The sequence below is a fragment of the Primulina tabacum genome, chromosome 16, assembly GCF_025594145.1.
Source record: "Primulina tabacum isolate GXHZ01 chromosome 16, ASM2559414v2, whole genome shotgun sequence".
Taxonomy (NCBI): domain Eukaryota; kingdom Viridiplantae; phylum Streptophyta; class Magnoliopsida; order Lamiales; family Gesneriaceae; genus Primulina; species Primulina tabacum.
The window spans coordinates 3,156,915-3,226,868 of NC_134565.1; the positions used below are offsets into that span (position 1 = coordinate 3,156,915).

The 69,954-nt window shown below is 36.2% G+C and overlaps 7 protein-coding genes across 8 annotated transcripts; 6 read left to right on the plus strand and 1 right to left on the minus strand.

The window, feature by feature from the left end:
• Nucleotides 1–1,172: 1,172 nt before the first annotated feature.
• LOC142529517 (putative late blight resistance protein homolog R1A-10) lies at nucleotides 1,173–11,494 on the plus strand. 2 transcript variants are annotated; one of them, XM_075635070.1, is made up of 2 exons: nucleotides 1,173–2,966; nucleotides 11,232–11,494. In XM_075635070.1, the coding sequence occupies exons 1-2, from the start codon at nucleotides 1,234–1,236 to the stop codon at nucleotides 11,242–11,244; spliced, it is 1,746 nt and encodes a 581-aa protein (XP_075491185.1). In that variant the 5' UTR covers nucleotides 1,173–1,233; the 3' UTR covers nucleotides 11,245–11,494. The 2 variants fall into 2 exon arrangements, with proteins under 2 accessions (XP_075491185.1, XP_075491184.1); XM_075635069.1 differs by lacking the exon at nucleotides 11,232–11,494 and having other exon boundaries at nucleotides 1,173–3,894.
• A 6,583-nt stretch (nucleotides 11,495–18,077) lies between these two features.
• LOC142528263 (uncharacterized) lies at nucleotides 18,078–19,418 on the plus strand. The gene has a single exon (XM_075633314.1). The coding sequence runs from the start codon at nucleotides 18,078–18,080 to the stop codon at nucleotides 19,416–19,418; it is 1,341 nt and encodes a 446-aa protein (XP_075489429.1).
• Nucleotides 19,419–20,016: 598 nt separating this feature from the next.
• Nucleotides 20,017–20,535, plus strand: LOC142528264 (putative mitochondrial protein AtMg00860). The gene has a single exon (XM_075633315.1). It carries the CDS (start codon nucleotides 20,017–20,019, stop codon nucleotides 20,533–20,535), a length of 519 nt encoding a protein of 172 aa, XP_075489430.1.
• A 1,305-nt stretch (nucleotides 20,536–21,840) lies between these two features.
• Nucleotides 21,841–22,314, plus strand: LOC142528265 (uncharacterized). Its single transcript, XM_075633316.1, has one exon. It carries the CDS (start codon nucleotides 21,841–21,843, stop codon nucleotides 22,312–22,314), a length of 474 nt encoding a protein of 157 aa, XP_075489431.1.
• A 6,955-nt stretch (nucleotides 22,315–29,269) lies between these two features.
• On the plus strand, nucleotides 29,270–31,395 carry LOC142529518 (putative late blight resistance protein homolog R1A-10). The gene is made up of 2 exons (XM_075635071.1): nucleotides 29,270–31,066; nucleotides 31,279–31,395. Exon 1 carries the CDS (start codon nucleotides 29,337–29,339, stop codon nucleotides 30,906–30,908), a length of 1,572 nt encoding a protein of 523 aa, XP_075491186.1. The 5' UTR covers nucleotides 29,270–29,336; the 3' UTR covers nucleotides 30,909–31,066; nucleotides 31,279–31,395.
• A 2,651-nt stretch (nucleotides 31,396–34,046) lies between these two features.
• LOC142529519 (putative late blight resistance protein homolog R1A-10) lies at nucleotides 34,047–36,052 on the plus strand. Its single transcript, XM_075635072.1, has 2 exons — nucleotides 34,047–35,821; nucleotides 35,917–36,052. The coding sequence occupies exons 1-2, from the start codon at nucleotides 34,320–34,322 to the stop codon at nucleotides 35,954–35,956; spliced, it is 1,542 nt and encodes a 513-aa protein (XP_075491187.1). The 5' UTR covers nucleotides 34,047–34,319; the 3' UTR covers nucleotides 35,957–36,052.
• A 2,668-nt stretch (nucleotides 36,053–38,720) lies between these two features.
• On the minus strand, nucleotides 38,721–41,078 carry LOC142528267 (putative late blight resistance protein homolog R1C-3). Its single transcript, XM_075633317.1, has one exon. It carries the CDS (start codon nucleotides 41,076–41,078, stop codon nucleotides 38,721–38,723), a length of 2,358 nt encoding a protein of 785 aa, XP_075489432.1.
• Nucleotides 41,079–69,954: the final 28,876 nt, after the last annotated feature.

The following is a 69,954-nucleotide window of genomic DNA, read 5'->3' on the forward strand; positions in this document are numbered from 1 at the left end:
TCAGAAAGTAAACAAACAGAGCAAACAAAGCTAGAACTTTTGAATTATTTGGGCTGGCTGATATTATTAGTTAGAATTGTGATTATTATTATAATTTATTTTAGACGGAGAAGAATAGGGATTAGAAACAACATCCAAAACAAACGAAACAATCTACAATCTCTTTTACGAATCTACATCCAAAACAAACGAAACAACAAATTGGAAGAAAAAAACTAACCTTAATTTACAGTAATAAAGATGTAAAACAGAGAGAATAGATGGTCGTCTCGATAAGCAATAGAATATTTCTATGATCTCGATTTTTTCTTCGTCTTTACCGCATATGGATTTGGAAGCGAGGGTTGGGAGAGGAGAAGAAAGATACGGTCAATCGATTTGGAGTGAGGGCTGAGATAGGAGAAGAAATAATTAATAGAATAGGTAGTCTATCAATTTAGGGTGAGGATTTTATTTGTAATTTAATAATTAATTAATGATTACATGTAAGCCTCTATGTAACCCATTATGTACACATAGCATTTTCCTATTTTTTAATACTATCAGATTATGATCTGTTCGCTTGAGTTTGTTTCCAAATTCCTTTGACCGGGTCTTAAAAGTTATTTATAGGAACTAATTTTTAATTAAGTGTATCATTTGTTAAGTATATGTTGTGGTAATTTTTGTAGTAATATTTTCGGGTTTTTAATTAAATGTGATAAATATTAAAATTATTTTACAAATTTTAAAAAATGAGGTAATGTTACATATTACTGTTGATCCGAGGTTACGAATCCGGATTTTGTGAGAATCCGAGATAATACTACTAAAAATTATAAAAATACTAATTATTATATAATAATAGTAAGAGTAGTGAAACAAGCTTTTAATATTTTTATTTATACTAATTAAATTTATAAAAAATAATAATCATAATAATTGTGTAGTATATCACAAATATAAACAATAACACTAAATATTAATATTTACTTTAATAGTGGTTTAAATCTTTATATTTTTAAACAATAATAATGACTATATTTATTATAATCATAATAATTAAAATAACAAGCATATTATTATAACATTTCTTATTTTTCTTTCTATCTATATTAATCAAATTTAGAAGGCAATACTAATAAAAACAAGGGATATGATTCTTAATTTTTTTATATTATTTTTATAAAATAGCTGTTTCCCACAGGTCAATTAAATAAAAATCGAGTCTCTCATATCTCTGCCCCTGCATCCATGGCTGCTTATGCTGCTCTTCTTGCTCTTGCTCGATCTTTGCAAGAGATCTTGGATCTTCAACAGTATGTCGATCCTCTTCACCAAGAAAAAATCATTTATCTCCATGGAATAGTTGATTTTATAGTCAGTTTCCTTGATAATTATTCAGATAAGTATCACGAAACACGGGGTGGCGTGGGAAACGAAATTAGAATAGCTGCGTATGAAGCTCAAGATTTCATGGATTCGTATTATTGTTCGGTATTAACTACTGATGATAGGAGTTTTTCAGAGGCAAATCTCGACGAGGTGAAGTTGGGTCGAGACTTAACCATGGCCTTTGAAAGGATTGGTTTTATTTGGGAAGAGATGATTAAGATGAACAACAGTGACACGGCAAGAGATCTCCGATCCGTATCTTATTCTTCTCATGTTGATCATTCATCCACTGCAAAAAAAATGGTATTGGGATTTGAAGATGACTTGATCTCAATCAAAGAACGGTTGTACGAAGATTCAACTAAACTCAAAATTATCCCAATTGTTGGGATGGGAGGAATCGGGAAGACGACTCTAGCTAAAAGAGCTTATGATGATTCAATTCTTGCTCCGCATTTTGATATCTATGCATGGATCACAATTTCTGCAGAGTATCAAAGAGGACAAATTCTTTCAAGACTTCTTCGTAACTTGAAGAAACTCGATAAGGAACAATCTCATAATCAGAGTGATGCTGCATTGGAAACACTGGTGTACCGAAATCTCAGGGGTAGGCGGTATCTCATTGTGATTGATGATATTTGGAGTACGAAGGCTTGGGATGATTTTAAGATGATATTTCCAGATGATGACAATAGAAGTAGGATCTTGTTAACTACTAGAATATTGGATGTGGCTGTTCACTTGGGATCTTCTGATACTCCAATTCACCAAATGAACTGTTTAAATGAAGATCAGAGTTGGGAACTACTTCAAGAAAGGGTTTTTGGACAACAATCTTGTCCTCTCCAACTGGTGGAAGTCGGGACGAAGATTGCAAAAAATTGTGGGGGACTTCCCCTTACCATCGTGGTGGTTGCAGGACTACTTCTTTCTTCAGGCAACGTGATGAGGGAAGAAGTGTGGGAAAATGTTTCTGAAAATATAAGTTCTAGAGAGCCTACAATTGCCATTCAGTGCTCAAAGATACTGTGTTTTAGTTATGATCGGTTACCTCTTCGACTAAAACCATGCTTCCTATACGTAGCAGCTTTTCCTGAAGATTCTGAAATTGATGTTTCTAAGCTAATCAAGTTGTGGGTTGCTGAGGGATTTCTGAAACCAAATGAGCAGTTCAAATGGTTGGAAGATGTGGGGGAACGTTATTTGGAGGATCTGGTGAACAGAAGTTTGCTGTTAGTGAGCAAGAAAGGGCCTGACGGGAAACTCGAAACTGTTGGAATCCATGATATGTTGAGGGAGATTTGCATAACAAAAGCTGAAGAAGAGGAGTTTCTTTATCATGTGTCATCCAAAACCAATTCCGGAACAGAATTTGTAGAGAATCCATATCGCCGCCTAAGAATTCATTGCACGAAGGATTTTCAAGAATGGAAAATCCTAGATTCGAGCGTGCGTTCGGTTCTACTTTTCTCCGCGAAATATCAGATGCCAAGAATAGATCTAAGGTCTAGGCACGTCGGTGTCTTGGATGCACCCCGAGTAACTTGGCCGAAATTGTCACATGTAATCTCTACATTCGTCAATTTAAGGTACCTTGCTTTTGCCTTAGACTATGCATCATGCCCCATTGGATTTCCAGTCTCAATATCCAAACATCCCAATCTCGAAACTATAGATGTTTGCATCATCGACTGGGGACAAGAAAGTAAATTGCAAGTACCATATGAAATTTTGAAGATGCCGAAGTTAAGGCATCTGATCTGGAACGATGATTTTCATTTATCCTATCCCTCTGACATAGGAATTGTTCACAAAAGTGATCTACAAACAATTGAGACAGTTGTCGATTTTATATTTGCTGAGGAGACCGTCAAAATACTTGTGAATCTGAAGAAATTGAAAGTTTGTTATTATATGCGGGATCATAACTGGGATTATTTTAATCTCGACAACCTTTTCCATTTGCAAAACCTCGAGGACTTAGAAATCAGTATGCTCTTAATAGAGGCTGATCCCTGGAACCATGCTTTTCCAATCGGCCTTAAGAAGTTAACTCTAATTGGAGTCCCTTTTACTTGGGAAAATATGACCATAATTGGGTCCCTCCCGAATCTTCAAGTGCTCCAGATGATAGGTATTATAGTTACTAAATTTTCCGAGTGGAAAGCAGTGGAAGGTCAATTTCTTCAACTCAAGTATTTTCGTTCTTCCTTTGATTATTTGGTGAAGTGGGAAATGGAAAAGGAGCATTTCCCATGCCTTGAAAGCTTGATTCTTCAGCGTGCCCCGTGGATCAATGAGATTCCTAGTGGCATAGGAGAAATAGATACTCTTCAATTCATCGAGTTGCAATATTGTCAAAAATCACTGGTAAACTCAGCAATGCAAATTCTGAAGCTGCAACGTGAAAATGGAAACGATGCTTTTCATGTTCGTGCCATTGATTACGATGGATACGGCATTTTTTTGAACGATTATTATGCCAACATTTGAAAGAGAAAATTGTGAGAATTTGTATTTGTTTGATGAAAGTTTTTTTTATTAGAAAATTAATCGAAGAAAATAGTGTGACGAGGATACACACTCGGTTTATACGATGGAAATGAGTGTCTTTTCCCATTTTCATTTTTCGCGACATCCCTTTAGACTGCGTTTACTTGGAGTGATTCATTTTAATGATCTCGAATGTCACCGAATGCTACCACCACACAAAATTCAGACAGCAGAACTTACATTAACAGCCGTAAGGGTGAGGGTTGACCTTCCTGAATTAGCACATATAGTTTCATAGACAGGCCATTTCCAAGTCCCTACAATGTTGTCTTAGACACAATCAAGGAATATATAGAATTAATTAAAGAAAGGAAACGATCTTATCATATCAGGTACTCTATAGAATTTTTAAACTTATTTTAAGATTTCAACTATTTTATAATTGATCAAATTCACGATTTATATATGGACTGGTGTATTAAAATTGTGTACAAAAGATGTATTATTCTATGTTACATCTGGAGTATTTTTATTTTTTTTTTTGATGTGATCAATTATTTGCCTTTAGGTCATCAACATATATATCAACTTCCATAAAAATGTCAGAGAATCACGTGACCTAATGATATTAGAATTTGGTGATAAACACTCCCAATTTAACATATATTAACCCGCATAAGATGAAATGAGTATTATACTATTATCGCACATCTCTGCTTTCTAAAAAGTATTTTAACTCCTCCCATTTAAGTTATTAAAATAGTATTTACAATAACTTGGAGAAGAAAATTTAATTTATAATGAATATTTTTATTGTTGCATCATATCTGTGAAATGCCATTACCTTTAGAGCACATATATTTTTAATCTAATTAATCCTTTTTTAAATATTTAAGTTATTAATTATGATTATTTAGTTATTTTTAGAATTTATTAAAATTAGGTTTTGGCGGTTCTTACGATAATTTGTATTAACTAAAAAAAGGTAATTTTGAAAACAAAATTAGATTCTTAATTATTTTTTTATAGACAATCTTATTAATTATTATTGGTACAATGCTCCCAAGCTGTTTCCCACACGCGAGTTAATTAAAGTCTCGCAGTCAACAATCTCGTGAACTCCCAGCTGTTTCGCACAGGCGAGTTATTTCTCTGTACAACTCTAGACTAAGTTTTATTTCTGATTCAAGGGATAATTCTATTATTTCAATTTTATCACCTATGAGGTTTTTTTGCTTTAATTTTATATTCGTGTTTGTTCAAGTATTTGTTGATTTATGATTTATTTATATGAAAGTTTTATGTTGATTAATCTGACAATTTAATTCGATATATAATTTTCTACTGTTATCCATGAATTCAGTGATCCGTAATTGTCATGAATCATTGGTACACGAGTAGCATAGATTAGATGTGTTGTGCTATCATAATATATTTAATCTAAATAAATCTAAGAAATTGGATTTATCAATTGCTGCTATCTCGATTGTTAGATTTCAAGATTAACTGTTTTCACAGATCTAAAAGCTATCGTTAATTAATATGGAACGCTATCGTGCCCAGTTAATTATTGATAAGTTTTGACTGGATGCTGGGTTTGGTCAATTAAATTAGGAAAATACAAGGATTTTAGCGGCTATCCCTATAATTCTAAGGTTAATTACTTGTAACTCCATGAATAATAATATGTTAGCCGATGAACAGTGACATAATTGAGTACTGAAAATCCCCTTGAATCAGAGTTTGGTAATTTAATTCTTGTTTAGATGTAGTTTTTTTATTACTTTTTTAATTTTAGTTTTAATATTTTATTTTGTTCTTATCCAACAAAACCACATGTTATTTATTTTTCTTCGAAAGAAATCATCTCCTATTCCCTGTGGATTCGACCATGCTCACAATTACACTAATTTTATCTAGAGAGTAGGAATTTAAGTTCGGTGGTCCGACGACAACACACCAAATATTGGCGCCGTCGTCGGGGAATGGTGCAAGGTGATTCATCAAGAAAAGAAGAATTTGAGAACTTTTTGTTGTGAAATACTTCGAGATGTTTCATCGACAAGTATTCACAAGTTTTTCTCAAGAAAACGGAGAGTCATTCTACGCAGCATGGAAGAGATTCAATAATTTAGAAACAATATTCTGGAATCATGATTTTTCTAACTATGTTCTTATTCGACTTTTCCTTAAAGGTTTGGATGGAGTTACACAAAGATGGGTATTTAATGGAACACTAACAACTTGTAGTCCACTACTTAGACGACCTGAAGACAGCGTGATATATTTGCTAAATGATATGGCCGACTTTGATTACCATCAGTATTGGGATCCTACGCTACAGAGTTGGAACCACCAATACACTACAGAAATTAGCCAATCTGATTTTACAAATCAACCTTTCGAGCATCAAGAAGATGAGGAAAAATAGTCTTGAATTAATCATAAGTCGACTGAATGATATGGAAAAAAAGCATGTGGCTTTGAATGAGCCAGCTATTGAGCCTCAGTTTGAAGAAGTTTTGGAAGAAATATCAAATGAAGATGAGCCACCAATGAAATTGATAGATGAACGCTCTCTTGAGACTATCGATATGAGCTCGTCGATAATATTATCATTCATACATCTAGGAGATCCTTGTCGTCCTCCCTTGCCAATTTCAACAGATTTTACTCTTCAAGATCCAACGATGATATTCTCATCACATGCCTATTATTTAAAGTCACGTTTTGTTGAGGAGACGAGCTTACATTGCATACATCAAGCCAAACTTGAGGGCACATGGTACCAAGACCCATATATGGTGTCATATGAGACGTACTTTGTGCATCAGCCGCTCTTTGAATGGGTGCTTTTGAGGGTCAAGCTGACGACTAAAAATCAAGCGCTTTTGGGAGGCAACCTAAATTTTTTGTTCTTATTATTTCTAATTTATTTTATTTATTTTTTATTTTTCTTTTTTTCAAATAGTACAATTTTGGTTAACTTTGTGCAGAAGATGTCTTCAAACAAGGCGTGAGCACGCCTTATAAGAATACCACATCTGGAAAAAAAAAAATTTGCCCTAGACACAGTAGATGTTTTCTAATGAGGCGTGATCACGCCTTGTGAGAAAACATCTTCTGATTTTGAAAATTTTTGGCCCTACACACAGAATATGTCGATCACGCCTTGTAAAAAAACATCTTTTGATGTTGTCTCAAGGCCAAATAAAAAAATAAATAATTTTTTTTAAAAAAACCAGAATTTATGTTTGTTTTATTTAAGCCTATTTATTCTCACCCCTTTCACATCTTCTCTCAGCAGCTTCCATCATCGATCCACAATTTCTCCCACCACAGCAATAGAAAGCTTTGCTTTACGATGCCCAACAATTCTCAGGGGAGTTCTCTAACTTCCCTTTTGTTTCTATTGTCTGAGTTGTGCATCTACTTTTTGTGTCATTGAGAACATTGTCACATATAGGTATGAGAGGGGTATATAGTTTTATTTCTAGTTTCAATTCCTATTTTTTCCAAATTTTTTTTGCATGTTTATTCGAAAAAAAAGAAAAATAGGAAAGAGTACGGCATAGTGAAGCTGTTTGATCCATAAAGAATTTAGTGTTTATTCGTTATCTCTCTCATTTGAATCTTGAATGCCTCTTATGCGAGTTAATGAAGAAAAAAAACTGATGTTTTCTTTGTGTGCAGTTGATTTTGCATTCTTACTGCTACATTTATGGGTAGTTGCTCTGGATGATGTGTTGAAATGACAAGTGTATGGGATCTAGCACACATACTGTTTTCTTTGGTGAGCTTCGAGCCTATGAGCAAACATTATATCATGCTCCATTTTATTTGATTGTGTGTTAGTCATCAAATGTTGATTTTTCTAGAACTTTCATTGTTATACATGTCTTTGTTGACACCTCGTGATGGATTAGATGCATAAACAAAGTAAAGGGCATTAGGTTCAAACCAGTTTTCTTTCGCATCATCTGTCCCGTTCTTTTGAGCCCACCCTGATTTATTTACCCCTAGTGAGTCAAGTTCGAGCCTGAGTCTATTTGTTGGATAATAACCACAAGTACAAGCCATGATAAATTCTTTTTGTTGATTATTCCTCTATTTGAACCTTGAATTGGATAATTATACAAACTTTTCGCATTTAGCATCGCTTTGAGCCAAGAAAGTGCAAATTTTTAAGATCGAGTGATTCATGCTCGAAGTCGTTGTCTAAAAAAAAAAAAGGTTCTTATGCAAAAAAAAAGGAAAAAAAATATATAAAAAAGGGGAGTGAGAAGGAAAATAAGAGCAACGAAGAAGAAAAAAATGCTCTTGGATGTTATAATGAGATTGAAGATGTTATTGTTAGCTGGATGCAATTGTCTCTATGTAAAGTGTGTATATGTTCTTTAGTTCCATAAACCGTTGTACTTCTTTCCTACATGACCTCTAGTACAACCCATTTATAGCCCTTGTTTGTGCATTAATTCATTCATTTGGTGGAGGATGTGATATATTCGCAAGCTTATGCTAATTGATGTGCTGTCGTTGTACCACCAAACTTAAATTCCTACTCTCTAAATAAAATTAGTGTAATTGTGAGCATGATCGAATCCACAGGGAACGAGAGATGATTTTTTTCGAGCAAAATGCAATAAAAAGGGGGATTTTTGTATATGAATTAAACAAAATACTAAACTAAATTTATCCAAGAAAGGAAAATAATAAATTAAATTGATAATTAATCACTAGAATAAAATGAAGAATTTAATATGAGAAAGATCTGATTCAAGGGAGTTCTACTATTTAATTATATCATTGTTTATCGGCTAACAAATAATTTATTCAAATTGTACCAATCAATTAACCTTAGAATTATATGGATAGCCGCTAAAATATTTGTGTTTTTCTAATTTAATTGACCAAACCCAGCATCCAGTCAAAATTTATCAATAATTAACTGGGCACGATAGCTTTCCATATTAATTAAAAATATCATTTTCGTTTTGTGAAAACAGTTAATCCTAAAATATAACAACCAAGATAACTGCGATTGATAGATCAAGTTTCGTTGATTTATTTAGATAAATATATTATGATAGCATAACACATCTAATCTATGCTACTCATGTACCAATCATTCATGACAATTACGGATCACTGAATTCATGGTTAGCAGTAGAAAATCCTATATCGAATTAAATTTTCAAATTAATCGATATACAATATTCATATAATTAAATCATAAATCGACAAATACTTGGAATAAAAAAAATATTGAATTTAAGAACGAATACCTCACAATGATAAATTAAACAGTAAAAACAACCCTTAAATCAGATATAAAACTTAGCCTAGAGTTGTGGAGAAAATCCTTGCGCCTTTCTTTTCTGCTCTTCACGCTAGTTTTCTTTGGAGAAGGTTGGGAGTTTGTGAGAAAATTCTTTTCCTTATCTTGCCGCCCCCGTCTTTATATTTGTGAATAGTAGGCAAATCCAAAGAGAAGAAAAGCTTCTGTACGTGATGTAGGTTTTTTCCTTTTTCTTTTTTTGGTCCATTTTGAGAAAAGCCCATTAATCTAAAAATAAAAACATAATCCCTAAAAATCAAAAAGATACTAGAAAATATTCTCCAAGAATATAGAGTTTTTTTATGAAAAAACTCTATCTAGTAATCTTCCTTAATATAAAAATTCCTCAATTCTCACTAGACGGCCGAGGAGTTGCCACACGGCGTGATCACGCCTTGTCCAAAAACCACTTCTGAATTTTTTTGCTTCAACTCTTCCACTAAGATAATATTGGCAACTTTAATTATGATATAAAATCACCCTTTTTAGCCCAGATTTATCGCAAGCGCAGAAAACCTCCTCCTACAATAAAATCACACAAATGTGTCGTTTAAGCACGTTGGACGTCGTAACAATGAGAGATATGACAACAAAAATACAAACTATTATGAGCCTATCAATAACCAAGACCAGATCTGCTGTCATTTCCCATAGTCAGCATTGTGTCAAGTTTTGATGAGCTTGAGTTGAATTTGGCAAGTGTTTTTGATGCTTTTTTCAAGATCATCCTTGACCTTACATAGTTAAAGGTCCTTCCTACTCAGCAAGACTTCAAGACGGGACAAGTTGCTCTTCAAATCTGTGTTTTCTTTTGAAAGTATGGAGTTTGTCTTATTTATTTTGAGCCAATCATTATAAATTTCTTCGTATATCATCTGGATGGTTTTCACAGTAAATTCTTCTTGGTCAGATCCCTGAATTTTATCGAGATCTGAGTTTTCCAGCGATTTAGCATTAAGGCATCGTGATATTGACTTAGTGTTGCGGCCTGGTGTTGCAACACCAAAGGGATTGACCTGCAGTTTATTCATATCTATCTGGATGGCAGTAAGGGAGGAACAATCGTCTCCTTCCTTAGAGTCACGGTCTTCATCTGTGTCCTCGTCACTCAAGGTGACTGCCAAGTTTTTATTTCTTCGAAGTCGGTTGGCACACTCATTTGCATAATGACCAAATCTGGAGCATTCTCGACATTGGACTGAGTCAAGTTTCTTTATCTCTGGTCGACCCAAAGCTTCATTCCTTGATCTAAAATTCCCTTGAATAGATGCAGACATTTTATTCCTTTCAGAAGGAACAAAAGAAGGTTTTGGTGTTGGCACAGTTTTCTTTTTGTCTCTCATTCATTTCAAGTACTCACCAAACTTCTAAGTAATCAAGGAGATTGACTCCTCACCAAGATCAGATTCATTTGTCTCTTGAATTAGACAGTTCATGGAGTCATCAGTGGTTTGTAAAGCAATGACATTCCCTTTATTTCTTTTCTATAGGTCCAGATTCATTTCAAATGTTCGAAGTGAGCTGATCAAGTCTTCTAGTTTAAGTGTAGAAGTGTCCTTGGACTCATCAGTGGCACAGATTTTGATATTGAAGCGTTCAGGGCGAGATCTCAGGACCTTGCTAACCAGCCTTTTGTTTGACATAGGATCACCGAAACTAAAAGCCTCATTTTCAATGTCACGTAATCTTCGATCATATTCTACAATAGTCTCATTTTTCTCCATTCTCAATCTTTCAAATTTGGAGGTTAACATCCTGAGTTTGGTTCTGCGAACACTTTCAGACCTTTCGCAGTGCTTTTGAAGAATATCCCATGCTTCTTTGGCAGAGATGCAGTTGGTGATGAGGCTGAACATGTTGACATCAACAGAAGTGAATATAGCATTGAGTGCCTTTGAGTTAAAGTTTGAGGTTTGGACTTCATCATTGGACCAAGAATTCTCTGGTGAAATTTTAAAGATGCCGAAGTTAAGGCATCTGATCTGGAACGATCATTTTCATTTTTCCTATCCCCCTGATATAGGAGTTGTTCATGAAAGTGATCTACAAACAATTGAGACAGTGGCCAATTTCATATTTATCGAAGAGATCATCAAAATACTTGTGAATCTGAAGAAATTGAAAGTTGCATATTATATGAATAATCATACTTGGGATTATTATAATCTCGAAAACCTTTGCCATTTGCAAAGCCTCGAGGACTTGCAAATCTCAATGCGCTCCTGGCCTGGTATCTCAATGACATGGAAACATGCTTTTCCAATCGGTCTAAAGAAGTTATCTCTACGAGGAGTCCTTTTTCCTTGGGAAAATATGACCATAATTGGGTTGCTTCTGAATCTTCAAGTACTCGAGATGATATGGATGGCAGTCAATGAGGTTTCAAAGTGGGTGATGATGGAAGGTCAATTTCTTCAACTCAAGTACTTCCACTCTTCCTTGGATTCTCTGTTGAAGTGGAAATGGAAAAAGAGCATTTCCCATGTCTTGAAAGCTTGATTCTTGAGGGTGTCAATTGGATTAATGAGATTCCTAGTGGTATAGGAGAAATAGATACACTTCGATATATTGAGTTGAAGTACTGTAACAAATCATTGGTAATGTCAGCGAAGCAGATGCAAAAGCATTAACATGAAAATGGAGATGATGCTTTCCGTGTTCGTGTCATGGATGACAATGAATACGGTATTTTGTTTTGAAGTCACATTTGAGAGAGCATATTGTAAGATTTTGTATTTCTTTCGATTAAAATTTTTTGTTTGACAATTATGCCAAGCAAATAGTGGAATGAGGAAATAAAAATAATCAGCTTAGGGCCAATGACTTATAGTTTCACTCAGCACTAAAATATCAAGTTTTACTCGCACTAAAATCTCAAATTTGGTACCAAATCTCAAGTTCGAGATTTAATTACAACAAATTTTTTTTTAAAAAATCAATTTTATATGCATATATCCACTTTTATGAATTTGGATACATATCTTATTAGTAAAATAAGAAATTGATGGATATTCATAAACATTTTTTTGGATAACTAAACCAACATATATTTAAATAATTTTTTTTTGAAAAACAAAAATAAGTTCAAATTTTTTTAAAAGATAAATTATTTAATATTGTACAAATAAAGAAATTGTTTTTTTAAAAAAATTTTGAATAACCATCTAAAAAGTGATATATTTTTAAAATTATTGAATTTGAGTTTCAACTCATTTTTTATATGTTGTCTTCCTAATTTAGTGAGAAGATATGTGTCCAAGTTCAATAAAAAAATAATAATAATGAAAAAAATTAAAAATAAAAAGCAGTGTCTGCTGCCAAAGGCAACGGACGGTACCATGTGCAGCTGCACATGGCACATTGCTATTTGAAGTGTCGCCATCGATAGTAGCATTTTGCCTTAATTTTGCCAAACTCGAAAATCGACCTTATTTTTAAGATTATATTTTAAAAAAAAATTAATTTTTTTTTTAAAAAAATCCCAATGTCTTTTTTTTATGGTTCAGATAATTATTCTGAATATAATATCTTACGTATAGTTCAGATAATTATTTTATGAAAGAGGACATATGACTCATTTTAACTTATATCAGATGTACCAAAATTTTATTTAAAATAGTCTAAAAATAGTATGTAAAATTTCTTTATTGAATGATTCTATCTTCATAGGAGAGTTAATTTCAACTCTTTTTTTCGATAAATAAGATTCCAACTAATTTAGAATTGATTAAATGGATCTAGCTTAATAAACAAAACAAATATCAACCAAAAAAAAGCCAAATAAAATGTACCAAAAAAGTGCAAAAATCTGATAGAAACAAATTTGACATTTAAACAATTAAATTGTGAAAAGTTAAAAAGAAAAGGAAAATGTATAAATTTTGATTGAGAACTTGCAAGTTTTGCAAACAATAAAGAGAAGTTGAAGTCCTAAAGATCATAATTTTTTTATCTTTCAATCTTTGATTATTATTATTATTACTAAAAATAATATCAAACATGAATTGTAATTAAAAAAAAAGATTGAGAACAACTTCAGAAAGACAAGTTAATAATATCTACAGTGAAACATGAAGTATTACCACTCTTCATGAAGTATTACCACTCTTCCGAAAGACTAGCAACTTGGCCGAATTTGTCACATGTAATCTCTAGATTAGTCAATTTAAGGTACTTTGCTTTTGCTTTAGACTATGTATCATTGCATGATGGATTTCTAGTCTCAATATCAAAGCATCCCAATCTCGAAACTATAGTTTTTCGTGTAACTGACTTCGGACGAGACAGTCTATTGCAAGTATCATATGAAATTTTAAAGATGCCCAAGTTAAGGCATCTGATTTGGGACACCCGGCTTCTTCGTTTATCCTACTCATCTGACATATGAATTGTTCATGAAAGTGATCTACGAACCATTGACGCTGTGATCGATTTTATATTTGATGAAGAGATCATCAAAATTTTGTATTGGTTTCGATGAAAGTTTTTTGTTCGACAATTATTCCAAGCAAATATTGGGACGCTGAGTTTGTTTGCCCGTTTCACTTGACAATATAATACAAAGTTTGGGACGATGTCGCGTATTTAAATATGATTGTAACAAATCTCTTCCAAATATATCTATGCACTTTTATGATTTAAAATGAATCAAAATTGATAGTATAGATTGAAACGTCAATTACTTTTTAACTTTAAAATCCTACTAATTTATCTATCTATATATACACACACACACACACACATATATATACCATAAAATTCGAAACACTCATTTAAAATAACTCAACCTTTAAAAATCTTAAATACATGAAAATCCATAAATCGTCAACCACCAAAATCATGCGTCAACTTTTAAAATAATCCAAAGCTTGACTTCAAAATAAGGCATAAAATCTTTCAATAAATAATCATCAAAATCTTTACTTCAAAACTTTACATACTAAGCTAATGCGGAAAATAAATGTCTTCGAGAGTGTATTGCCGGACCCGATGCACTCAAGCGTCAGTGCCTCCCTCAAAATCATCATCGTATGCGACTATTCAAACCTAGTGAGTATAAGGATTTAGCACAGTTCTAACCATACGTACAAAATAATACTATACATACACATGCAACTTTAAAATAAATCATTTAATAAAATAAGCTGGCGTAAAAGCTCATAATCATATAACAAATCATAAATCATTAAATGGTAAAGCTTTTCATTATCGTATATCATTTTGAGTGAAGTTTGATCCTTGAAAGTGACTAGTTGTAATCGTATCATGTGATCGACCGATCAGTCGTAGCTCACGAATGTACATGGGGCGGGGCGACAGCAACTTTCGTCACTGGGCCTCGGTCAAAAGTGTAAATACGATCGTCGGGCTCTCTCTGAGAGCATGCGCCCTGGAATTTAGTAGCAACTGGAGCACTCATATACCCTTAATTGAGTTTGCTTACAACAACAGCTATCACAGCAGTATCGGCATGGCTCCATACGAAGCTCTTTATGGAAGGAAATGTCGATCACCACTTTATTGGGACGAAGTGGGAGAGAAAGCCTTAGTGGGACCCGAGCTAGTACAAATGACTGTGGACAAAGTTAAGATTGTCCGAGAAAAGCTCAAGGCAGCTCAAGACCGACAGAAGAGCTGGGCAGATCTTAAAAGAAGGCCTGTAGAGTTCAAGGTGGGCGAGAAGGCTTATGTGAAAGTCTCGCCTATGAGAGGAGTTGTCAGATTCAGTAAAGCCGGGAAGCTGAACCCTCGATATGTTGGACCCTTTGAAATCTTAGAAAAAGTGGGCACGCTAGCATGCAGACTGGCACTGCCACCGAACATGTCAAGGATCCACAACGTGTTCCATGTATCCCAACTGAGGAGGTACATTCCAGACCCAATGTCACGTTTTAGAGGTAGAACCACTCTTAATCGAAAGGAACTTGGGAGAAGAACTGAAATACGAAGAAGTACCCATCAGAATTGTGGACATCAAAGAACAGGTTCTTAGACGACGTATTATCCCCTACGTCAAGGTACAGTGGTCCAACCACACAGAGTGAGAAGCAACTTGGGAAGTCGAGAGAAGATGCGGAAGGAGTATCCCTACCTATTTGGAGACCAAACCAACTCCAGTTTCGAAAACGAAACTTCCCATAAGGAGGGAGGGATGTAAGAACCGATTTTTTTAGCATGCAATTAATGACTATAAGGAAATTTGTCATATTTGATTATTGTAATAAATAAGATATACATATGAGGAGATAATTAATTGTTGGAATCTTTGTCACCAAGTCAAGGATACCTACAATATGGCATGCATATTTTCGAAAAATGCAAGGGGATATACAAGATTTGGTAAGGACCATCCAAGGCTAGAGGAATCAATGCATAGACTTGACAATTTTCGAAAATCCTCTTATTATTGTGCATAAAGATTGTTGTGCAAGAATAAACCACAAGGAAATTGGAAACAAATCCCATAATTCAGCCATCATATTTTTCGAGAATGACAAGGATATTGGAGTCAATATTAGGAGATTTGACACGATTTTTGGTATGATTTTTGTACCAAATTTAGCTCCACCCCCCTCCCCTATAAATAGTGCATCAACCCTAGTCATTCTCACACTTAAAACTCGAAAATTCCAGCACCTTGTCCTAGCCGAAACTCTGCACAAAATCGTCCAAGAAATCGAGCCAAAACGCTATCCGAGCAAGAACGCGAAGTGATCCATTCCCGAAGCCAAGAAACCACGTTTTAGCATCAATAGTTAATGTAAGTGGGATGTTTTAAATGCTTGAACTTTTGGTTTTATGCATATGAAAGTTTCGGTTTTTGCATGTTCCGTTTTTTAAAAAATACGGTCGAGTACCGTCGTTTTGTTTATACGTTTTTACGAAAGTTTTTACGTTATGTTTGGCACTGTGAGGATTCCCTGAAAATGGGTGGAATTCCAGCATATGGCCCTTAACGGTGGGATAGAACCGTTTTATGGTCTCGCCCCCTTAGAGGATCAAAACTTAGGGACTGACGTCAGTAAACCGTTAAAGGCGAAAAATCGCAGAGTTATTACGTTATGGAATTTACGTTACGATTATGAAAAGCATGTTGTACGTTTATGATATATTTCGAAAATGTTAATAAAATTGTTATGTTGTATTCAAAGTGCCCCCATTTACCGAGTATTCCCAAAATACTCACCATCCTTACAACCTGTCCCAGATAAGTCCGAAGAACAGGTCGAGGATGAAGAGTCCGAACAGTTTTGGGGTTGGTGATTCGCAAGAATAGTAGTAGATTTTATTTCGAATGTTCTGATTTAAATGAATTGTAAGACGCTTCCGCATTGATCACTTTTTCGTTGGATTTCGTTATTGTAAAGACAGTTGTTACGTTTAAATTATGATATATAAACTGGTTCGGTTTATACTGTGCTACAAAAGGCTTGTTGTTTCGATTGTGTGATTGTTAAACAACGCCGGTGTCAATCCCGATTTTCGGGGCGTGACATTTAAGTGGTATCAGAGCTGCCAGGTTCATAATCCAAGTGGGAAAAAAATCGATTTTCGAAAAAAAAAAATCGAAAAATCGTCGGAATTTTAACTCGAGGCCGATGCTATCCCCTCCGAAACGGCCCAACGATCGAGACTCACGACCCTAAAGTCGTGAGGTAGGGGCTGAAATCGCGAAATTCCTCCGTTTAGGTCCTCCGAAACGTCGTTTTTGCCGTTTTAGGAAATATTCGTAGACCCTATAACTTCTCGTAGGAAATTCCGAATTCGATTCCGTCAATTGTTCTGGAATCCTCTCGACATATGCTTCGAACCCATATGTCAAATTCCAAACTTTCCATTTTTGGAAAAAAATATATATTTATTTAAATTTCGAAAATTTCATATAGTTTTGCATATTCTCACTTGTTATATACTGTTTATTTCGGCTTCTGAGCATTTCCAGTTTTTTCGATTTCAGGAAATGGCTCCATCTACCCCTATGCGACCCCGCACCCGTGCCCAAGCTGCCATCCGTATGAAGCAGCTTGCCCTTGACAATCAGTCGCGCCTGATTAATCGACTTCGAGCCCGGTTAAGCGATAAGAGGCAAGAAATTCAGACTCTAGCCACGGAAAAGGAGGACATAAGGGTCCAACTCAATAAGGCGATCTATCAAGGAGAGTTGGTAAGAGGAGATAACATGGATTTGAGGGATGGCATAGAGCATGGCTTGTATCAGAGAGAAAAGGCTACAAGAAGATATCGACCGGTACCGAAAAGAATTGGAGGAAGAAAAACAGCTGAATGCCAGGAGCAAAAAGAGACTGGAAAATTTAAGTGAGGCTATAAGCTGCATTGCCAAGGTGAACCATCAACTGACTCAACAGGGTGAAGCGCTGAAGAACAAGATCAAGGAGAATAAGAGGGGGTACGAACTGCGCCACCAGTGTACCATAGATCTGTTGGACGAGGCAGAGGCAGATGTTCAGGGGTGGAAGACGCAGGTGGCCCAGCTTAATGCAGAGAATGCCCAGCTCACCCACATGGTGGAGCTACTGCAAGAGGCAGAGCCGGAGGAGGAACCGGAGGAAGAGGAGCAGATAGAGATCGACGAGCCTATAGCTGCCATAGGAGATGGAGAGATAGATGATTAGAGTTTCTTAGTGACCTTTCCTTATTACTAGGAGTTTATCTTTCCATTGTTGCTATTTTATTTCAGTCAGTATGATTTATTTCATTCAGTACGCTTTGTTCATTCAGTTGTTTCTTTACATTCGAAAAATTAATAAAGTTATGTTTAATTATTTATCTCTATTGTTCCAGCATAACTTAATTATTCAATCCTGTCATTATGCACATCAAATTCTTAGAAGCATTTAAATTGTAGGATATGGCCGGTAGACCACCAAGACAAAACCGCAATACCCGATATGCTAACAACAACAACAATGCCAACGACGAAGGCAACGTACCTCCGCCTCAGTTCAGTCTTAATCAAGCAGACTTGATGGCCATAGCCACAATCGTGGCAACAACACTGCAAGGGTTAGTGAACCCGAATGCCAATCAACCACCACCACCTCCACCGCAGCATGGAGTCAAGTTCCATTATGAATCACTGCGCAAGAACCGGTGCCCGACGTTCCAAGGGGACGCAGATCCTGAGTTAGGCCAAAACTGGTTGAAAAGCGTGGAAACTCAGATGCGACTGCTAGAAATACCCGATGCTCTTAAAGTGGATGTGATAGTACCCTTCCTTGAAGGTAAAGCAAGTAAGTGGTGGGAAGCAGTCTCCCCAGCCATGTTAACCGCCGGGCCAATCACATGGCAGCGCTTTCGAGATGCATTCCTCAAGCAGTACTTTCCAGCCGAAGTCAGGTTGCAAAAGTTGAGTGAGTTTGAAAATCTGACTCAAACTCCGGATATGTCAGTGGTAGAATACACATCTCAGTTTAATTCTCTTGGATCCTATGCACCGACAATCATGGCAGATGAAGCTCTGAAATTGCACCGCTTCAAAAATTTTTTGAACAGCAGAATCCAGTCGGCTTTGGCAATCTACCAACCTGCGAACTTTTCAGACTTGATGGGCGCAGCTATCCGAGCTGAAACTGATATCCAGCGCAGAGAGAAAGAGATTAGGAACAAAAGGCATATGAATAATCAGTCCTCTCTTGGCAGTCAGTCGTTCAAGAAACCGAACCATTCCGACAGACCATCTAAAGGGCCTTCGCCTGCCTCAGGCTACGAGGCCATTAAGCCTTGCCCAACTTGCCACTTACGACACCTGGGAGAATGTCGTAGAGCCAGCGGCGTCTGCTTTGGATGCGGGAAACCAGGACACCGTATGGCAGATTGTCCAGCCGCCACCAACAAAACAACTGGACCAGGTAAAGGAGACGAGTCAAGCTCAGGGGCGAATACCAATAAACCGCGGGAGAACAAACCGAATGCCAGGGTGTTTGCCATGACGCAGGAGGAGGCAGATGATGCAAGCGATGTTGTGTCAGGTACCATATTTATTCAGCAAGTGCCTGCTTATGTGTTATTTGACTGTGGTGCCATACATTCCTTTATGTCTAAGAGATTTGCTAAGAAGCTAAAACGTAAGCCCGTTAAGCTAACTGAACCCTTCCGAATAGCCACACCTACTAGTAGAGCTATTGAAACTGACGAAATCTACCGAGATTGTAGAATCAGTATCAGTAAGCAGACTTTTAGCGCCGACTAGATACAATTGATCATGGTCGATTTCGACGTCATCTTAGGAATGGATTGGTTAGTAAGAAACAATGCGATAGTAGATTGTAAGGGAAAGGAAGTTAAACTCCTAACCGCAGAGCAGAAGGAAGTTGTGTTTCATGGTAAATCCAAGGAACGGAAGTTGCTACTTTCCGCAGCTCAAGCCTGGAAAGCCATGAAATCAGGAGAGGACATATATCAATCTGGTTCCTGGTGCGGCACCAATCTCTAAGGCACCTTACAGAATGGCACCAGCCGAACTCAAGGAGCTGAAGGAACAACTCCAAGAATTGCTAGATAAAAGGCAAATTCGACCGAGTGTGTCCCCCTTGGGAGCTCAAGTACTTTTCGTGAAGAAGAAAGACGGGAGTATGAGATTGTGCATCGACTATAGAGAATTGAACAAGATCACCATCAAGAACCGGTACCCTCTACCGCGGATAGACGATCTGTTCGATCAGCTCAAAGGAGCCGCCGTCTTTTCTAAACTAGATCTGAGGACAGGTTATCACCAGTTGAAGGTCAGGGCTGAAGATATCCCCAAGACAGCCTTTCGAACCAGTTATGGGCATTATGAATTCATGGTAATGTCTTTTGGTCTTACCAACGCACCGGCAGCATTCATGGATCTGATGAACATAGTATTCAAGCCATTCCTGGATCAGTGCATAGTGTTATTCATCGACGATATCCTCGTCTATTCTCCTGATGAGACGAGCCATGAAGAACACCTTCACCTTGCGTTGCAAACTTTGAGAGAGAATAAGCTTTATGCTAAGTTCAGCAAGTGTGAATTCTGGCTAAAGAGTGTGTCCTTCCTGGGACATGTAATTTCGAAAGCAGGAGTGTCAGTGGATCCAAAGAAAGTACAAGCAATCACAGAATGGCCGAGACCGAAGAACGCCACCGATATCAGAAGCTTTCTTGGATTGGCAGGCTACTATCGGAAGTTTGTCGAAGGGTTCTCCTCGATAGCCGTGCCACTGACGAAGCTCACACAGAAGAATTCTAAATTTATTTGGGATGACGGTTGTGAGAAGAGTTTCCAGACACTGAAAGAGAAACTCGCATCCACGCCAGTATTGATCCTGCCCCGCAGAAAATAAAGATTTCACTATTTACAGTGACGCCTCTAAGGACGGTCTAGGATGCGTACTAATGCAAGAGGGAAGAGTGATCGCCTACGCATCCAGGCAGTTGAAACCGCACGAACAGAACTACCTTACGCTTGATCTGGAACTAGCAGCGGTTGTATTCGCCTTAAAGATTTGGAGGCACTACCTCTATGGTGCTAAATGTGAAATCTTCACAGACCATCAGAACCTCAAGTACTTGTTCACCCAAAAGGAACTTAATATGAGGCAAAGGCGATGGATCAAACTTCTGAAAGATTATGACTTGACCATAAGCTACCATCCGGGTAAAGGAAACAGGGTGGCTGATGCGCTAAGTAGGAAGGGCCCAGGCAAGGTGACCCTAGCCTCCCTCTCGGCCCAACCATGCCTACGGGAGACCGTCAAGTTAAACCAAGATCAAGATCCGGTACTGATCAAACTTAAGGATCAATTCAGAGAAGGAAAATCTCAAGACCACCAGATCGATAACAAGGGAATATTGTGGATGAAAGGAAGACTGTGTTTGCCCGACAATAATAACCTTCACCGAGAGATAATGGCAGAGGCGCACAAGTCAAAATTCTCAGTCCATCCAGGCAGTACAAAAATGTACAGAGATCTCAAGAATAGTTTCTGGTGGAATGGCATGAAAAGAGATGTAGCTGAATTCGTCTCCAGATGTCAGGTATGCCAGCAGGTCAAAGCAGAACACCAGCGACCTGGACGATTACTGCAACCTTTGGAAATTCCCGAATGGAAGTGGGAGCATATTTCCATGGACTTTGTGGTAGGATAGCAAAAGTCTAGGCAAAGCCACGACTGGTATATGGGTGATAGTAGACAGACTCACGAAGACTGCACACTTCCTACCCGTCCGCATGAACTACAATTTCGACAAGTTGGCTTCACTGTACATGGACAACATCGTGAAACTGCATGGAGTACAAGTTAGCATCTTATCTGATAGGGATCCAAGGTTCGTCTCGCGCTTTTGGAAGAGCTTTCAAGAGGCCATGGGAACGAAAGTGACCCTAAGTACGGCCTACCATCCGCAAACCGATGGGCAAACTGAAAGAACCATACAGACCTTAGAAGATATGTTGAGAGCATGCGCCCTGAAATTCAGTAGCAACTAGGAGCACTCATATACCCTTAATTGAGTTTGCTTACAACAACAGCTATCACAGCAGTATCGGCATGGCTCCATACGAAGCTCTTTATGGAAGGAAATGTCGATCACCACTTTATTGGGACGAAGTGGGAGAGAAAGCCTTAGTGGGACCCGAGCTAGTACAAATGATTGTGGACAAAGTTAAGATTGTCCGAGAGAAGCTCAAGGCAGCTCAAGACCGACAGAAGAGCTGGGCAGATCTTAAAAGAAGACCTGTAGAGTTCAAGGTGGGCGATAAGGCTTATGTGAAAGTCTCGCCTATGAGAGGAGTTGTCAGATTCAGTAAAGCCGGGAAGCTGAACCCTCGATATGTTGGACCCTTTGAAATCTTAGAAAAAGTGGGCACGCTAGCATGCAGACTGGCACTGCCACCGAACATGTCAAGGGTCCACAAGGTGTTCCATGTATCCCAACTGAGGAGGTACATTCCAGACCCAAGTCACGTTTTAGAGGTAGAACCACTCTTAATCGAAAGGAACTTGGGAGAAGAACTGAAATACGAAGAAGTACCCATCAGAATTGTGGACACCAAAGAACAGGTTCTTAGACGACGTATTATCCCCTACGTCAAGGTACAGTTGTATCACAATGCAATATAATTTGTTTGAAAATATTAAAGACAAGACACTAGCAACTAAATTAATGGTACAAAATAAGGGTTTATTTCATTTGCGGTACATATTAAAACAATTACGGTATAAGTTGTTTGCAATTTGGTAAATAACTTGAGAATATATGCATAAATTCTGAGGGAAACCATCATCCTCTTGATCCAAATTTATATATCTTATCAAAGAGTAAGGTTTAATAAAACTACTACTTATCATGTTTTTTATCCATTAAACACAATACCAACTAAATTCTCAGTATAAAATAGGTTAACTGCGGCACAAATTAAAAAATTCCAGTATAACTTATTTGCAATTCGGTACATAACGCGAGAATATAGGCATAAATTCCGAGAGAAATCAACATCGCCTTGACTCAAAATTATATGTCTTATCAATAAGAAAGGTTTAAGAAAACTACTTCTTATCATGTTTTTTATCTACTAAACGCAAGACACTAGCAACTAAATTTTGGCACAAAATATGTTAATTGCGGCATAAATTAAAACAATTGCAGTATAATTTGTTTGTAATTTGGTATATATGATGAGAATATAAGAATAATTGCGAGGGAAACCATCATCGTATTGATCTAAACTTATATGTCTTATCAACGAGTAAGATTTAGAAAATCTATTTATTATAATGTTTTACTAACTAAACACAGGAAATTAGCAACTAAATTTTTGGCATTAAATAGGTTAATTTCGGCACAAATTAAAACAATGCAGTATATTTTGTTTATAATTTGGTACATAACGTGAGAATATGAGCAAAAATTCCGAGGAAAACCATCATCGTCTTGACCAAAATTATATGTCTTGTCGATGAGTAAAGTTAGAGAAAACTACTTATTAGTATTTTTTATCTACCAATTATATCAAAACATTATCATGCAAATTTTTGGCATAAAATATGTTAATTTCGACACAAATTAAAACAATTGAAGTATATATTGTTTGAAATTTGGTATATAACATACAAGATCAAAATTCATAATAACATACACAAGATCAAGATTCACAATAAGCACAATTAGAATTAGGCACCAAAAAAAATTTCATGCTCAAATACCCATGTTTGTGTCAAATTTGGGCATATTATACCGAATTTACGATATTTTATGCCTGAATTAACATATTTTATGTCAATAATAATGTATGTAGTACTTTTTGTTTCAAAGAACTTAGAGCATCCGCATTCGTTGGGTGTTTAAACACTCACAAACTCATCAAAAAGCATGGGTCCACTGCCACATTATCATTATAACAACATATCTCTTTTAACCACATTCCTTTTAACATTCAAACTCATTATTTATGGGTCTCACTGCCACATACTCATTATAACAATATATCTCTTTTACCCACATTCTTTTAAACATTCAAATTCATTAATTAAATATTTAAAATAAAAAATAAAAAAATAAAATATATACAATGGTTTACAAATAAAAATTTTTTGTAAAAAAACCTGAAAGTCAAAATTTAAAAACAAAATTTGAATGAATTTTTTTTTAAAAAAACCGAAATTCAAAATTTGAAAACAAAAGTAAAATAATTCAAAAAACGTGGAGCCCGTGTGTAAGCAACTTAGCGACGGTTTTTAAAACTCTGTCGCTAATAGCGACGGTTTATTCAAAACCGTCGCTAATTATCCAATTTTTTTTTAAAAAAAGACTGACACCCTCTCTCATGTGATAACGCCCACTCACATTGGAGAGTGGGTGTTAAAGGCACACCCTTTTAACACCAATGTGGGTGCCCTTAGTCAATGATCATCCATCTTTCAATGAATATTTGTAATATCTTGTCAGGTGACTCATATTTGTTATGGGTAAGCTGCTAGTAAGCTCATATGCATCTCGATTATTATGACTTATGCATCTGAATTTTGGTGCTTAAATTGATACAAAGAGTATCTAATTCGAGCCTACAACTATTTTATTTTACTCCATAAATACTCATATCCAATTATTTGGGGATGCCAAAATATAGTTTGGAGTTAATATTGAGTGGTATTGATAATAACATTTGTTAAATAAAAATGTGATATCTTAATTAATACAAATAAGATATAATTCGAGTCCACAAATACTTGATTTTATCTTTTATATACTCAAATTCGATTATTTGAGGATGCCAAAATATATAGTTTAAAGTTAATATTGAGTGGCCTTTGATGATGAGATTTGTGAATTAAAAATATGATACCTAAATTGGTACAAGTAATACATAGTTCTATCTCTTATATACTTGATTTTACCCTCTTAAAACGTAATTTTGATTATTTTGGGATGTAAAAAAACATAGTTTCAATTAATATTGGGTGACTTTCGATGATGTCATTTGTGAAGTTGAAATGCGATACTTAAATTGATACAAAAATTATCTAATTTGAATTTACAAATACTTGATTTTACTCTCTAAATAAGCATATCCAATTATTTGGAGATGTCAAAATATAGTTTAAAGTTGATATTAAATGGCATTGATGATGACATTCGTGAAGTAAAATTGTGATACCTAAATTAATAAAAATAATATATAATTAGAGCCCACAAATACTTGATTTTACCTTTAAAATACTCAAATTCGATTATTTAAGGATGTCAAAATATATAAGTTGAAGTTAATATTGAGTGACCTTTGATAATAATATTTGTGAATTAAAATGTGGTACCTAAATTGGTACAAATAGTACCTAATTTGATATCACATATACTTGATTTTATCTTTTAAAGACTTAATGATTATTTTGGGATGTAAAAAAATATAGTTCAAATAATATTGAATGACTTTTGATGTGTCATTTGTGAAGTTAAAATGTGATACATAAATGGATACAAAGAGTATCTAATTCGAGTATTCGATGATGTCAAAAAATATAGTTTGAAGTTAATATTTTATATGGTGTCATTCGTGAAGTAAAAATCTGATACTTAAATTGGTACAAGGAAAACATAATTCGAATTACAAATAATTGATTTTACCTCCTAAATACTCATATCCGATTATTTGAGGATGTCAAACTATAATTTGAAGTATTGTCAGGTATTGATTTGTAAAAAAAATACATAGGCACTGAATCTTAAATCAAAGATGAGCAGATTTATTTTTCTCAAATTTACCTTTTTTTAAATAACCGTTCAGAAAAAATTATAAATTTAAATAATTGATTCTGTATTGACAGAGACATCTTTAATTTTTTTAAAAAAACTTTTATTTGTTGGCCAAAATATTTTGAGGAAATAATCTCGTCAAACTTCATTTTCAAAAAATTAACTGTCTAAATGTATTTTAATATTTTCAAATACATATGAAAAATAACGTCTATGCATTATGCTATTCAGCCATGGAGAGAAAGGTTCTTTATTTTTCGTGAACCTCACCTATAAAAATGAATAAGAAGCATTAAATACAACATTGAAATTTATGCCCAAGTAACATGTCAATATATACATTGTTTTACTTAAAATTATTTAAGGAATATATATATATATATGTGTGTGTGTGTGTGTGTGTGTGTGTGTGTGTGTGTGTGTGTATAATTAAACTTTAACAAATAATAAAATAAAATTTGAGTCGACATTTACCGAAATCACTATACAACTTGTACAAATTATTTTAATAAATCATATTTAAGTTAATAAAAATTTAAAATAATTGATAGGAGAAAATTTAATTGTCATAAATGAATATTTTATAGATGCATAGAAATTAGAATGATTTATGATATCATATGATTAATGGATGCTACCCAGCTGTTTCCCACATGCTAAATAATTAATTGACTAAACAGTCAACTATCACATGAACTTCATGTACTTGCTCCATTTTTGTCTCCTCCCATGGCTGCTGCTTATGCTGCGCTTCTTGCTGTTGTTTGTACTCTATAGATCTTTTATCAGAAATTAATTGTTAATGAAAGGGAAAGGCTACCAGCTGTTTTTTACAAGCTAAATAATTATTAATTAAATAAGCAGCCAACTATGACTGACATGAACTTATACTGAGCCCCTCCATTTTTGTCTCCTCCCATGGCTGCTGCTTATGCTGCGCTTCTTGCTGTTGCTCGATCATTACGAGAGATTTTGGATATGGACAAGTATATAAAAATCACTTTTATGTCCGTATATGTACTTTTATGAATTTGGACACATATTTTATCATGTATCTCTAACCCAAAACTCTATTTTAAAGCAACTCTATTTTAAAATAGTGCAATTTCTGCACCAAATACAATATTCATCTTCAACCTATCTACTTGAAATCTTACTCTAAAAAAATATTCTCGAAATATTTTTTTTTGATTTATTTAATTATTTTTCTTATTAATTATTAAAAATGTGTATTTTTTAAATTTAGTGATATAACTATAATTATATTTTGTATTTGATATAATTAATATTATATTATTATTAATTACGATAATATTATTAAATGATTAATTTAATTGTTTGAAATGTATTATTGAAATCTATATTATACGAATTGAAATAAAAATAATTAAAATTAGTGAAATAAAATTAATACCCGACATTAAATTAAATAATATATTACAAATACAATTTCAAATATTTGAACGACCATATTCATCTCATAAATTATCAATTAAAGCATTTCGTAACGCATAATGAGCTTCTTGGTCTATTTTACTAACAAGATATGTGTCCAAATTCAATAAAAAAAATAATAATAATGAAAATAATTAAAAATAAAAAGTATTGTCCGCTACCATGTGCATCTGCACATGGTAGCTTGGACATGCTATTTTGCAACGTCCGTCATTGATAGTGGCATTTTAACTTAATTTTACCAAACTCCACAACCTATCATATTTTTGAATTAAATAATTTTTTAAATTTTTTTTTTAAAAAAACCCAATATCTTTACATATAATTCATGTAATTATTTTTAACATAATACCTTTATATATAGTTCAGATAATTATTTTATGAAAGATGCATATGATTCATTTTAACTTACATCAGATGTACCGAAATTTCATTTAAAACATTCAAAAATGTTATTTTTGTATTAAAAAATAACATTTTAGACATGTTGTACGTGTGTCTTCCGAAAGAAAGGCTCCTGGACAAATCAACTGATAAAGCTTGAGTAGCTGGTGGCGGTTGCAACAAGCTAACTAACAAGGACAATCAGTTGGGAAGGATCTCAGATAAAAGGGAGGGATGCACATACAAGTAACGACACAACAAGGCAACAAGAGAAATACACCAAAATAAGAGAGCGAGAGAAAGGTTGAGAGATCAAGGAATAAAGCTTGATTGTATTCTTTCGTGTATTGGTGTAGAGATAATTCTGGCATGCTGTAACTTTCAAGAGTGTGAGTTTGATCAATAAGAATGGCTGTTCTCCCGTGGATGTAGGCTAGTGATAGCCGAACCACGTAAATCTCTCGAGTGTTCATTTCTTCCTTTTATGGTGTTATTCTTGTTTACTCTTCGGGCTTTGGTTGATCATCACAAGCCACTCAAGATAGTGATCGGAAAATCACAATCAATACACAACAAGACATAAAAATTATTCTTTTCACGGATTTTTATATTTTTCACTCAAATTAACCTAACATAACTAACAAAAAATTATAATTGAACAAAAAAGTGAGTTTTCATGATGTTTAGTCGAAAATTTGTTTCACAAAATTAACCGATAACAAATATCATAATATTTTTTGTCACCGACAATTAACCAATCTTTATTTAGGTAATGCTCAATTTGTAATTGAAAAAAAAATTGACCGTGATTGCCCGGTTGTCATATTCTACTGTTGACTTTCCATGTCTACAGATGGGACCATTTGAATTTAATGGTCTTAATTTATTAGCCAAGTATCATTTTTCAAATAGCAGTTCAGAAAAAAAGTTATAAATTTAAATAATTGATTTTGGATTGACAGAGACATTTAAGTTTCAATCCTTCTCACCATCTTTATTTTTTTTAAAAAAAAAAATTTATTTGTTAGGCAAAATATTTTGAGAAAATAATCTCGTCAAACTTCAGTTTCGAATAAATTTACTGTCTAAATGTATTTTAATATTTTCAAATACATATGAAAAATGACGTCTATGCATTATGCTATTCGACGATGGAGAGAAGGTTCTTTATTTTTTCGTGAACCTCACAACATATAAAAATGAATAATAAGCATTAAATACAACACTGACATTTATGCTAAAGTAACATGTCAATATATATATGTATATATGTGTGTTTAATTAAAATTTAACAAATATTAAATTTGTGTCGACATTTGCCCAAATCACTATACAACTTGTACAAATTATTTTAAAAAATCATATTTAAGTTAATACAAATTTAAAATAATTGATAGGAGAAAATTTAATTTTCATAAATTAATATTTTATAGATGCATAGAAATTAGAATTGTGGAACTTCGTTTGAGAAGAGGATTATTGGGATGCAACCAAAATCCCACATTGAAAGATCTAGAGAAAAATCATGGGTTTATAAAGATGGAATGATATCTCCATTGGTATGAAGCCTTTTGGGTGGTTCCAAGAGAAAAACCATGAGGGTTAAAACCCAAAGTGGACAATATCATACCAATGTGAAGATATCCGGATTCCATTGACCCTGACAATATGAAAAATGACGTCTATGCATTATGCTAAAATACATCACTGACATTTATGCTAAAATAACATGTCAATATATACATTGTTTTACTTATAATACTTTATAGAATATATATATATATATATATATATTTGTGTGTATATGTATTATTAAAATTTAACAAATATTAAATTTGCGTCGACATATACCAAACTCACTATACAACTTGTACAAATTATTTTAATTTTCATAAATGAATATTTTATAGATGCATAGAAATTAGAATGATTTATTATATTATAATAATTAATTAATGCTACAAGCTGTTTCCCACAAGCTAAATAATTATTTAACTAAACAATCAACTATCACATGAACTAGTTAGTACTTCCTCCATTTTTTTGTCCTCCCATGGCTGCTGCTTATGCTGCGCTTCTTGCTGTTGCTCGATCATTGCGAGAGATTTTGGATCTTGAGAAGTACCTCGATCCTCTTCACAAAGAAAAATTTTTTTCTCTCAAGGAAAAAGTTGATTTCATCGTTTCTTTCCTTGAAGATTTTTCAGATAAGTATCAAGAAACACTTGGTCGTGAGGGAAATGGGATTAAAAAAGCTGCATATGAAGCTCAAGATTTCATGGATTCGTATCAGTGTTCGGTGTCAACTATTGATGATGATGGGAGTTCTGAAGAGGCTGATTTGAACTTGGATCGAGACTTAACCATGGCGTCTGAAAGGATTGGTTTTATTTGGGAAGAGACGATGAAGATGAACAACAGTGATACGACAAAAGATCTCCGATCCGTATCTTATTATTTTCCTGTTGATCGTTCATCCACGGTCCAAGCCACTGCCAAAAAAATGGTTGTGGGATTTGATGATGACTTGCTCGTAATCAAAGAACGGTTATACCAAGACTCTGCTAAACTCCAAATTATCCCAGTTGTTGGGATGGGGGGAATCGGGAAGACGACTCTGGCTAGAAAAGCATACGACGATTCAATCCTTTCTCATTACTTCGACAAATGTGCATGGATCACTGTGTCGCAAGAGTATCAAAGGAGAGAGGTTCTTTCAGGGCTTTTGAAGTCCCTCGAGAATAAACAATCTATTGAGAACGAAGCAGAACTGGCAAAACTAGTGTATCAAAATCTCATTGACAGGCGGTATCTCGTTGTGATCGATGATATATGGAGTACCAAGGCATGGGATGATTTCAAGATGACATTCCCAGATGATGGTAGTGGAAGTCGAATCTTGTTAACCACCAGGCTGTTAGATGTGGCTTCTCATACAAGATCTTCAGATGCTCCGGTTCACCAAATGAACTGTTTAAATAATGATCAAAGTTGGAAATTACTTCAAGAAAGTGTTTTCGAACAACAGTCTTGTCCTCTCCAACTGGTGAAAATCGGGAATAAGATTGCGGAAAATTGTAGGGGACTCCCACTCATCATCGTGGTGGTTGCAGGACAAATCCTTTCTTCAGGCAACGTGATGAGAGAAGAAGTGTGGGAAAATATTTCGGAAAATATAAGTTCTAGAGAGCCTACAATTGCCCTCCAGTGCTCAAAGATACTGTGTTTTAGTTATGATCGGTTACCTCTGCGACTAAAACCATGCTTCCTCTACATATCAGCTTTTCCTGAAGATTCTGAAATTGATGTTTCTAAGCTAATCAAGTTGTGGGTTGCTGAGGGATTTTTGAAATCAAATCATCAGTCGAAGTGCTTGGAAGATGTGGGGGAACGTTATTTGGAGGATCTGGTGAACAGAAGTTTGCTCTTAGTGGGCAAGAAAGGGATTGACGGGAAACTCAAAACTGTTGGAATCCATGATATGTTGAGGGAGATTTGCATAACAAAAGCTGAAGAAGAGGGGTTTCTTCATGATGTCTCGTCCAAAACCAATTCCGGAACAGAATTTGTAGAGAATCCATATCGCCGCCTAAGAATTCATTGCATGGAGTATTTTCAAGAATAGAAAATCCTAGATTCGAGCGTGCGATCGGTTCTACTTTTCTCTGAGAAATATCTGAGGCCAAGAATAGATCTAAGGTCTAGGCACGTCGGTGTCTTGGATGCACCCCAAGTAACTTGGCCGAAATTGTCACATGTTATCTCTACATTCGTCAATTTAAGGTACTTTGCTTTCAAGTTTGATCATGCATGTCCCGATGGATTTCCATTCTCAATATCGAAACATCCCAATCTCGAAACTATAGTTGTTTATCCGGATGTCAAGAGATTCCGAAACTTATGGCAACTACCATGTGAAATTTTAAAGATGCCCAAGTTAAGGCATCTGATTTGGCACGCCCGGCCTTTTCGTTTATCCTACTCATCTGACATAGGAATTGTTCATGAAAGTGATCTACAAACAATTGAGACAGTGGCCGATTTCATATTTACCGAAGAGATCATCAAAATACTTGTGAATCTGAAGAAATTGGTTGTTGTATATTATAAGATTGATCATAATTGGGATTATTTTAATCTCGAAAACCTTTGCCATTTACAAAGCCTCGAGGACTTGCAAATCTTAATGCGCTCCTGGCCTGCTATCTCAATGACATGGAACAATACTTTTCCAATTGGTCTAAAAAAGTTATCTCTATACGGAGTCCGTTTTCCTTGGGAAAATATGACCACAATTGGGTCGCTTCCGAATCTTCAAGAGCTCAAGATGATATGGATGTCAGTCGATAAAGTTTCAAAGTGGGTGATGATGGAAGGTCAATTTCTTCAACTCAAGTACTTCCACTCTTCCTTGGATTCTCTGGTGACGTGGGAAATGGAAAAAGAGCATTTCCCATGTCTTGAAAGCTTAATTCTTGAGCGTGCCGAGCAGATTAATGAGATTCCTAGTGGTATAGGAGAAATAGATAAACTTCGATATATTGAGTTGAAGTTCTGTAAAAAATCATTGGTAATCTCAGCGAAGCAGATGCAAAAGCATCAACATGAAAATGGAAACGATGCTTTTCGTGTTCGTGTAATAGATTCCGATTAATAAGATGTTTTGTTGTGAAGACACATTTGAGAGAGAATATTGTAAGATTTTGTATTTGTTTCGATGAAAGTTTTTTGTTTGACAATTATGCGAAGCAAATAGTGGGACGAGGACATAAAAATTATCAATTTAAGACCAATTATTTATTGTTTGAATAGCAAGATTTCAAATTTGTGGCAATCTCAAGTTCGAGACCTAATTATAATAACTTTTAAAAAAATCACTTTTATATCCGTATATGCACTTTTATTAATTGAAATCAAACTGAACCGATAGTAAATGTAAAACAAGTTTAATCAAGTAAAAAATTTCTAATATTTGATTTAAACCCCAAAATTTTCTTTATTTTCCTATTCTAAAAATAAAAAAAAATATAAATTAAAATCATAAACGTCAAATATACAGTTTATGGCCAAGCAATTCTTGTTCTTTGAAACAGTATGAACGGACCAAATTGAATATAATATCTTTGTTTTTTTTAAAAAAAATTAATTGGCAACACTAGGGGTTTTTTTTTAAAAATAATTTAAATTCTAAAATTAATTTCAAAACTAATTTAAAAAAAAAAGAGTGTTACAAATAGTACATAATTCTATCTCATATATACTTGATTTTACACTCTTAAAACTTAATTTTGATTATTTTGGGATGTAAAAAAATATAGTTTAAAATAATATTGGGTGACTTTCGATGATGTCATTTGTGAAGTTAAAATGCGATACTTAAATTGATACAAATAATATCTAATTTGAATTTACAAATACTTGATTTTACTCTCTAAATACTCATATTCAATTATTTGGGGATGTCAAAATATAGTTTGAAGTTGATATTAAATGGCATTGATGATGACATTCGTGAAATAAAAATGTGATACCTAAATTAATAAAAATAATATATAATTTGAGCCTACAAATACTTGATTTTACCCTTAAAATACTCAAATTCGATTATTTAAGGATGTCAAAATATATACTTTGAAGTTAATATTGAGTGGCCTTTGATAATAATATTTGTGAATTAAAAAAGTGGTGCCTAAATTGGTACAAATAATATCTAATTTGATCTCACATATACTTGATTATACCCTTTAAAGACTTAATTTTGATTATTTTGGAATGTAAAAAAATATAGTTCAAATAATATTGAATGACTTTTGATGTGTCATTTGTGAAGTTAAAATGTGATACATAAATGGATACAAAGAGTATCTAATTCGAGTATTCGATGATGTCAAAAAATATAATTTGAAGTTAATATTTTATATGGTGTCATTCGTGAAGTAAAAATGTGATACTTAAATTGGTACAAGAAAAACATAATTCGAGTTACGAATAGTTGATTTTATCTCTTAAATACTCATATCCGATTATTTGGAGATGTCAAACTATAGTTTGAAGTATTGTCAGGTATTGATTTGTAAAAAAAAATACATAGGTACTGAATCTAATTAAATCAAAGATGAACAGATTTATTTTTCTCAAATTACCTTTTTTTAAATAACCGTTCAGAAAAAATTATAAATTTAAATAATTGATTCTGGATTGACAGATACATCTTTATTTTTTAAAAAAAAACTTTTATTTGTTGGCCAAAATATTTTGAGGAAATTATCTCGTCAAACTTCATTTTCGAAAAATTTACTGTTTAAATGTATTTTAGTATTTTCAAATACATATGAAAAATAACGTCTATGCATTATGCTATTCAGCTATGGAGAGAAAGGTTCTTTATTTTTCGTGAACCTCACCTATAAAAATGAATAAGAAGCATTAAATACAACATTGAAATTTATGACCAAGTAACATGTCAATATATACATTGTTTTACTTAAAATTATTTAAGGAATATATATATATATATATATGTGTGTGTGTGTGTATAATTAAACTTTAACAAATAATAAAATAAAATTTGTGTCGACATTTACCGAAATCACTATACAACTTGTACAAATTATTTTAATAAATCATATTTAAGTTAATAAAAATTTAAAATAATTGATAGGAGAAAATTTAATTTTCATAAATGAATATTTTATAGATGCATAGAAATTAGAATTATTTATTATATTATAATGATTAATGAATGCTACCCAGCTGTTTCCCACGAGCTAAATAATTATTTAACTAAACTTCCTCCATTTTTTTGTTCTCCCATGGCTGCTGCTTATGCTGCGCTTCTTGCTGTTGCTCGATCATTGCGAGAGATTTTGGATCTTGAGAAGTACATCGATCCTCTTCACAAAGAAAAATTTTTTTCTCTCAAGGAAAAGTTGATTTCATCATTTCTTTCCTTGAAGATTTTTCAGATAAGTATCAAGAAACACTTGGTCGAGAGGGAAATGGGATTAGAAAAGCTGCATATGAAGCTCAAGATTTCATGGATTCGTATCAGTGTTCGGTGTCAACTATTGATGATGATGGGAGTTCTGAAGAGGCTGATTTGAACTTGGATCGAGACTTAACCATGGCGTCTGAAAGGATTGGTTTTATTTGGGAAGAGACGATGAAGATGAACAACAGTGATACGACAAAAGATCTCCGATCCGTATCTTATTATTTTCCTGTTGATCGTTCATCCACGGTCCAAGCCACTGCCAAAAAAATGGTTGTGGGATTTGATGATGACTTGCTCGTAATCAAAGAACGGTTATACCAAGACTCTGCTAAACTCCAAATTATCCCAGTTGTTGGGATGGGGGGAATCGGGAAGACGACTCTGGCTAGAAAAGCATACGACGATTCAATCCTTTCTCAATACTTCGACAAATGTGCATGGATCACTGTGTCACAAGAGTATCCTAGGAGAGAGGTTCTTTCAGGGCTTTTGAAGTCCCTCAAGAATGAGCAATCTAATGAGAGCGAAGCAGAACTGGAAAAACTAGTGTATCAAAGTCTCTTTGGCAGGAGATATCTCATTGTGATTGATGATATATGGAGTACCAAGGCATGGGATGATTTGAAGATGACATTCCCAGATGATGGTAGTGGAAGTCGAATCCTGTTAACCACCAGGGTATTAGATGTGGCTTTTCATGCGAGATCTTCGGATGCTCCTGTTCATCAAATGAATTGTTTAAATAATGATCAAAGTTGGAAATTATTTCAAGAAAGTGTTTTTGAACAACAATCTTGTCCTCTCCAACTGGTGGAAGTCGGGAAGAAGATTGCGGAAAATTGTGGGGGACTTCCCCTCACCATCGTGGTGGTTGCAGGACTACTCCTTTCTTCAGGCAACGTGATGAGAGAAGAAGTGTGGGAAATTGTTTCGGAAAATATAAGTTCTAGAAAGCCCACAATTGCCCTCCAGTGCTCAAAGATACTGTGTTTTAGTTATGATCGGTTACCTCTTCGACTAAAACAATGCTTCCTCTACATAGCAGCTTTTCTTGAAGATTCTGAAATTGATGTTTCTAAGCTAATCAAGTTGTGGGTTGCTGAGGGATTTTTGAAACCAAATCATCAGTCGAAGTGCTTGGAAGATGTGGGGGAACGTTATTTGGAGGATCTGGTGAACAGAAGTTTGCTCTTAGTGAGCAAGAAAGGGATTGACGGGAAACTCGAAACTGTTGGAATCCATGATATGTTGAGGGAGATTTGCATAACAAAAGCTGAAGAAGAGGGGTTTCTTCATGATGTCTCGTCCAAAACCAATTCCGGAACAGAATTTGTAGAGAATCCATATCGCCGCCTCAGAATTCATTGCACGAAGGATATTCAAGAATGGAAAATCCTAGACTCGAGCGTGCGTTCGGTTCTACTTTTCACGAAATATTGGATGACAAGAATAGATCTAAGTTCTAGGCACGTCGGTGTCTTGGATGCACTCCGAGTAACTTGGCCGACATTGTCACAAGTAATCTCTACATTCGTCAATTTAAGGTACTTTTCTTTCGAGATAGGTTATCCATATCTTGAGAGATTTTCAGTCTCAATATTGAAACATCCCAATCTCGAAACTATAGTTGTTTATGTAGATGTCACCAAAAGCCGAAGCATAGGGCTAGTACCATATGAAATTTTAAAGATGCCGAAGTTAAGGCATCTGATCTGGAACCATGATTTTCGTTTATCATATCTCTCTGATAGAGGAATTGTTCATGAAAGTGATCTACAAACTGTCACGCCCCGAAACTCGGGATTTGACACCGGCATTGTTCATCAATCACACAATCGAAAAACAACCAGCCTCGTAGCACAGTATAAACCGAAACCAGTTTATTTCATAAATTCGCAAAAACAACCATTGTCTTTACAACTGAATAAATTGAATAAATTGCGGAAGCATTTACAATTAAAATAAACCTACTAAAATTCTTAAATCCTTGCAGCAAAATTCTCAAAATTTAAATAATTTCACCAGCCCCAAAATTGATCCGACTCTTCTTCCTAAACCTGTTCCTCTGTTTTATCTTCGGATTTATCTGGGAAGGTTGTAAGGGGTGAGTATTTTGGGAAATACTCAGCAAGTGGGGGCCGTTCGAGTACACAACAACATGCATATAAAATTCGAAATACGTACACACACACACCATGCATAAATTGACTCATACCACATTCGTATCCTTGACCTGACACTGAGATTCCTCTACTTTCAATGGTTTACTGACGTCAGTCCCTAATTTTTATTTCTCTAAGGGGGCGAGGCCGGATCGGTTATATCCCCACTGTATGAGGGTCATATCATAGTTGGGATTCCCTCCCATATCAAATTGAATCCTCACAGTGTCAACATAAAACTCATGCACAAATCGTAGCAAGAAGGGGTAGAAGAAGAATTGTACTCGACCGAAATTTCGAAAATACGAAAATGCATACACTGAAATTACACATTTAAAACAAGCCCACTTACATTAGATATCGTAGAAAACGTGAATAGAGGGAATTCCTGCACTGGAATTTCGAACCCTAGCTTCGGGGTTGGATTGCAGCAGCGCTTCGCTTCTTCGCACACTGAGAGAGCAAGCTCTCGAAAATCCTAAGAAAATTAGAGGAGAAACTCGAAAAACTTGAGTAGAAAATGGTGTGAATTTTCGAGTTATAGGCCCTCCTATTTATAGGGGTTGGCTGCTATCTCGATAGATGTCATCCGCGCGTTTAAACTTGAATCAAATCTCCATCCAAAATCGTGACCAAATCTAAATTTTATTCTTTATCCTAGACATAAATTTCGAAATTCATGTATGTGTCCCAAGGATAAATTTCGAAATTTATGCTTTGCCCAGCCTGCAAAGTTTCCACTTTTGTGTCTAATTCCCAATATTCGGTAGACTTTTTATTTCCTAAAATAATAAAAATTATATTTCTTAAATCCCACAAATTTGCTGACTTAACCCGAAATTAGTAGTATTTTTCCCAAATAAGATTTTGATTATTTTCCTAAAATCCTGATAGTTAAATCTTTCCCAAGCTGCATTTATCGTGTAAACTTTTCCCTTTATCTATGATTTTTGAAAATTCCCTAATATTCTTTCAATATTAAAATCCCATGATAAAATCCTCAAGATTTTTAGTTCCAAGATTGGGTTATCTTCTTGCTTAAATCTTTATCCAGGTATATCAAATCTTAGATCTATATCCGGTAAAATTCTGCATATCTCAAATTTCCGAAAAATATACACGATATTATTTAAATTCTTGAGTTCCAAAAAATGCCAGATATTAAGCAGCGCCGTAGAAGACTCAAATCTTCTGTCATCCTAAGCAAATGCAGTATTTTCCTTTCGATCCCAGTGCACATGTTGCATCAACATACTTTCCCGCCAGCAATTTTCTACATGCAGCAATGCATTGAGGCAGTGTGCATGGATTAAGATCAATCCCAATTGCACCCTCCACATTTCTTGGACACACAGTCAATACTTCACAAAATATAATGCATATTACCACTAAATCCCACTTAATGTGCGCCATATCTTTCTTTGCCAGTAATATCTAGCTGTGGGAGAGGATTCAGTTTAATAGCACGAAGAAATGTACCTCTTAAGCTTGGTATATAAAGATGGAGAATAAAGGTTCACATACTTTTGATTACGTCGTGCATCAAATGTATGTGGGCATGTATTTAGGGTGGTATCTGATATCAGGCTCAAGAGCTAACAATCTTTTATATGTTCGTCAAATATATTATTATGAAGATTTATATTTTTGATATCGTAACTTGTATATTTTATATCTTTAGTCATGTTATCAGTCAATTCACACTTTTAATACAATAACGTGCATTTTTTTCCTATTACAGTCATTTTTCATCGGAGTGTTGACGTGTCATCAAAAACATGAACAATATGCAGCGTCATATCAATATTCCAATGAAAAATGACTAATGTGCTGCACTTGCTAGCTAATATTCTAGTTATTAATATTGCCTTCCCCATGATGTACTTAATTTGAAGGACCAACAATGACATAGTTGGGCATAAATAAATATTTTAGGCTCTAACTTTAGCTTTAAATTCCACGAAGTTATTTCCTCCGATTTCATTTAAAGTCAGATCAAAGAGAGATGACATGACGGGCCTTAAAAATATTCGGTGACTTTACACATGTAGGATTTCAATAAGGGTTAAAAAAAAAAAACTTTGATTTATAAAAAAATATTAATCAGAAACAAATTATTTAGATTAAAAAAGATATAAAAACTGGCAAAGCAGCTCAGTGTATCAATTAACTGACTGTATACCACCATTCCACTACTTTCTTGGAGTGAAGCAAAAATCTTTCATCCAATTCTTACAATTTACTCTTTCAAACGTTGTTCTGATTGTTGTTCGAACATTATTCATGACGATCCATGAACAAGGACTTCAAAGTCATCATTTCCATTGTCATGTTGTTGCTCTTGAATTCGCTTCGCTGAATCTACTAATGTTACCGGACAATGCCATAACTCGATGAGTTGAAGTGAATCTATTTCTCCTATGCCACAAGGAATCTCATCAATCCAGCGTGCACCTTTGAGACACAAGATTTCAAGGCGTGGGAAGTGTTCTCTTTCCACTTCCCAACTCACCAAATTATCTAAAGAAGAACAAAAGTATTTGAGCAGACAAAATTGGCCTTCCGTCGGCGTCCACTCGGAAACTTGTTCAACATCCATATGCATCATCTGGAGCACTTGAAGATTTGGGAGAGACCCGATTATGGTCATATTTTCCCAAGGCAACGGAACATTTTCAAGAGCTAAATTTTTAAGACTTATTGGGAAAGAATGGTTCCATATCTTTGAGAAATTAGGAAACTTGAACACAGAAACTTTTAGTTCTTCAAGGTTTGTTAGGTGGAAAAGATTGTTGAGATTCAAATCATCCCATTTAGCACGGGTCACATGAAATTCAACTATCAATTTCTTTAGATTCACAAGCATTTTAATGGCCTCTTCAGTAAATCTGAAATTGATCACTATCTCAAGTGTTTGAAGATCACTTTCGTGAATGATTCCGGTGTTAGAGGGACACGATAAAACAAAAGAGGTGTTCATGATCAGATGCCTTAGCTTTGGCATTTCCAAGATTTCATAAGGTACTTGCAATGCTCGTAAGTCGGTATTATGAGCAATTATAGTCTCAAGATTGGGAAGTTTGGATATTGAGGCAGCATCGGGGCGTGATGCATAGTTGAAGGAAAACGAAATGTACCTTAAATTGACCAATGTTGAGATTTCATCTGCCAACTTCGGCCAAGTTACTTGGGGTATATGCAAAACACTGATTCGCCTACAACATAGAGATAATATTGGTCCCCAATGTATATCGCGGAAGAGCAGAACTGTGCGTATGCTTGAATCTAGTATTCGCCATTCCTGGCGATTCTGCGTGCAATGAATGTTAAGGCGACGATTTGGATCCTCTATGGTTTCTATTTGGTCATTCCTTATAGATGAGACATGATGTAGAAACGCCTCTTCCTCAGCTTTTGCTATACAAATTTCCCTCAACAGATCATGGATTCCAATAGTTTGGATTTTTCCATCCGTCCCTTTTTCGCTCACTAAGATAAGGCTTCTTCTAACAAGATCCTCCAAGAACAGTTCTCCCACATCTTCCAAGCATTTAGACTGATCACTTGGTTTAAGAAATCCCTCTGCAACCCACAACTTGATTAGCTTAGAAGCTTGAATCTCAGAATCTTCTGAAAAAGCTGAAATATAGAGGAAACATGGCTTCAGTCTAAGAGGTAACCCATCATAACTCAGGCATAGTATGTTTGAGCAATGTAGCGCGATGCTTGGTTCTGTTGAACTTATATTTTCCGAAACATTTTCCCACCATTCTTGCATTGTGATGTCCTTAGAAAGAAGTAGTCCTGCGACCACCACAATTGTGAGAGGAAGTCCCCGACAATTTCTTGCAGTCTTCTTTCCGATTTCTACCAATTGGAGAGGACAAGATTCTGGTCCAAAAATCATTTCCCGGAGTAGTTTCCAACTTTGATCTTCGTTCAAAAGTTTCATCTGGTGAAACGGTGCATTAGAAGATCCTGCATGAACGGCAACATCTGACAGCCTAGTAGTTAACAAAATCCGACTTTTTATACCATCTTCTGGAAATACCATCTTCACATCATCCCAAGCCTTGTTACTCCATACATCATCAATCACAACGAGATACCGCCTACCTTTGAGATTTTGGTACACAAGTGTTGCCAATTGAGCGTCGCTGGGACCAGGTTGTCCGAGAACAGGTTTTTTCAAGTCGCGAAGAAGCCCCGAAAGAATCTGTCTCCTTTGATACTTTTGAGACACTGTAATCCATGCGCAGATGTCAAACTGACGGGCGCGGAGTGAATCCTCGTAAGCTTTTCTAGCCAGAGTGGTCTTCCCGATTCCTCCCATCCCAACAATCGGGATAACTTGGAGCACAGCTGAATCTTCGTATAACCGTTCTTTGATTGTGTTCAAGTCATCTTCGAATCCGACAACCCTGCTTTTGGCAGTGGATAATTGGCCGGCTTGAGATGAATAAGTAATGGGTCGGAGCCGGAGATCTTCGGCTGGGTTGTTCTTCATCTTCGCTGCTTCTTCCCAGATGAAACTAATCCTTTCAAACGCGATGTTTAAGTCTCTGTCTAAGCTCATCTTGTGCCAATGAATCGAACTCGAATCATCTCCTGTTGACACCAAACATAGATAAGAATCCATGAAATCTTGCGCGTGATATGCGGCATTTCTGATTCCATCTCTCGCAAGATCAGGTGTCCCACCATACTTGTCTGATTAATCTTCGAGGAAAGCGATGAGAGATTCAACCTTTTCATGGAGAGGAACGATTTTAACTCTGTGAAGAGGATCGACATATTGTTGTCCAAGATTCAAGATCTGTCGAAGCGATCGAGCAAGGGAAAGAAGTGCAGCATAAGCTGCGGCCATGGGAGCAAAGATCAATGGGTTTGATTAACCTTTTTATTAATTTAATTAACAATCAATGGGAAATTATCAATAAATCACCAATACTATACTTTTATTCCTGTCAAGAAAAATGCCTGTTTATACTCTCTTATTTATAAAAAAAAAATGTTTTTTAGTTCTTGTGGGGACCCGGACGCTAATCAGTTCTTAATCGTCATCAGGATCAATTTACTAATCAAGTAATTAGGGTCATAAAATTTTTTCTTTTTAATGCGGAATGTAGTGAAATCAAACTAATATACAACTCAGTATAAAATAAAGTACAAGTCCTGTACCGTCTACAAATCAGTAAAAACTAATGTTCAACATCTAATTATCAAGTGCCAAAACCCTATATACATCAAAGTCCGAAGTCTCCACTCTATCACGATCTCTCCTCATCTTCTGGACCCTGATCCTGTCCCACCTGTTGTCATGTACACATACAAACAAGACAACAGCCGGATAATTCCGATGAGAATATAATCACAGTATAAATCAACGAAACATGCAATCATATGATAAACATAAAAGCATGGATAGGTAACAGCAATATATATCAAAACCTGAAATATAATCAATATCAAACTGTCGACAATGCTCGTAACTCTACAATTCAGACTAGACTCAATCCTAGTCTAGGGATCCCGGTTTCCAGATGTGGGTATTCCTATATCGACCAACAGTAATAGAAAAGACTCCAGTTCTATCCACGTCGATATAACCAAACATCCAGTGTCCTGACCTAACCGTCATCAACTGTGGTCCTATCACCAATACACTATCTTGTGACATCGTGCAATGTGCCCGTGGCTATCCCGCCACTATCAGGTATTTTTGTCACAAGATTACTCGTCTAATGCATGCTCCTATAACTCCATAGAACAAGCATTTAATCAAATCAATAATCACAATAATAGAACATAATAATAAGTATGTGATTTAGGGAAACTCAAGTACATCCTACTTGAATCGATGTCCCAGTACCACATTGACTTATACCTTTCGTTTATTGCAGTTTTGATGACGTTCCTGTCCGGAATTCAAACTCTGTCAGTCCCACAATCTGGCCACGGCAATATCAATAATATCATATCAATATACTGCTCAAATCGATCCCAATCTGATCAATATTTCAAAATCAACGGCATAACCGCATAATCCCGATATCCCGGTCAATACAACATTACCAGATAATAATCCCCTCAACTAATAATCAATACCAATACAATCTGATATCATATCTCAGTCAATTAACTTCAGAAAATCATAACAATTCCATAATCAGTCTGTTTCTTAATCTGACTTCGATTCTATGATGTCTACCATGTCAAGAACATCATATACGACGTGTATTCAATTCCAACATCATAATTTCAAAACATGTCAAAACGTAGTAAAACTTACGTCCAGTTGTAGCCTGCGTTGATATGAACACAGTACCGAAGTCAGATTCAAAATCAGACGGACGGATTTATCACAAAAGGCGTAAGGATTTTTCACTCTTTTCCAGAAACCTTTTCTCGATTCCCTTGTTGCTGAATTGCGAAGGAAACGAATGGCTCAACATATATATATATATATATTGCATGTAATTGATACGTGTCTCCCTCAAAATTCATCCAAAGCCTTTCGCGCATATGCGCGAGTATTAATCCTCAGCGCGTACATGCACAGCATCTCGCGCATATGCGCGCTACTCGGCGCATATGCGCGAGGCCATTGTTCAATTTACCCAACTCTCGGGTACCCTCGCGCATATGCGCGAATCTAAGTCGCGCATGTGCGCCCAACTCTCTGGACCTCTCGCGCATGTGCGCGTTTTGAGGTCGCGCATGTGCGCCCAATGCTCGGTCTCTCATTATGGCTTCCGCACAGCTCGCGCCTACTCTTCGCGCATATACGTGAGACCTTCGGTCCTCGCCCCAACAATTCCCACATAAAATCTCCTTTTGTGTCTCGGTTAGCCCCTCTCATAATCGTCTCGATTAAAATCAATAATCGTAATTTAACACGATATTAAATCTCGGGCATTACAGTTCTATAGTCCGCATTTTTTCCAGATAAAAGTTGTTACAAAACATTAAAAATATAATATTAATATATGATATTTGAGTATCAAATATTTCAGTTCTCATACTCATATATAATTTTTAAGTACTCAAAATATATAGCAAGTACTATTATTAATGACTCTTGTCTTCTCTCGGATAAAAATCGATATAATATTTGAATACAAAATGTTTTAAGGTGTATTCATTCAATACTTTCAAAGATTTTTAATGACTTTTTTTAAATGATGGACTTTTGTGGAGTTGATAGATTTTTATTGACTTTTATGGAATCTCATAGAATTGTAAAACAAATTTCATAGATTTTTATAGACTTTTTTTCAAGATTTTTGTAGACTTTTGTAAACTTTTTCATAGAATTATGTGAATTTTGTAGTTTATAATTGTGATTTATTATTTATTAATTTTTTAAAAATAATTATTGGACATAGATAACCTCTTCAATTTTAAATTATTATTTTTATTTATGAATGTAAATGAATTTTACTTACTTAAAGGTTAAATCAATTTAATTTGTGAAAAACGACAAATGAACTATCCAATTTATTGAAATCAAAATTTCAATTTTTTATGTCAATTCAACATATTAATGAATAGTATTTTTATAAGTTCATAATAAAATTTTATTAAAAGAACACTCAAAATAATGAGTAGTCTTTTATAAAAAAATCTAATCATTACTGAAAATTTGATCAACATCGTTCTACATTCCATTGGCTATGATATCCCTCCATGCATTAGCATTTGCTCGTTGTTGTTTTTGAGTATTAAATAACTGATCAAAGTCGTCACCTTCATAAACTTGTGCTGATGAAGACAATTGAGCTTCATTATCTAGTTCAATTTGAAATTAATCAAATTGACACATCTTTCAAAGAAAATTGTGTAATATAGCACATGCCAATACAAGCCCTGTTAGGGGTGGGAAAAAATACCGAATTTTCGGTATACCGAGATTACCATAACAAAAAAATATTGAATTTACCAAATTTTAAGTATACCGAATATTTCGATACGGTACGGTAACAATGTCGAATTTTTCGGTACGGTAACGATATCCAATTTGAAAATTTTGGTATATACCGAAATACCGGAAAAATATACAAAAATTTTAAAATATATAATATTTTAAAACAATAAATTATAATTTTTTTTAAAATGTTAGGTTTTTTTGATTCGGTCTACCGAAAATTTTGGTATAATATCGGTATGAATTTGCTTATACAATAATTTAATATATAGATTAACTAAAATTAAAAAAAATAATTAAAAATAAAATGTTATATAATAATTAATAAAAAAATTAAATTTTAATTATGTTTTTAAAAAGTACAAATAAAAGAAAAAATAAATAGATGATAAAAAAATGAAAGTTTGTATTGAATTTGGGAGATTTCTCAATTAAATGTGCATCCAAATCTTTAGGTTAAATCAAAGACTTTTGTTGACATTTTATTGTTGTACCTTAGGCTATAATTCTTGTACTTAATAGAATTCCATAGAGTCATTAAAAGTCTATTGACATTTTGAATACCTATAGACTTTTGTAGAGTTTTTAAAAGTCAAGTTTGAATACCACATGACTTTTTAAAATTCTACAAAAGTTTACATTGAATATCACTAAACTTTTATGGAGTATATAAAAGTCTAGTTTGAATACATCTACTCCATAAAAGTCATTAAAAGTCTATAACCAATACACCCAAATCATGATTTTTGAGTGTCCAAACATGTATAACAAATATTGATATTAATGACTCGTGTCTTTTCTCTGATGAAATCGGTGCAAAACAGTGAAAATGTGAGACTAATATATGATATTTGAGTATCAACTCTTTCAGATCTCATACCGATATACGATATTTGAGCATCCAAACAAGTGTAGCAAATGTTGATATTAATATAATTGTTTCAACTTTATACTTAGAATATTATTTATTGTATCATACGTAAAACAGTTAGTACTCAAATATTATATATTAGTATTATATTCTCAATATTTTGCATTGGTTTTCAACTATAAAAAGATATGTGAGTCCAGAGAATGTATAAATTTTTTTGTGTGACAGAAAATGCAGAAATCTTTTTCTCACAAAGACTAATCACACATTCATGTTTGGGTCGATAAATTTAAAAGCAAATTGCTCATATATATTCTATTATTATATATTAAATCGTAATAAATAAAACATTCAATATAAATATATAATTAATTAAATTTAAAGTTTTTTGTAATTTAGTAAAACATTTTTATCCATTCATAAAATATGATTTATCCACCTGATTTCATATTATACATTTCTCATTTCATCATATTTTTTCGTAATATTTTAATTTAAAAATTGATAACTTTCATTTAAATTTTTTTAAATATTTCTTTCTCTTTTTTTAGCACATGTGACGTTAGTATCTATATTATTATTATTATTATTAAAAGTGTGAATTTTGGTTACTGTTTTCCAATTGTGAAAAAACGAAATGATCCTTCTACCAAACACACCAAAGGAGATGGAATGAAAAATTAATTTTAGTATATATTTCTCCTCCACTTAAATTCTAATTTCAATTAACTGTATAATTTATTTTATCTATTGCACCTAATATATAATTAAATGTTCTAACAAATACTAATGAACTAACAATATAATATAAATTGATTGTAGTAATTTATGTAATATATTGAATAAATCCTACATCATTTATTTTTCTTCATTAATCTCTCTTTATTGTATCTTTAAATTTTCACCTTTTAAATCTTCTCTCTAAATTATTTTCTAACTTTTATTATTTTTGCCATCAAATTGGTAAGATAAGTACTATATAAGTGATTCTTGTAATATTTTTTCCATCAAAATGACTAATAAAATGCAAAATAGAATGTGTTGCACAATATTCCCTTTAAAGGACCAACAATGCCATAGTTGGGCATAAATAAATATTTTAGGCTCAAAATTTTAGCTTTAAATTCCCCCAAAGTTATTTCCTCCGATGTCATCAAAAGTCAGATCAAATGGAAATGACATGATGGGCCTTAAAAAAATTTGGTGACTTTACATATATAGGTTGTCAATCTAATGTTCTTGCACTACTGTTGTGCCAAAAATTAATTTTTTTTAGGGAAGTCCAAGAGATAAAGCCTATCGGAGTTGCAGTTGGCCCAGTGAAAGAAAGTTGAGGCCGGTTACATCCATTACCCAATATGGAAGACGTGGAGTAATCGTGGAATGCGGTTGAAACTTCCCGTGGAGTGTGACAAAGGCAGAAGGAGTAATCAGAAAAATGCCCCAACAAATTCACACAAAAAATCTACAGCAACTTCTCTGCAACTTTACTTTCATATCAGCAATCGTCTTCCATAGATTTCAGATGTTTATTCCAGTTTCTTGTAAAAACTTTGTTCGAATTTATAACGGCATAACATATGTTGATGTTGTTTATGAGTTCCCCCTTTAATTTCATTATATTCGTCTTTTCAAGTTCTTATTTTTGGAGCCATTTTGAGGGAATTAGAACGAACGATCTAATCAAGATTCGCAACGTTTGATTAGAAGTCGGATTATTTCACAAATTTGGCATGAACACGTGCCTGGCACGCTCGCAAATTTTCGTGACAAACAAGTTGGCACGCCCAGTGGGACCAAATGCCTCCAAAGCGTACTGAGAAGAATGAAGGAATTCCTCCATCACAGGGGAAAGATCATCGTTCACAGGAGGAAGAGACCGATGTTGATGGAAGATCAGTGGAACGACTGGTACCCAAGTTCGAAGAAGAGGCTGTGAAAGAAGGAACTTCATTTTCTGGTGGTGAGGGACTTCCAGCAACTATTATGTTGTCCATGGAGAAAAATATCCGTGGGGATCTCAACGAAATGACCAAAGCCTTTATTGCTGTTATGATGGAAGTTATGGCAGAAATAAGGGAATGGAGGAAGTTTTTGAAGGAAGAGAATAAGTCATTAAAAGATGATAAACCTAAGGAAACTAGAACTAAACTGTCTGAAGACCAAGGCCAGGGATCGGGGAATCCTTAAGCAGGTGAAAATCACCGCTTGGAGGAATCACTGACTCTCGGGTTTGTTGGGGAAGGAAGGTATACTCCTCCACACAGGAGGGAATATGAGTTGGATCCTAAACGCCAAAGTTACAGTAACGATAAACAAGTAGCAGGGAATATGTTCGCTGTCACTTCTCCCAGCAAGCATCCAGAGATGTATGGTGATGGGGGAATGCATGGGTGTTCAGTTCCAGGTTCGTGGAATAACACTCGGGGGGCAAATTATTCCCCGCACCCAATGGGAAAAACTCCAGTCTTGGACTCCGAGACTGTACATGATGTTATTCAAGAGTTGTATGGCCTGGGAGTGAGGCCAATCAACCGACTAGAGTTTCATAAGCCATACCCCGATGTTGTTGATCGTGAAAATCCTTACCCACGAGGATATCACATTATAGACTTTACTTTGTACTCGGGGGAAGACTGTCAATCTAACGTGGAACATGTGAGAAGGTTTACAATAGACTGTGGGGAACTAGCAAATTTGAATGATTTTTCCAACTACAAGTTACGTTTGTTTCCCAATTCATTGACTATTATTGTTTTTACTTGGTATGCCACATTGCCTCGAAAAATGATGTTTGAGGTAAAGGAGAACAAGACAGAAACTTTTCATGGAAAAGGTCGCTGTCACAGTGGAGATGATATGTATTATAGTGGGAGGAATATGAGGTACAGTAGGGGATCCATGGCCAAAAGGCCGGAGAACCAGCACCTCGGAAATGTTTCGTTTCATGGGTCAATGAATGGCGAGGGAAGGAGTGACCGACAGTCATTCCAGAAGTTAATACAGAGGCCACCACCTCTAGACACCAATAATAGATATGAAAGAAAATCTCGTTTTGTTATTCCTCCCAGAGCAATTCCCAATGGTGTATGGAAACGGGTAGAGCATCCAAAGTTCCTAAAACTGCTTTCTCGGACCCAAAAACGACGTTTGTTGAGAAAAAAAGCTGCTGAGCGCAGATTTAAGGTGGAGGAATCACTAAGAGAGAAGAAAAAATTTGGGAGGAAGGCTACTGAAGATAAAGGAGAGGAAGATGATGACTTGTTGACGGAGGAAGACAGTAATGTTGTCAAGAAAGCTACTTTCAGGGTGGGACAGATTCTCATTTCATTTGAATGTGTCACTGGTTCGTTAATGCTGCCAGAGGAGTTTAAACACAAAAGAACATTTGAATCCAATGTATTCACTGAAAATCAGAGTGGTACAGAATCCATTCAAACTGATATTTTGAATGAGAGCGTCGGTTTTCTTGTCGATGAAGAGAAAAGAGTGTTGATGAAACGACCCACCAACGAAATGACGAAACATATCAAACCACTTTACATTGTAGCACATGGGAATGGAAAGTCGTTGTCTAGAGTGCTGATAGATAATGGGTCTGCTGTGAATATTTTGCCGTACAGAATCCTTCAGAAGTTGGGGAATAATGTGGAAGACTTGATCTCTACCGAATTCTCTGTGGCAGCTTTTACTGGGGAATCTACAAAAACTTTGGGACTGTTGCTAGAAAATGTTGCTGTGAGGTCTCGATCCTCGCTGTCAGCCTTTTTCGTGGTCAATTCCAGTGCTAACTTCCATGATTTGTTAGGGAGGGATTGAATTCACTCCAATCATTGTGTATCATCATCTATGCATCAGTTACTGTTAATGTGGAAAGAAGATGAAGTGGAAGTGATACAGACTGATTCACAGCCGTATCAATCGAATTCCAATGTCGTGAAAGCTAGATATCATGATGGAGCATTTGGTACAATTAAGTTTTGCAACTACAAGGTGCATGGACAACCAGAAGCAGTGTACATGGATACTCAAAAGGTTAAAGAAATAGTTGAGAAGGTTCTCAAACCTACTGCCATGGTCTCTCCTAGACCTATGGTCCGACCTATTATCGAGGAGGTCGATGACTAAGTTCACTAAAAAAGAGATGGAAGTCGCTGCAACTTCCGAATGGAAAGCCATATTGCAGCAGCTGGTGAATGAAGTACAATCTCGGGAGTTGTGGGATATCGATGGAGCTAAAGTAATATTTGAGGAGGAACGTGGAGGTAGTGAGGAAGAAAAGTTACAAATGGAGGATTTCATCTTAGCTCCGGCTCAGATGAAAGATCGACAGCCGGAGACAGCTGGTTTATAAAGATGGAATAGATGAGAAGTATTGTACAAAGTAGGCTGGATAGCCACTTTGGCTAATGTTGAGATATTGACTCGTAGAAAGTTTCTGTAATATGCGAGGAATAGGCTTTTAAGCCATTCCCCGCTGAACTTGTTTGCAAATAGTGATGGACCATCTGTGAATAAATAAAAAGAAAATTTGCTCGTGGAATCCTTTGCAGCTGATGTGTTTTTAAAAGAATAATGTGTTGTTTTGATAGCCGAATTGATGACGTGTAGAGTACGTTTATTACATATTTCGATACTTTGATGGTGTTTGGAAAGTATGAGTGATAATGAGCAATGGTGATAACATGTTGTGATAATATTGAAGAAAACAGGCTATTTAGCCGTTGTTTTTAATTTATTTTACAGAAATTCGGGCAGAGTTTCCCTTGTAAACGTGACATCCCAGAAATACAAATATGTGCAAACACCTGTGGACAAACCCAAGCAACAGATATAACATAATTCCATCAACAAAGTTCGATTTCCAGGTATTATCCAGCATCCAAAATCCAACATTACGCCAAATCATGGCAAAGAAATACAACCAATCAAAAGATCTACCACAGAGTGGTCTGGTCCGAACATCAAAGAAAATACTAAAATGAAATGTTAATGGTGGTGCGTGAGCATTCAAGAAAGGTCAAGATGGCGCAATTCCTCCCACTTGGACAGACACTCTGCACGAGTATGTTATGCTGCTTTCAAGGGGTCTTCCCACTGCTGGTAAGCATGCTTTGTTGCACCAGATCATCACCCAAGTGCTGGATATTGGCCTTGAGCTTATCGGAGAAAACTTTCAAGGCTTCATTGTCATGCAGAAGGGCCATCATGTTGGTTTTATGCTGAGCGAGTTCGGCCTCCAATTTCTTTACCAGCTCTTCCTTGGAGTCAAAGTTTGTATTCTTCTATTGGAGAGTTGTTAGGATAACCTTTTCTCTGCTTTGAAATCTCTCACTTGAATCAACGTCTCCGAACAAATGAGGCTTGAATCCTGAGAAGCTGAAAACATTGAAGGTATATTAATTAAGATATCATGCAGTGAGTGTTGCTCATCAAAAACTCATTCAGACATATTCACAAACACCTCGAGTGCAGCATGAAAATGTGACATATTCTACAATGTTTTTATGATGGAGGATTGAGAAAAATGACAAAATATACCTACCTTGAGAAGGTGTGGCTTGATGCGAAGGAGGTTGACGATTGCAATTTTCAGAAACTTGGATGTCATCACAATAACGATATAATCGGCGGTGGAATGGGATATGTGATCTTCGTGAGCAGTTATTAGTTGTCTCAAGGCGAAGGAGGATATGTTCTGAAAAGCAGTGAAGAATTGGAGGATCTTGGGGGAGGAAGGCAAGGAAGAATTTTAGGAGGAAAACCACACTGCTATCTTTTCTTTTTTCTCCTCCTCTGCCTCCTCATCATATATGTCGTGTTAGCATTTGGGCCCAACTTATAAATGGGCTAATACATTAGAATTATTACATACATAGCCAAATTGGCCCATGGGCCAAATTGGCTACGGGGGGCAATTGTTTGGCCCAAATCAACTAAACAAGGACCCAACTTGGCTGGGAGCAATTTAATTAAGCAAAATCCATGAAGCCCAAACCACAGCCCAATATAAGAAGCCCAAGTGAAATTGCAGTTGGCCCAATGAAGAACCGTAGTATCAGTTGCTGCCATTGCCCGATGTGGAAGAACGTGGAGTGATGGGGGAAGGGAAAACTGCTGTGCAAAATGTGACAAAAGTGAAGGAAGGAAATCAGAAAAGGGCCCCGACAAAAAATCAACACAAAAATCTACAGCAAAAACTCTGCAGAATTCCTTATCAATTTTATGCAAAATTTCTCTTATTTGCTCTGTTGTTTATTGTCATTTCCAGCAAGCATTCTATAGATTTTAACAATGTCCATCCAAGTCTCATGTGAAAGCTTTGTTCGAATTTATAACGGCATAATAAATATTGATGTTGCTTATGAATTCCTCCTTTAATTTCATTATATTTCTCATTTCACGTTCTTATTTTTGAAGCCATTTCGAGGGAATTAGAACAAACGGTCGAATCGAGATTCGCAACGCTTGGTAAACGAAGTCAGATTAATTCACATTCGGCACGAACATGTGCCTGGCACGCTCGCAAATTTTCGTGACAAACAGATGTGAAATAATTGTGACTAATTCGTTAATGTTGGCGACGTCGTGAGGGTTATGGTCCCAGTGGGAGCCCGACGATCTTGTTTCCATCATTGCGAATATGTGGTAACGGATATGTGGTAACGGTTTTGTGGTAACGGAAGAATGAGAATATCGTGAGGGGAAAAGGCCCCAGAGGGAGCCCATTTATGGGAAAAGATCCCAGAGGGAGCCCTGACGATCGTATTTCTATTCGAATCATGATAGGCCAGGGCCCAGTTGACCGGTGAGAGTGTTGCTGGTGTCCCCCGCCGCCCAGTACTGTGGTTTTATGTAGATGGATCCATCGACCCTCATAAGCATGATCAGGAAAGTCACAATTAACGATCTGAATTCAACAAAGGAAAAAAAAAGAAAATGTTCATGATTATGTTTAAGGTTTTATGTCATGTCATGTTGAGGAAAAGCAAATTCATGTTTGCATGTCATGAAAATGTTTATGTTTAAAGTTTTATGCATCATGAGAATGTTTACAAAAATGTTTATGTTTATGCATCTTCATGAAAACGATATTTTAAGTACAAGTATTTTTCACCGTTATATGTTGACTGTATTACGTATTACTTGTTATAAAGATTATGGTGTGTTGAGTCTTTAGACTCACTAGGTGTGATGGATGCAGGTGGTATTGAGGGAGGTCTTGATGGTTGATTCGACTGGACTGAAGGTGCACATGACCCGAGGACCGACGCTAGTTTCCGCATATATGTTATGATTTATGTTAAAAGATTTTATGACTTTTATCATGAGTATGAGTGGTTTTTGAGAGGTTATAGTATTGGCTATACTTTTCAAATGTTATTTTTAGATTTAGAAAAATGTTAGTTGGTTGTTTATTTTAAAATGATGTCAAAAATATTTTATGAAATTTTATGGTTCGGCCGTATGCTATGTGAGGTTTTAAAAAAAAAAAATTCTAGTACTTTTAAATCAATAAAAAGGGCAGACGTTTCACCAATAGTTGTTAGATAAAAAAAAATAATGGATTAGGCCAAATGCATCTCTTTGGGGAGCCCCGGTCCTATTTGTAAAGAAGAATTATTAAAGTATGAGATTGTGTATAGATTATAGAGAACTCTATAAGATCACAATCAAGAATAAATATCTTCTTCCAATGATAAAAGATCTTTTCGATCAACGTAAAGGAGCTATAGTCTTCTCCAAGCTTGACCTGAGGACATGCTACCATCAGCTATAAGTCAGAGCAGAAGACACCCCAATGTCAACATTCAGAATAAGGTCATGTAAGATCGAAATCAAAGTATCAGTGGACCCAAAGAAAGTAGATGAAATTCTAAGTTATCCGAAACATAAGAATGCAACAGTAATTAGAAGTTTCTTTGGATTACCATGCTATTAGCTGAAATTCGTCGATGGCTTCTCTTCAGTAGGCGTATCACTGAGAGACTCACACAAAGAACTATGAATTCAACTGAAGAGAAAGATGTGAAAGAGCTTTCAAACATTAAAGGAGAAGCTAACATCTACACCAATTTTGGTATTATCTACTGAGGACAACGATTTTACCATCTACAGTAAAGTATCAAAGGAAGATATCAGATGCGTACTCATGCGAGACAGGCGAGTCAACTGAAGCCGCATGAGCAAACCTATGCTACTCACGATCTCGAGTTGGCAGCAGTGATCGTTGCTTTGAAAATTTGGAGACGCTATCTCTACGATGCTAAGTGTGAAATATTCACAAACCACCAAGCCTCGAGTATTTGTGCATGAAAAAAGAATTAAAATGAGGCAAAGAAGATGGATAGAGTTTCTCAAGAACTATGACTTGACATTAAGCTACCATCCCGACAAGGCAAATAAGGTAGTCGATGCTTTAAGTCGGAGTAATATGGGTCAGATAACCCTAGCATCACTCTCTGCGCAACCATGCCTTCGGGAAGAAGTCAAGTTAAATCAGAGTCGAGACACGACACTCGAGAAGTTCAAAGAACAAGCCAAGGAAATAAAGTCGTCACATTTTCAAGTGGGCCCAGACGGAATCGTGGGTATGAGAGGACGATTGTGTGTGCCAGACATCGACAATCTTCGATAGGAAGTGACGTAAGAGGCGCATAAGTCAACATTCCAGATCTATACCGTCAGTACAAAGATGTATAGGGATTCGAAAGAAAATTTCTGGCGAAGCAAGATGAAATAGATGTCACCGAGTTTATATTTAAGTGATAAGTATGCCAACAAGTGAAAGTCGAGTATCAATGACTGGAAGGACTAATGCAACCGTTAGAATCCTAGAATGGTAACGAGAACATATTTCCATGGATTTCGTTGTAGAATTGTCAAAGTCAATACAGAGTCACGACGGGGTACGTATAATCGTAGATAGACTCATAAAATCTGTGTACTTTCTACTCGTCCGAAGGAATTATAATATTGACAAGTTGGCTACTCTATACATGGATAACATTATACGGCTACATAAAGTGCCTACAATCATAATGTCGGATAGAGATCCAAGATTTGTGTCACGTTTGTGGTAGATCTTTCAAGAAGCCATGAGAACAAAAGTTACTCTTAGTACGGCTTATCACCCTCAAACTGATGGCAAAACAGAGAGATTGATTCAAACCCTAGAGGGTTTGATAAGGGCATGTGCCATAGACTTCAGTATTAATTGAAGTGAAGATATATTCCAGATAGAATTCTCCTACAATAACAGTTATCACGGAAATATTGGAATGAATATATTTGAAGCTTTTACGGACGAAAGTATCGATCACCACTATACTAGGACAAAATAGTAAAAATAGCCATAGCTGGGCCAGAACTAATCCAAGAGACAATGGAAAAGTGGCCGCCATCAAAGACAGACTCAAGGCTACATAAGACCAACAAAAGAGTTAGTCTAATCTTAAAAGGAGACCAATGGAATTCACATTTGGTGAAACACCTTATATATGGGTCTCACTAATGAAAGAATCATTAGATTCAGTAAAGTTGAAAAAGTGAATCCTCGGTACACATGACCATTCAAAATTCTGGAGAGATTGGCACATTGGCTTACATAATAGCATTGCCACCAGATATATCTAGAATCTACAATGTATTTCAGAAGTCCAAACTAAGGAAATACACCTCGAGCCCAGGCCATGTTATGAAAATTGAACCGCTCATGATCAAAGGTAACATGGGGAAAGAGCTGAAATATGAAGATGTCTCTATTTATATTGTGGATAAAAAGACCAAGTACCGAGATGATGTATCATTCCCTATGTCAAGGTGCAATGGTCAAACACACAGAATGAGAAAACTACTTCGGAGTTTGAAGAGAAAATGTGCAAGAAATATCCCTACCATTTAGAAAGTCAAGCCGACTCAAGTTTCGAGGACGAAACTTCTAATAAGGAGGGAGGGATGTGAGAACCCAAATTTTTGGACATGCAATTAATTAAATATAGACATGTATAAGACTTTATTTTCGATTTATAATAAATTCGAAAATATTAAATAATACATGGTATTGGAGATTCCAAGCCAATAAATACATGAAATTCAAATTTCAGTGCAAATCATGTATTAATTTCGAAATAAGACTGGACATCAATCAAATTGGAAGGAAATATTACGTACAAGGCAGCTTTTCTCAACAAGGAAGCATATCAATATTTATGGAATGAGCATCTCCAAATTTTGGAAAGAGTATCAATCGAATTATGGTAAGATTTTTATCTCACCCCTATAAATAAGAAGACACTCTCATTCAAAATTCACCCCTCATTCTAGCAAGAAAATTTCGAAATTTTGCTCTTCAATTTTCGAAATTCCTCCCAAAAATTCTGCACGAGTCGTCAAAATTCTTTCGAAGTTCAGAAATTCGTTTCTCTTGCTCGAGTATTCAGAATCCGATCTCCACCGTTCAGAATATGCTTCGGTATGTTTCGCATAACATATCCAAATTTCAGCAAAATCCAACGGTTAGTTTTTCGTTTATAGCATTTGAAAGAAAACTGCTCAGATTTTAGGCTGGAATTCAGCATACCTACGGTTTTTCTGTATGAACAGGCCTAAACGACTTCCAAACCCGATCTCCACCGTTCATAATATATTTAACGTACTGTAAAATTTTGAGTCCGATCCAACGGTGAAATAAGACGCAGTGAATTTTTCAAGACGACTGATTTTTCGGTAGATGTGCTGCTGCGTTTTCGAGGGGTTGGTTGCATGATTCTTCTATAGTTTCAGAGTTATTCACGTTTTCTTCCGGTCTAAGGTAAGTGGGTTTGTTTTAAAGATTAAACTTTCGTTTATGCATATTTATTTCGTTTTTTGAAAATACGGTCGAGTACGTTCTTCTTCTACTCCGTTCTTGTGTTGGTTGTCATACGGTTTTGGCCACTGTGAGGATTCGACTGTATATGGGTGGGAATCCCAACCATGACGTACCCTTACGCGGTGGGGGACATAACCGCTATACGGCCTCGCCCCCTTAGAGGAGTAAAAATTAGGGACTGATATCAGTAAACCATAGAAAGTGGATGAATCTCAGTGCTGGTAAATGTTATGCATGTGATATGAATGATGTTATGTAAGTGCAAGTCATGTGATTTTCGAAATTATGCATGTTGTTATATTGTGCTCGAACGGCCCCCACTTGCTGAGTATTTCCCAAAATACTCACCCCTTACTCTACTCTCCCCAGATAAATCAGAAAAGAAAATCGAAGAGGATGAGCAAGACCAGTTTTGGGGCTGATAATAAGATGATTCAAGAAGTTTATTTTAGTTTTGGCTTAGTAAGTTGTAAAAGCTTCCGCATATTATTTTTATCATTTTAAGAATCTACGTTGTAAAGACAATCTTTTGATTGATTATGAGTAAAAACTGGTTTTTGGTTTATACTGTACTACGAGGCATGTTGTTTTCAATTATGTGGTTGTAAAACAACGCCGGTGTCAACCTAACCCCGGTCTCGGGGCGTGACACAGAGGGCATATGATAATGAAACCAAACAAGGGTAAATACGTGGATTGGAAAACCAAACCTTGGCGAGGAACAGGGGAAATTCATCGCTGATGGCGGTTCGTCACTCAAATTCATCTTCTCCAATATGCCATTTACACTTCTCTGCGATTTTTTCGATGGGTTTTTTTTATATTTTGTATGGCCAAGACGAGTTGTGAAGAAAAGAAAGAGGAAGGAGAATGAAGGACATGATTGAGAAGGTGACAGTGTATCAACATCGATTCGTTGCTTTTAGTTTTTCTGATTGTTTTTTTGGTTAAGTCTTATTTAATTAGATGAAATTGTTATGCACTTGTTTTTCTCGATCATCCCCTTTATCCCAATTTTGATATATTTTTTTCTCAAGTTTGGACCCACTCAAAATACGTTAATGACCAAAAGTTTGTGCAAAAATTAAATGGATAAGTATTAATATATATTACACAATATATTTTTAGTATGAAAATAATATTTTTAAATCAAATCAACGTAACATAACTAACAAAAAATTATTCTCTGAACATAATAAATGAGAATTTTCATAATGTTTAGTCGAAGACTTGTTTAAATTGACAGATAACTTATACGACGATATCCTAATTTTTTTTACCGACAATTAACCAATATTTTTTTAGGTAATGCTCAATTTGTAATTTTAAAATAAATTAAGACCATTTGAATTTATGGCCCATAATGGTCTTAATTTATTAGCCAAGTATTATTTTTTAAATAGCCGTTCAGAAAAAGATATATATTTAAATAATTGATTCTGGATTGACAGAAACATTTAAGTTTCTATTCTTTTCACCATATTTATTATTTTTTTAAAAAAACATCTATTTGTTGGGTTTTTTTTAAAAAATAATATAAATTAAAAATGTATTTATTAAAATATTGCAAAAGGGGAAGACTTATGAAAATATAACAATCCGTTGGATTGTTTCCCGGATTCTAATTTTTTTTTTAAAAAAAGAAAAAAATGTTGGATTGCAGGGTCGCGGATTCTTAGAATCCGTGATTTTTCTTATTTAAATCACCCCGAGCCTTTCAAACATACATCACACCAGCTTATCTTTCGAACATTTCGACATTTCTCCTGATTCATTCGCCCAACATCTGATTTTATTTTCGATTCGTTTTTTCCGCCACATTTTGTGTTAGAATATTTTTTCTCTATCGTCCACATTGTGTTTATAACTTATTAGTTATCGAGAATTGTCAGATATTAATTTATTTTATCATATAGAATTAATGTTGTTTTATAATGTATTTTTTATAAGAATGTTTAACTTTGACATGTTATTATATTGTTTGTTGACTTTATCATTTATTTCATACGAGCGAATCTTAATAGGTAACGTTATTATTTTTGTTCATTATATTTATCATTGTTCGTTGATTTTTTGTACTAAATTTGTTCGAGTGAATTTTATTATTGAAACAATTAATATAATGAAATTTAAAATTGAGGAAAATTAAGAAATATATGTCCCAATCACAAAGTCTTAACTAACAAGCCTATTATAATGAAGCTTGACGTGCAAATGTGATATCATGAGGAAAAAAATCAACAAATCGTGTAATTTTGTTTTTGTTTTTCCTTTTAATTTTAAATAGATGCTCCTTAATGTATATGGATTTATAAGGCTTAAGAATCATATATAAAAGTTTTCGGTTAACGTAGTATGATTTCATTTTAAATTTCTTATCAGACTCCGATCAAGTCCGAATATATATTTCTGAAGTTGGCAAAGTTTATTCTAATGGGAAAATCTGGAGAAGTGCTGCAACCTATAATCGACCCGATTAAATCAATTCAACTCAGTTAAGAACTTCAGATAAGGAATAATTTCGTTTAATATATGTGATGCCCTTGTCCCACGTTTTAAAAATCAAATATTTAAAATGAATTTATAATGAGCTACAATGGACTTCTATAGCAACTTGAGTTAAGCATTTTCGTAAAGCGGGGACGAATACGAAGTAGTTGCTATAGGGGACCATTGTGCAGTCACGCAGGCGCGGGCCCGGGCTCGGGGCGTGACATAATGGTATCAGAGCCGGTCACCGGCATGGAACACTGGGAAATAAGTGCCATGCGGGGCAAAGTGCTACGTGCATGTGAGCCACCTCTTGAACCTGCGGGGCAAAGTGCTACATGACGGGAGCCACCTCTTGAACATGTAGGAGCCACCTCTAGATTTTCGGCGCTGGTGGATCGAGGGGTCAGGCCGCGACGAGGACGTCGCGTTCTGAAGGAGGGGTGATTGTGATGCCCTTGTCTCACATCTTAAAAATCAAATATTTATAATGAGTTACAATGGACTTCTATAACAACTTGAGTTAATCATTTTCGTAAAGCGAGGATGAATACGAAGTAGTTGCTATAGGAGCTCATTGTGCAGTCACGCATGTCACGCCCTGGGACGGGGGTTGGTTGACACCGGCATTGTTCTCAAATTTACATTCGACAACAACAAGCCTCAGAGTACAGAACTCAGAAATCAGTCTTTTATTGATAATACGAAATAAATCAATTGTCTGTTACAACTCGGATACTGATGTTTTACAGCGGAAATGTAAAACCAGACACAACATTGCCTTAACAGATACAGCGGAATTAACATAACATAACATAAACTGAAAACAATAATCTTCTTCACCAGCCCAGAACTGGATCTGCTCTTTCTCCTCTAATATTTCTTCCTCGTTCTTATCTGAGATGTGTTTAGTGGGTGAGTGATATGGTTGTCACTCAGTAAGCAGGGGCGGGAATAACTCCCAGTTTTCGAAACCATTTTCAACAAAAACAGTAATACAATAATATACAGAAACTCATCTTTTCAGAACAGAAATCAGAATTCAGATATCACAGGTTTCAGAACAGAAATCAGAATTAGTAAGCACTGAGCACGTTAGTGAATTTCATGGCTAAACTGATATCAGTCCCCTATATGTTCTCTCCTCTAAGGGGTGAGGCCAGAATCAGAATCAGAATCAGAATTCAGAAATGTTCAGAATATATATTCCTACCATTAGTTCACTAGGGAGTTTCAGTGCTTCAAAATCACATATCAGAAATCAAACATACAGAAACTGAACTTAGAAACAGAAGTATCAAACGGGTTTCAAGATATTTATACATAAGCCAACTTACTGTAATTTGCTTAAAGAATTTCGGTTGAAGTCTGGAAATCTGCTTGCCTTGCTACTGGATTTTAAAGCTTCGAAAATGTACTCTCTTAGCTCTAATTTCAAGTGATAACTCCAGATTTTTGGTAAACCAATTCAGAGGTTTGAGGGTGATATTTATAGGTGAAATTCTGACTGTTAGCCTCCCAATTAAGGCCATAATCTGACATTAACAATCTTTATTTCGTGTTAAATGCTTCAGTTACAAGCTATGGTCTGAATTAGTAACTGTCTGCTGGGATTTCGTGCTGCTGCTGCTGGATTTTATCTGTTGTCTGCTGCTGGATTCCAATCTGCTGGAAAAATACCAGCTTCTGAAATATTAGCTTCTGCTGGAATTTTTAGCTTCTGCTGAAATTTGCTAGCTGCTGCTACTGCTACTGCTGGAATTTCAGGTTCTCACATCCCTCCCTCCTTATGAGAATTTTCGTCCTCGAAACTTGGCTGTGCATGATCTTAAAAAAGATAAGGGTATTGTTCTCGCATATTTTCTTCCAACTCCCAAGTAGCTTCTCTTTCGGTGTGATTGGACCATTGTACTTTTACATATGGAATAGTTCGTCTCCTCAGTACTTGGTCTTTGTTATCCACAATTCGAATCGGAATTTCTTCATATTTCAGCTCTTCGTTTAAATTTCCCTCAACCAACAGTGGTCCAGCTTCAAGAATATGACTAAGGTCTGAAATATATCTTCTCAGCTGCGAAACGATGAATACATTGTGAATTCTTGACATGTCGGGTGGAAGTGCTAATCTATAAGCAAGTGTTCCCACTTTCTCGAGGATTTCAAATGGTCCGACGTATCTGGGATTCAGTTTCCCAGCCTTATTGAATCGGATAACACCCTTCATGGGTGACACTTTCACATATGCCTTCTCTCCAACTTCGAATTCCACGGGTCTTCTTTTAAGGTCAGCCCAGCTTTCTGCCGATCTTGTGCAGCTTTTAATCTCTCCTTGATCACGGCAACTTTATCCACTGTTTCTTGGATCATTTCGGGTCCAACAATGGCTTTTTCCCCTACCTCATTCCAATACAGTGATGATCGACACTTTCGTCCATATAGAGCTTCGTATGGTGCCATTCCAATGCTGCTGTGGTAACTATTATTGTACGCGAACTCGATTAAGGGCAGATGTTCGCTCCAATTACCACTGAAATCTAGAGCACATGCTCTCAGCATATCTTCTAGAGTTTGAATTGTCCTCTCTGTTTGGCCATCGATATGAGGATGATAGGCCGTGCTAAGAGTAATTTTGGTCCCCATAGCTTGTTGAAAGCTCTTCCAAAAACGGGATGTAAACCTCGGATCTCTGTCTGACAGTATGCTAGCTGGAACACCATGCAATCGTACGATCTCATTCATGTACAATGTGGCTAGCTTGTCCAAATTATAATTCATGCGGACAGGTAAGAAATGTGCAGATTTTGTGAGTCTATCTACGATTACCCAGATGCCGTCATGACTTTGTCTAGACTTTGGTAACCCGACAAAAAAGTCCATGGAGATATGTTCTCATTTCCATTCTGTAATTTCTAGAGGTTGCAGAAGTCCTCCAGGTCTTTGGTGCTCTGCCTTGACTTGCTGGCACACGTGACACTTGGAAACAAATATTGCCACGCCTTTCTTCATTCCACTCCACCAAAAATTTTTCTTCAAATCTCTGTACATCTTGGTCTGCTAGGATTGACTGAAAATTTCGACTTATGTGCCTCAGACATTATTTCTTGTCGAAGGTTATCGATGTCTGGTACGCAAAATCGTCCTTTTATCCACAATATTCCTTTGTTATCCGTCTCGAAATCTGGTGGTTTCCCTTTTTTAACTTGCTCTTTTAGTTTCACCAAATCGGAATCTCTATCTTGACTCATCTTGATTGTCTCTCGAAGATATGGTTGTGCTGAAAGTGATGTCAGGATCACCTTACTCATATTCTTTCGACTTAAAGCATCTGCTACTTTGTTGGCTTTGCCTAGATGGTAGCTTATTGTCAAGTCGTAATCCTTCATGAGTTCGATCCATCGTCTTTGTCTCATATTTAGTTCTTTTTGTGTGAACAAATATTTGAGACTTTGGTGATCGGTGAAAATCTCACACTTGGCTCCATAAAGATAATGTCTCCAAATCTTTAGTGCGAATACCACTGCAGCTAGTTCGAGATCATGCGTTGGGTAATTTTGTTCATACAGCTTCAACTGCCTTGATGCGTATGCAATCACCCTTCCCTCTTGCATGAGTACACATCCAAAACCTTCTTTATATGCATCACTGTAGATTGTGAAGTCTTTGTCTTCCATCGGTAATACCAACACTGGCGTGGAGGTAAGTTTCTTTTTCAAAGTCTCGAAGCTTTGCTCACATTTTTCATTCCATTGAAATTTAGAGTTCTTCTGTGTGAGCTTTGTGAGGGGTATGGATATTGAAGAGAATTGTTCAACAAATTTTCGATAATAGCCTGCTAATCCCAAGAAACTTCTAATTTCTGTCACAGTCTTTGGTCTAGGCCAATCTAAGATTGCTTCGACTTTCTTAGAGTCCACAGATACTCCTGCTGCTGATATTCTGTGTCCCAAGAATGCGACGCTCTCTAGCCAGAATTCGCATTTCTTGAATTTGGCGTACAGTTCCTTTTCTCTCAGCGTCTGGAGGGTGAGACGAAGATGTTCTTTGTGGTCTTCTTAACTTGATGAATATACCAAAATATCGTCGATGAATACCACAACAAACTTGTCAAGAAATGGTTTGAACACCATGTTCATGAGATCCATGAATACTGCCGGAGCATTGGTTAAACCGAATGGCATTACCATGAACTCATAGTGTCCATATCTTGTTCTGAAGGCGGTCTTCGGAATATCGTCTGTCTTGACCTTCAGTTGGTGGTAGCCTGACCTTAAGTCAAGCTTGGAAAAGACTGAAGCTCCTTTGAGTTGGTCAAACAAGTCATCTATCCTTGTAAGCGGATACTTGTTTTTGACTGTGATCTTATTCAGCTCTCTGTAATCAATACACATTCTCATGCTTCCGTCCTTCTTCTTTACAAATAGGACAGGAGCTCCCCATGGAGATGCGCTTGGTCGTATCTGCTTCTTATCCAACAACTCTTGAAGTTGCTCTTTGAGTTCTTTCAATTCTGCTGGAGCCATTCGATACGGTACTTTTGAGATTGGTGTAGCATTGGGCACTAAGTTAATCTCAAATCCCACTTCGCGATCGGGAAGTTGGCCAGGGAGTTCTTCAGGAAAGACATCCGGAAACTCTTGTACCACTGGAATCTCTTCTAGTGTCAGTGTGGTTCCTTCTTTCTTTACCTCGCTTAACATAGCCAGGTAAACTTCTTCTCCACTTTTCATGGCTTTCCAAGTTTGAGAAGCAGAAAGAAGAGTCTTTCGTTCTTTTGTCTTGCCATGAAATAAAAGTTTCTCTTGGTGTGGAGCTTGGATGGTTACCGTCTTTCCATGACAGTCCACTAAAGCATGATTCTTGGCTAACCAATCCATCCCAAGAATTACGTCGAATTCCACCATGTTTAGTTGGATTAGGTTTGCCTTGAAATTCTGATCTTCTTTGAGAACACCAATATTCCGATATAAAGTGCGAGTTTCTAAAATTCGATTAGCAGGAGTTGCTACTCAATATAGTTCTTCTAAGTTATCAGGCTTAGCTCCTAACTTCTTGGTAAATCTCTTAGACATGAATGAATGCGTAGCACCACAATCAAATAACACATAAGCAGTTATATTATTGATTAGAATGGTACCAGCTACGACATCATTTGAGTTGTCGGCCTCCTCTTGAGTGATAGCATAAACTCGAGCATTTGGCTTGTTCTCCTTAGGCTTGTTTGGAGTTGTTCCTCCTGCTGGTCCGTTCCTTGGGTCTGGAAGAGGACATTGAGCAATGCGATGGTCCATCTTTCCACAGCGAAAACAAGCTCCAGAATTCCTAAGACATTCACCAGTGTGTGTGAATCCGCAAGTTTGGCACTTGACTCCTTCTTTGTTTGATTGAGAAGAAGTGGTTCCTTTGGATGGAGCACTGGTAAATTGGTTGCTTGAAAACCTAGGCCTCTTGAATTGCTGGCCCGATTGGTACTGGCTTGGCTGAGGACATTTTAGTTTGTTCTCGCCTTCACGCCTCTTGATGTCATTCTCAGCCCTGATGGCGGCTCCCATCAATTCATCAAAACTATTGGGCTCGATAACAGCAAGGGCAGATTGAATACGGCTGTTCAATCCCTTCTTGAAGCGATGCATCTTCAAGGCTTCGTCTCCCATGATGGTTGGGGAGTAAGTTCCCAATGAGTGGAACTTGGATGAATACTTCACCACTGTCATGTTTGGTTCTTGAACCAAGCTTTCAAGTTCTGACAGCTTCTGCACTCGAACTGCTGTTGGAAAGTACTGCCTCAGGAATGCCTCTGGAACCTTTGCCAAGTGATAGGTCCCACCTCTAACATATCTGGTGAGACTCCTTCCCGCCATTTGGCAGCTTTATCCACAAAAAAAGGTGTAATCACATCTACTCTGATCCCTTGTGGAACCTCAAGTAATCGAAGATGATTTTCCACCTCTTTCATCCAATTCTGTCCGACCTCTGGATCGGAGCTTCCATCGAAGTTAGGGACTCTTGCTCTTCGGAGAGCCTTATAGTGCTGCTTAGTCCCATTCTGAGCAGGAGGTGGTGGCGGTGGCTGGTTAGCATTAGGATTCACTAACCCTTGTAGCGTGGTTGCCACAATCGTGGCTATAGCCATCAAGTCCACCTGACTGAGGCCAACTGCTGGTGGTGGTTGTGGTGGTTGTTGCTGTGCATCCTCATCATTTCGGTTATTGTTGCGGTTGCCGTAGCGAGGATTGCGATTGTTTCTAACTGGTCGTCCGTCCATTTCCTACAATTAAGAAAGTTCTAAGGTTGATGGCAGAATAGAGACTAAACAAATGAAGCACGATGATAGAGTAATTGCTCAAAGTTTCAATATGAAACCAATGGATTGAAATAAATTTTATTGATTCCTCAAGAAAATGCAATTACAACCAAACATCGAAAATGAGAACATAAATGCAAATGGAACACGTGGTATTACAAAGAAAACCACTACTGATGTTCTAATCTATCACTTCTCCTAATTCCAAATCCATAGGATCCTCTTCCATTTCTTCTTCTTCTTCGGGATCCTCCTCGGGTTCATCTAGGTTGGCTATTACTGCTTGTAGGTGTTCAATATGACCATGCAGAATTGCATTCTGGTCACTAAGAACTTCAACAGTGCTCTGCAACTCATGAACATGTGCATCAGTCTGTTCACTATACTGATTATGCTGGTGCACGAGTTGGTGATTCTGATCCTTGAGTATTTGGATCTTCTCAACTAGTGTATCACGTAACTCGATGAATTCTGCCACGGTCTCTTGGGAGGTTTCAAACTCTTCTTGAGCCTTCCTACTCCTCTCTTCTGCCTCATGCAGATAGTGAGCATAAAGTTGAACATCACACGTCAAATGTTCTGTTCGACGCTCTAACTCATCTTTGTCCAACTCTAGGCAATAGTTATTCTCTTTGAGTTTTTCTAGCTTCCTCTCTAAGCTCTTAATGTAGCTACTTTGGTCCGCCATATCCAACATCCAAAACATGAGAGCGAAGGTTCATAAAGGATATCAAGAATACAAGTCGAACTATAGACAATAATTACTGGAATGAATAGAATCAGTATGCCTATAACATTTAGTAGAAGAAAATGGCTCAAAAATTTTTTGGTCTCAGAATGATGTGAAAATTTTATTAAAAATCCTTCACGTCAAGAACATGAATGGTACCAAGTTTGGTGCAAAAATACTAAGCCGTTTGAAAATGAAAATTCCTCAGAGTTTCAAAATTTTGGAAATTTTTTACGGAAATGATGATATCACTATCTTAAAGAAGGATTTTGGGGTTCGTCGGCGGTGCTATCATTCTAGGTTAGGTTCTCCTCGTCGAGAGCTTTCCAACGCCTACTCTTAATAGTAAAAATTCCTTCTGGATCAAAAGTTATGGCCGTTTGAAGTCTGTTGGAGCCATTCGATACGGTACTTTTGAGATTGGTGTAGCATTGGGCACTAAGTTAATCTCAAATCCCACTTCACGATCGGGAAGTTGGCCAGGGAGTTCTTCAGGAAAGACATCCGGAAACTCTTGTACCACTGGAATCTCTTCTAGTGTCAGTGTGGTTCCTTCTTTCTTTACCTCGCTTAACATAGCCAGGTAAACTTCTTCTCCACTTTTCATGGAGAAGTGCGAGTTTCTAAAATTCGATTAGCAGGAGTTGCTACTCAATATAACTCTTCTAAGTTATCAGGCTTAGCTCCTAACTTCTTGGTAAATCTCTTAGACATGAATGAATGCGTAGCACCACAATCAAATAACACATAAGCAGTTATATTATTGATTAGAATGGTACCAGCTACGACATCATTTGAGTTGTCGGCCTCCTCTTGAGTGATAGCATAAACTCGAGCATTTGGCTTGTTCTCCTTAGGCTTGTTTGGAGTTGTTCCTCCTGCTGGTCCGTTCCTTGGGTCTGGAAGAGGACATTGAGCAATGCGATGGTCCATCTTTCCACAACGAAAACAAGCTCCAGAATTCCTACGACATTCACCAGTGTGTGTGAATCCGCAAGTTTGGCACTTGACTCCTTCTTTGTTTGATTGAGAAGAAGTGGTTCCTTTGGATGGAGCACTGGTAAATTGGTTGCTTGAAAACCTAGGCCTCTTGAATTGCTGGCCCGATTGGTACTGGCTTGGCTGAGGACATTTTAGTTTGTTCTCGCCTTCATGCCTCTTGATGTCATTCTCAGCCCTGATGGCGGCTCCCATCAATTCATCAAAACTATTGGGCTCGATAACAGCAAGGGCAGATTGAATACGGCTGTTCAATCCCTTCTTGAAGCGATGCATCTTCAAGGCTTCGTCTCCCATGATGGTTGGGGAGTAAGTTCCCAATGAGTGGAACTTGGATGAATACTCCACCACTGTCATGTTTGGTTCTTGAACCAAGCTTTCAAGTTCTGACAGCTTCTGCACTCGAACTGCTGTTGGAAAGTACTGCCTCAGGATTGCCTCTGGAACCTTTGCCAAGTGATAGGTCCCACCTCTTACATAGCTGGTGAGACTCCTTCCCGCCATTTGGCAGCTTTATCCACAAAAAAAGGTGTAATCACATCTACTCTGATCCCTTGTGGAACCTCAAGTAATCGAAGATGATTTTCCACCTCTTTCATCCAATTCTGTCCGACCTCTGGATCGGAGCTTCCATCGAAGTTAGGGACTCTTGCTCTTCGGAGAGCCTTATAGTGCTGCTTAGTCCCATTCTGAGCAGGAGGTGGTGGCGGTGGCTGGTTAGCATTAGGATTCACTAACCCTTGTAGCGTGGTTGCCACAATCGTGGCTATAGCCATCAAGTCCACCTGACTGAGGCCAACTGCTGGTGGTGGTTGTGGTGGTTGTTGCTGTGCATCCTCATCATTTCGGTTATTGTTGCGGTTGCCGTAGCGAGGATTGCGATTGTTTCTAACTGGTCGTCCGTCCATTTCCTACAATTTAGAAAGTTCTAAGGTTGATGGCAGAATAGAGACTAAACAAATGAAGCACGATGATAGAGTAATTGCTCAAAGTTTCAATATGAAACCAATGGATTGAAATAAATTTTATTGATTCCTCAAGAAAATGCAATTACAACCAAACATCGAAAATGAGAACATAAATGCAAATGGAACACGTGGTATTACAAAGAAAACCACTACTGATGTTCTAATCTATCACTTCTCCTAATTCCAAATCCATAGGATCCTCTTCCATTTCTTCTTCTTCTTCGGGATCCTCCTCGGGTTCATCTAGGTTGGCTATTACTGCTTGTAGGTGTTCAATACGACCATGCAGAACTGCATTCTGGTCACTAAGAACTTCAACAGTGCTCTGCAACTCATGAACATGTGCATCAGTCTGTTCACTATACTGATTATGCTGGTGCACGGGTTGGTGATTCTGATCCTTGAGTATTTGGATCTTCTCAACTAGTGTATCACGTAACTCGATGAATTCTGCCACGGTCTCTTGGGAGGTTTCAAACTCTTCTTGAGCCTTCCTACTCCTCTCTTCTGCCTCATGCAGATAGTGAGCATAAAGTTGAACATCACACGTCAAATGTTCTGTTCGACGCTCTAACTCATCTTTGTCCAACTCTAGGCAATAGTTATTCTCTTTGAGTTTTTCTAGCTTCCTCTCTAAGCTCTTAATGTAGCTACTTTGGTCCGCCATATCCAACATCCAAAACATGAGAGCGAAGGTTCATAAAGGATATCAAGAATACAAGTCGAACTATAGACAATAATTACTGGAATGAATAGAATCAGTATGCCTATAACATTTAGTAGAAGAAAATGGCTCAAAAATTTTTTGGTCTCAGAATGATGTGAAAATTTTATTAAAAATCCTTCACGTCAAGAACATGAATGGTACCAAGTTTGGTGCAAAAATACTAAGCCGTTTGAAAATGAAAATTCCTCAGAGTTTCAAAATTTTGGAAATTTTTTACGGAAATGATGATATCACTATCTTAAAGAAGGATTTTGGGGTTCGTCGGCGGTGCTATCATTCTAGGTTAGGTTCTCCTCGTCGAGAGCTTTCCAACGCCTACTCTTAATAGTAAAAATTCCTTCTGGATCAAAAGTTATGGCCGTTTGAAGTCTGTTGGAGCCATTCGATACGGTACTTTTGAGATTGGTGTAGCATTGGGCACTAAGTTAATCTCAAATCCCACTTCACGATCGGGAAGTTGGCCAGGGAGTTCTTCAGGAAAGACATCCGGAAACTCTTGTACCACTGGAATCTCTTCTAGTGTCAGTGTGGTTCCTTCTTTCTTTACCTCGCTTAACATAGCCAGGTAAACTTCTTCTCCACTTTTCATGGCTTTCCAAGTTTGAGAAGCAGAAAGAAGAGTCTTTCGTTCTTTTGTCTTGCCATGAAATAAAAGTTTCTCTTGGTGTGGAGCTTGGATGGTTACCGTCTTTCCATGACAGTCCACTAAAGCATGATTCTTGGCTAACCAATCCATCCCAAGAATTACGTCGAATTCCACCATGTTTAGTTGGATTAGGTTTGCCTTGAAATTCTGATCTTCTTTGAGAACACCAATATTCCGATATAAAGTGCGAGTTTCTAAAATTCGATTAGCAGGAGTTGCTACTCTATATGGTTCTTCTAAGTTATCAGGCTTAGCTCCTAACTTCTTGGTAAATCTCTTAGACATGAATGAATGCGTAGCACCACAATCAAATAACACATAAGCAGTTATATTATTGATTAGAATGGTACCAGCTACGACATCATTTGAGTTGTCGGCCTCCTCTTGAGTGATAGCATAAACTCGAGCATTTGGCTTGTTCTCCTTAGGCTTGTTTGGAGTTGTTCCTCCTGCTGGTCCGTTCCTTGGGTCTGGAAGAGGACATTGAGCAATGCGATGGTCCATCTTTCCACAACGAAAACAAGCTCCAGAATTCCTACGACATTCACCAGTGTGTGTGAATCCGCAAGTTTGGCACTTGACTCCTTCTTTGTTTGATTGAGAAGAAGTAGTTCCTTTGGATGGAGCACTGGTAAATTGGTTGCTTGAAAACCTAGGCCTCTTGAATTGCTGGCCCGATTGGTACTGGCTTGGCTGAGGACATTTTAGTTTGTTCTCGCCTTCACGCCTCTTGATGTCATTCTCAGCCCTGATGGCGGCTCCCATCAATTCATCAAAACAATTGGGCTCGATAACAGCAAGGGCAGATTGAATACGGCTGTTCAATCCCTTCTTGAAGCGATGCATCTTCAAGGCTTCGTCTCCCATGATGGTTGGGGAGTAAGTTCCCAATGAGTGGAACTTGGATGAATACTCCACCACTGTCATGTTTGGTTCTTGAACCAAGCTTTCAAGTTCTGACAGCTTCTGCACTCGAACTGCTG

Excerpts from the sequence above, each read along its gene's own strand:
- LOC142528265 (XM_075633316.1), top strand. The coding sequence starts at position 21,841 with ATGATTGTGGACAAAGTTAAGATTGTCCGAGAGAAGCTCAAGGCAGCT.
- LOC142528267 (XM_075633317.1), bottom strand. The coding sequence starts at position 41,078 with ATGGATTCTTATCTATGTTTGGTGTCAACAGGAGATGATTCGAGTTCG.
- LOC142529518 (XM_075635071.1), top strand. The coding sequence starts at position 29,337 with ATGGCTGCTGCTTATGCTGCGCTTCTTGCTGTTGCTCGATCATTGCGA.
- LOC142528263 (XM_075633314.1), top strand. The coding sequence starts at position 18,078 with ATGGCCGGTAGACCACCAAGACAAAACCGCAATACCCGATATGCTAAC.
- LOC142529519 (XM_075635072.1), top strand. The coding sequence starts at position 34,320 with ATGGATTCGTATCAGTGTTCGGTGTCAACTATTGATGATGATGGGAGT. Across the intron at positions 35,822-35,916 it reads TCTACATTCGTCAATTTAAG|ATGTCACCAAAAGCCGAAGC; the intron begins GTACTTTTCTTT and ends TTGTTTATGTAG.
- LOC142528264 (XM_075633315.1), top strand. The coding sequence starts at position 20,017 with ATGTCTTTTGGTCTTACCAACGCACCGGCAGCATTCATGGATCTGATG.
- LOC142529517 (XM_075635069.1), top strand. The coding sequence starts at position 1,234 with ATGGCTGCTTATGCTGCTCTTCTTGCTCTTGCTCGATCTTTGCAAGAG.